The following is a 72,089-nucleotide window of genomic DNA, read 5'->3' as shown; positions in this document are numbered from 1 at the left end:
TACTTGCATGTTCTTAGTTGCTCAGTTATTACCTTTCTTAAAATTCTCCTCTTGATCTGAGCCACGCCAAAATGATGGGAGATGCTTTTGTTGTCTTTTCCATCGGAATGTATAGCACCTCTGTGTTTCTGTTTGTCTCCTGAAATAGTAAAAGTTTATTAATAATAATAACAATAATAATAATCAGTGACTTTTACTGAAATTATTTTTACCGATTGTGCCTTGCACATTGGGGAACAAAGTTGACTTCTGAGAAGAAGATTTTTCCATATAGACATATAGCAAAAAGTAGCTCCGCAACCTGGAGCAATGTTTTTTATGAATCAATATCCGGTGAAGAAAATTCATACAGGGTATTGAAACATTTTTTTGCTTCAAATGAAGACTTTTAACAAAGATAACTTAACTAGCTCTTCATCATATTAAATAAAAAATAGCAGTCTATGCCGCACACGGAGCCCCGCATTTGATCTTTTACCATAGTTTGATTGAGAGTTAAGTTTCACATCGACAAGTCTTTACAGGTCTATTAAAGCTGCACTCTCACAGATTGAACGTTTTAAAAAAAGGTTATAATTTTTATCTTGAAATGAACCAATGTATGGGAAAATGCATGGAAACCTGTGATATAAGACTGCTGACAAAAAATGTCTGAATTCCCGTCAAACATGTCCGAACCAAAGTTAAACTTTGGATAATCACTGTCATTCACGATGAAATTCAGCACTTCTTGCCCAGTATATATACGTTTACTTTAAGCGGAAGGCATATTAAAACAAACACATTTGTCCGAAAATTAATCAAACTTTAAATGGTAGTAGAATTGTCATTTGTTCACGTAATTTTCAAGAATCAGGAAGTGAAATAAATGTTCTCATGTTGCCAATTTAGTCTCGATCATCTAGACGCTTGTATCCGGATCTATATCGTTCATTGACTCTAATTAGAGCGGCTGCATGATTGAGACTAGCCGGTTCTTTGATAATTGTTACGGTCGAACAGTGGTTGAAAATGTAAAGTGAGACCAGTTTTTTACCTGTTATTGAACAAACTGTTATGTTGACAGGACTGTCCTCCTCAGCAATGCAAAGAACAGCAATGACTGGCTGGCACTCTGTAAAATGGCGATTAAAACATTATGTCCAATTAAAACTGGCCCATTCTAAACAATCCATCAGCAATATATATAAATGAGCTGCGCCATGTGGAAATGTGTCTTGGGAAGTTGACATCATTCCATGTAATGATGTCATAAAGATGAGCAGAAGACATTACTTACTATGCAGTAAAAGTTCTTACTTTAACAGTAAAGATATCTTTTTTTGAGAAAATTAATCAAAGTGAGCTCTTTTATGTCATGTTTCTACAGTACCGTAAGTCTTGTACACATCTATGTTACATATATAAATAATAAACAGGCATAAAATGAGGAGTTGTGTACACACTAATTCCTCCTTATGTACTGTGTAACTCAAGAAAAACAATCCATAATTCTAGTAAATCTCTAGAATTCCCTTACTTTTCTCGCTGTACAAAAATGAATGAGGAGTTGCAAACAAGCAGGGCCATAAAACTTTTGCTATTTAAACTGTACCACAACAGCAATTTAAAGACAGCGATACTCATTGATGGAATAGGCACTTAGACAGCTACATTTTCTGAGAAATGGAGATCAGACTAAATTCTCCAGAGATAATTTATAGCTTTATTTGAAATAAAGAACATGTTACAGTGTTTATGTTAACGTTGTTACTTATCCCTGATTTAACACAATCATTACCTTCAAAATGGTGATAAAATAAAAAACAAATATACCTTATTAAACACTGTTTACTATCACATCTGTACCCTCCCCCTTCCCCCTTCTTACATACTTAAGCGGCTCTTACCAAAGTAAAGAATGAAAGGTCCACAAGGCCAATTATTAACCATGAACCATGAGAATCCTGTTTACTAATTTGATTTTAAATCACCCAAAAGGCTTTCTACACATTATGGTTCCTTAATTTAAATCTAGCCTCCAAAGTTGTGATTTCATTGAAAGACTTGAGATACCTTATTTAAAAAAATGACGAAAGGAAAGCTTAAACACAGAAGTCTGGACGGGTATACGAGCCTGGAAATAAATACACAAAAGCTCACCATGCTGCTAAGGATTCTTATATAATTCCCGGCCCCAGTTCAGTTGGAGATGTTGATTCCACACGGCTGGATAACCGGCCCAGTGCACCCAAGCTTCACCATCGGCAGTATCTGCAAGAGGATGGTGTATATCTGGGAAATCGCATTTATAATCAATTTGCGAAAGTTCTTATCCGCCATAAGTAGTGAACAAGTATGTGGCTTATAGATCATCTGAAATGAAGTTTAATGAAGGAGACAAGGTTCGGTCTGGGATCTAAACCTGGATTTTGATGCTGAAATTGTAAGTTTTGTTCAAATGAAGTATAAACTAAAATAAAGTGAGTACAGAGATATATTGAAGCCCCGATTTATCACTTACCTGAAGTTTGTAGGGCTACAATTGAGAGCTTTGCTGTAAACTGCAGGAACTGTCCCCATGCCTTTTGTCTGTTAGGGGAATGGTGGCTTAGGTGATTGGTGGTACCACTCTGCATTTCTTATCCACACACCACAGTGTACCTGAAAATAACAGAGAATGGCCATGCACTTATGAAAGCTATGCTAGAAATACGCCGTTATGAGTGTATCAGATGACATTTCCACACAGAAATTGTGAGGCCTCCAATACAGCAGTACTGACATCAATGACGAAAACATATATATCTGTCATGGAGCTGTGCTGGTTCTGTGGCGTCAAAACCACTGCAACTGGGCAATTCACTAGAAACATCTTTTCAGAAAAAAGAAACAACCAATGCTGGGTAGCCTTTGTCACCCAGTGAACACCCAGAGCATCTTGTTACTTTGAGCATCTATTTACTTAGAAGTACAATGTAGCCTCATTAAGATCTCAAATTAACAAAAAAGTGTATCCGAAAGCTTTAAATACTGAACGAAGTGTAACTTTGAGGAGGGCTGCGAGCAAATACTTTCAAGGGCAGAAATCTCCCAGAAGTTTGAAAAAGATTATGCAAAGCTCTAGCTTGATGACTTTGGCCCAATTTCAAATTGTTACTCAGTAACACGGCGGCGTAAATTTAATCAAACATCAATATAGTTACACAGGAAAATAAGAAATAGCTTTAAACTCTCTCACATTCATGGCAGAGTGTCTGATGACCGTCCAGTATGCCAACCAGGACAGAGAATATGTGAAGTATGCACATACTCACACACCTTTACAGCCCAACATTTGGTTATGGTTTCACAGTTATTCATTTACACAAACTCACAATCAATCAATCAATGCACACCCACCTGGAAAGGTACGACATCCTTTAAAAGAGATGAATCTGGCAGTCTGGTAGACGGTTGCTGACTTAACTTTATTGTCCCAAGCAGCAACTGCAATTAGATAAACATGATGTTCGCACTTTAAAAACAAAGCTTAGTATTGAGTAAAATTAAACATTCAGCCTGGTGGCTGGGGTAACATATCTAAATCCCGAAATGGATGATCTGATCCCAGCCAACAGATCAGTGAAACACGAATTGTATTGCGTGTCCGGGGGGGGGGTCCCAAGGATATCTTGACGCAACTTACCATAACCGCCTTGCGTTTTTGTTCACAAAGCCGGCACACACAGTTCATTCTCAGTTTGCATGTTGTGTACTGAAAAGTTCCACTCGCAATAAACCTATCCATGAATTAAAACAAATTAACAAATAACTACCAGGTAATTATGGAAATATAAATGTCATTTTTTACTTAAATTATTGATAAATACAACTTATATTGCAGTCAAACTGGATAAAATATCAGGAAAATGAGTCCTGTTCCAAAAAGTGTGTTTTGAAGTTGCAGACAATAGTCCAAAGACCAAGAATTTAAGTGTTCATACAGGGGCAGGCAAATCTTTAAAAAAATGTCAAAATTTTAAAACTTAAATAAAACTAAAATTATACAAACCTTATATAAATCATGTGTAAACTTGAAAATACATACAAGAATACAATGTACACATAATCAAATGCTACCTGAGAGAATCATTTTTTTCAAGAACTACTTAAAGGGGTACTGCAACCTGCAAGCCTTTCGTTGTGAGCCGACACCTTTAAACCTCTTTCCCGCACATTAATTAAACACGTCTTATGTTTTGTCAGTGCCGGTTTTGATGACCAGTATAAATCCAAAAGCAGTTTTTTCTGCCAAAATTTACCCAAATGATTTCGATGAATGCTTAACAAGAAAGTGCAGTGTACACAATCAAATAAAGTATTTAGTGTTCCAGAAATAATGAGCATTCTGAAATCTGACCCCTTACATTCCTTAAATATTCACAAAGTGTTAAGTTCTTGTGTTTGTTATCTTTTTATGATTCAAATGGTAAAAAAACATGGTGCAAATGTGAGAAGCCCTGAAGAAGAAAACTGATATTTTAATAGAAATAGTGATGAAATCACTGACATTATGTTTACTTAGCAACTAAAGCAACAGACCAACCAGACCTACCAGTATGCTAATCTATATTTAACTGCTAAATTTTAAAAACCCAAAACATACAGATAAGACCTGTGGCGCAGTTGTTTACATTGTGTGATTGAAATGCATATATTTTTGTTGGTGATTAGTTTAAATCCAACTGAAGCAATCTCTTATCAATATAAACCTTAGTTCATCCAACAAATTAAATATTTGAATGTTAGAAGATTTGTTTTCAGAAGATCAGCAATAATGTTTTTCTTTAATTGTCTCAATGAAAAATGTTATGTTCAAGTTTATAGGCGCTGTTTTATCTGAGAATTTCCCTAGGTGTGAACCTCTTACTGTGTCCAAGTTATCCAAGCTGGATCTAAGACATTACTACAATATAGGCAATTTGCTCTGCCATTTTTATAGATAATTGTGTATTCCAAAGGTATTCTTTTGGTACATTGAACTCACAACAATATTTGAACTCCTGACGTCCAGCACCGCTGTCAGATTATCTAATCCAACTACTATGCCATTGCATGCTCTTTACTGAACGAAAGATAAATGAATACTCACAATTTTGAACAGTATTTTTTTGGTCACAGATAGCAACCTTTTAACCCCACTTAAACCTGTCTTCCCTGTTTGGCAAACAGAGAATTTTTAGAAAATTTGTTATCTGATGATCCTGTAAATTTTGTGTGGATAGACTAAATACTGTTCGAATTTAGCAAATCAAAACTAACATTTAAGGTTTATTCAGTGTAAACCCTAAAATATCAATTTTGATTTATAAGTATGTAGGTTTGTTCAAAAGCTCAGTACAATTTACTTTACTTGTTAAGTTATCCAATTTCTGTAAATAAATATTACTAAACTTGACTATAAAATGCTGTAGGGGGGCGTGTCGTAAAGTTAAGAAGTAATCCAAATAATGCAACAGTCAATTGCAGCATGGGCCCCCAAGGTCATGCTTATAGCGGGGACTGTGACTTTTAATCCAGGCAATCCCAGGTAAAATTTCCGCTCTGCACAGACAAACAGCTGGTAAAAGCCCTGTCAAATGAATTATGGTCATTTCGTAACCGCTCATTGTTGGTCATTTCGTAACCATTGTGTTAGTCAATTCGTAACCGTTAAGAAATCGAATGGTCATATCTTAACCGTTGACTCCTATAATTATGAGGAATTAATTTAATACCATTTGAATTTACAAAATAAGTTTACTGTAAGTATAAAACATAAAAATAAAAACATAAACAAAGTTAAATCTAGTAGTTGTATTCCTTCTTTATTCCTAATAGTGTAGTGTGATTTGCCAATAAACTCTGAAACTATGACAAATAGAAACATTCACACTAGCTATTTTTTTATGTTGCGAAGGAAATATTATAAGTAGGCTGAATATTAAATGTAATAATTTTTTAATTCATAGATGTTCTACCATTGAGAGGAATTGTGACCTTAAGCCAATATTTTTTAAATATATAGACCATATAACTTTAGAATTTCATTTTTTTTTAAATTGCATAGAAGTATTGTAAAATGTAGCGAGTTTGCAGAATGAGAGTATGCGCTTTTTATATGCTTATTGTATTAAAAATGTGCCGATATGTTTAATTTTGTATCTTGTTATTGGAAATTATTACCATAACTAATAATTTTAGGCTGTTTTTTGTCGGTTTCGGATATAAAGTATGCAGAATATGGATCAATTGAGAAAAGAACAGAACAAAATTTTGTTCGTTTTAAACAATTCAAACAAATATAGTCTATGAAATAGGTCAAGAATGATCATTTATGTAAACGTAATTTTACTCAAAAATACATCGCGATCAGTCTTTAATTATTGTTTATAAATAAGCAAAATGTAAGAAATAATTAACATATTTTGGTAGTATAACAAATCATTTCTAATTAAGCATGATATATATATATCTAATAACTATTGAGTAACATAAATTATTGGCTTGTTACTAGTGAGAATTTGAGTAATGTCTCCAAATTGTTGTCTTGGTTGCTGTGCCATAACCAGGTTCGAACAATACACTTAACGAGGTGATAAGTGTACTATTTATCACCTTGTTAAATGGTGGTTACAATATGAGCAATTGATTTCTTGAGGGTTACGAAATGACCAGATCACCGTCAAATGCCCCTGGGGACATCCTAGGTTAGGCCCATTCCCTGTTTTCAGCGCAAAAACAATAACACCGCATTCACTCAGCACTGCCGGTCCACCTGGAAGGTAAAAACATGGCCCATTTCCCCTGCTATCCCCGGTATAAACAAGACCTGTGGGCCATGGTTACAATTGACTGGTGCATAACTGTGGCAGAATAAGGGAAATATTTTATTGTTGCATTTATTATCAAATATGAGAATTTAAGACACATGCAAAAAGCCACAATACGAATTGGTGATAGTGTTCGTTCTGTTCTGCTATAGGAGCAAATCCCTTTTTAGATTGGAACATACCAAATAATAATAAGCGACGATATAGTGGTAATCCAATTTTGCTAGAAATCAATCGAGTTTCTCCAAAATACAAGCAAAAATTACACCGGATGTTGATACTAGTGATTTAGTTTCGGATCAACAAAATCCGGATAAACCATTTGCTTTTCATCCAAAGGGTTGACGATTTATACTACTGTACAAAAGTCATAAAAATAAACGAAAAAAACGTTGAATATGTATTTAAATCACTTACCAAGTTACCATTCTCTTTCCGTAAGAGATGAACGCCATACTGTATAATTGCACGGAGATGGTACCACGGAGATACCCGAAAATTTCCGTTATATTCCGGAAAGTGAAATTTCTGTATACTTGAAAATTTGGATGCTGATGGTACACGAAATATCGAATTTCCTTATTTCTGTTTTTTATGGAATGAAACTTCGGGATAATATACAATAGGCTTTAGATAAAGTAAAACAAATAAAAAATGCTTAGTATATAGCTATTTTTGACCAAAATTATGATTTTTTCCCTGGTCGCCTTAAAGGCTTAATAGCTATTTTTATGGATACACGAATATACTCACACAAAAGTTTAAGAATTTTGTTTTAATATTTAAAGAGAATAAGATTTAAAACAATGAAATTATCTCGTAAATAAACATTCAAGCTTATCAACTTACTGTCAATGGACATTTTTATTGACATTTGATACATCAAATCTGGACTGAAAATATTAAGGGGACCAATTTTTGTCGCCTTAATCCAGCGGTCCCCATAATGCCTAGATTAATATATATATGGTCACCTTAATATCTGTAGTAGCAATAACAACGTAACGTCGTTTTTTACACTTCCCTATTCTGCACAATGCTAATACCACTCCTCACTCCAATGAATATTACTCCTGCAAACATTTATACTTACTGCCGAAAATGGTACCAAAATAATCATGAATAAATTATCTATCAACTGTAGTACGGGTTTTATCTAATTATGTGAAACAAAATAAAACGAGCAAAAAGTTTCACAAGCATTTTTTGTAATATGTCGTTTTTCTGCCGGTCTTGGGACGTTTTGACTGTCATTTTATACTTTCGATTTCGGATATTTTAAGAATTGATTTGATTGTCAATGACTTTACAAGGATACATTGACGTGTCCTGCATCGGTGAGTATAACTTTAATGAATTATTATGTATATTTTCTGCTTTTATTTTGACAAAAACTGAAACAGGGGATAAAACATGCTGAATTATAGGTCCAAATCGAAAGAGAACAACAATGCATCATCGAATTTCTGAAAATTCATTCATTTATCTACACAGTGATACTATCCATTTGATTCAGTAATCTGTCGCATTTTTCCGCAAGGGCTATTTATAAACACATCGTTTCTGAGAGTGGCCAAAAAAAAAGAACAATTTGATGACTCATAAGGCATGCAACCTTAAAAGCCGAGAGTATCCGAATTAACCAGGAAGTGATTTTTGTTTACTTTTTAAATGCCAACCTCTGTAAATAGTAATTTATTTTGAGTAAACATTGAGGTAGGTTTATGCATATCATTGTTTTATTATATTTAGAATGCTATTTATAAGGGGTTGCCAATTCCTTTGCATGAACATTGGTCAAATGTTTTATAATTTGAATAAATAAGACATTTGCAATATTGTGATTGGTTTTAATGAAATAAACAGACCGGGTTCATTAAGGATCTGGTCACTTTCGGTTTTAAAAAATGTAAATAAACTATTGGAGAATTGGCAGTTATTTTTTATTAAGCCATTCTATATTATTAATTAAGAATCTGTCAAGCTGAAGTTTGTTATTGTTTATGCGCATGTTTCTGCAACGGGCATTGACCGACAAATTCATATTAAATAACTTAAAAGAGCTCGACAACCAAAACCCAATTAATCAAATTACAACGCCAAGTTTCCATTTAGTGTTTTATTGGTTAATAAGAAAAATGCAGGCTGGCTTATATAGGCATTTCACAATTGAAGCTAAGAAAGTAAGCATTTTTTTAATCTTCTAAACAGTTAATTGGATGCCTACCAATTTTAATTGTTTATAGATCATACATTATCACCAATTTACTAATACTTAAATAATAATTGGAAAGTTTCAAATTTCAACATATCAATGTTTTAATGTGTTAATTTCAGGAAACATTTTTATGTTCTGTATAGTTACTTGGATTATAAAATCACTCTCTGTAAAAATTATTCAACTTTTCAAACATTATTTGTCTTCAGATTTATTGGAATTCCTGTTATGATAGGATTTCAATTGCTGTCATTAATTTTCAACTCAATGTTTTGATTATTCATTTGAAATTATTTTAAACTTCACATTCCATAAATGGCTGTTCTTCCTTTTTGACTTAATATTTTGAGTATTTTTACACATTAGTATGTCTGCCAATTCATGGGTGGTCAGTTTTGTCATTAATTTTATTAGTCTTTTTTCACTTTTTTATTTAATCTTTTCTTCCTTTCAGTGAGAAATAAAGCCATAGAATACATTCATACCACTCAAATTCAGCCAGTCAGAATGATGGGAAGGATTGCAGAACTGAGGTAACTTAGAACTATGATGCATATTTACCAGAGAATATCTCATAAACATGCCATTTGCTTAATTTTCTTTGAAATCATACCTGAAGTTATTGAGAACTCTTTATAAACTTTGACATTTTGTATGATGACATATTTTATTATTTGTAAAATAAATGCTTTTGACATTTTTTTGAGCTGTAAAGTTGAATTGATTCTTAAATTGATTCTGGTAAATACCAAACTGTGTATAGACATCAAACCTCATTACATATATATATATATATATATATATATATATATATATATATATATATATATATATATATATATATATATATATATATATATATATATATATATATATATATATATATATATATATACATAGTTGTCCCTCTCTGAATAATACATAATTATCTATGTTTCTGTTTACTTTCAGTTTCACTCTCACCTGACTGATGCAGATTCATTAACCTAAATGTATGTACTTTTTTTGTCAAATTGTATTTATTTGCTCTATTAAAAATATAATGTTGACTTTTTTGAGGAATAATTTTGAAAGGAAAAATAAATTATCATAGAGAAAAGGTAATTTGTTATGTACAAAAAGTGGACAAAAATGTTGAACAGTATGAAGTTTTAAATTAGAAAATCCTTATTTCTCTCTGTATGTATGTCAACTTTATTAAGACAATATTAAGACAATATCTGGTAATATAATGTATTCTCTTAATTATATGTGATGAAACCTTTTTACACTGTATGTATACATCTGTATATGTATGTTGCCATATAAACTGAATGCATGTAGTTTCTTTTGTGAACATGTGTATTAATTGAAATCAACACATTCCTTTGTTATATTTTCAGGCTCATGATGGTTTCTGAGAAAAAAACAGCTTGGTGTAATTTGACATTATTTTTCAGTATTTGACAGTGGTTCTATCATGCAACAGTCATACCATGAAGTGTCTCACAGATTCTCTCTCAATTCCTGCAATATCCAAGATTACAGTGTAGTGCAAAGAGGATTAATTTTCTTGCAATAAGAAGTATCTGCACTTCCAAATACCCCTGTACAGCATGAACAGTTCCTTCATTTTTTGAGTGATTATAGAGTGAAAATGTTTCCATATAAAATGTTTTCTTTTTATGTGTAGAACTTGTCATGAATGGTTACAAATACATGCATGGACATTATGATTCCAAATCTATGCACATTTTGATTCCAATAACTAAAGTATTTTAAATTTGGTTTGAAACAGAAATATTGTCCTTATGTATGTTTCTAAACATTATCTGGTATTATTCGTGTTTATAGTTTCCATGTCAATTTAAAAAAAAGTCGGTTCTTTTAAAGATGCACTCTTACTCCCACATAAGATTTACCACAATTAATACTTTTTTTTTATTATTCCAAAAAGGATGAATAAATGTTGAAAACAATGGTTCTAATGAAGGATGCTTACTTCTACTTGAAGGAAATGTGCATAAAAGACAGTATTTCTACCATTTGAGATCATAGTAGATCACAGTAAATCTTTATGCATTCACCAATCATTTAATATCTTTGCTTTTTCAGCTTAAATACACGGTTACAATATTTTTATCAATACTTAATATTTTCCAAAAATGAATTATTAAGTAAGTTGTTAAAGGGTTAACAGTCAAAGTATATGTTTGTTATACATGTGTATGCATTGATACTGAATAAGAGTGTCACTTTAAACAGTTGCCATGGTAACTATAGAGTCTAGTTTTCTTAAGAAACTGTAATTGTTGTCTAAAAACCTTTGTATTTTCAATGTGATACTTTTTAGCATGTCCGCTTCAGTCAATGAAATATTTCTCTGTTATTTGTTAATCATTTGGTCATACTTTGTATACAATTATATTTATAATTTAACCTTGAAAATTGCTGACAATCTCATACTTATATTGAAATATTCAGAATTGCTAGATGGGTTGAAGTTCACCTTTATTACAACTGTCAGGCAAATCATGGCAAGATGTACATAATTCTCCTTTTTAACAAAAAGCGATGTTTAAAGCATTTCATGTATTTTTATTGAATGGTTACCATGGCAACTAATTTTTTGTTTGCCTTTAATCTTCCTATTTATAATACTATTAATTGTAAAAATGCAACAGTCAAGCAGTGAATGGAAGAATGTAAATGTTCTTTGTCTTTTACCTTTTTCAAGCTCATTCTTCAAAATATAAACGAATTTTAAAATTTCTTAAAAATGGACGTTTTTTCATCATTTTTTTAAAGTAAAATAATTTTCTTAAAACTTTGTTTAGGTTCTGATATTTAGGAATGTGTATTAAATTTATAGAAAATAAACAAAATGTGTTGTTTGACATTATTTATTTCATTCAAATTCCGAAGTTTTGAATTTGACCTATTTTGGCAGAAAAATTGATAAAAATGTAAAATTAAAAGGGCTATTATTCTGTCAAAAATTGATGGATTTTGAAAAAATGTGCATATTTGAGTTTGTAATGACGTAACCTTTAAAATGATATATCACTTTAATATACCGCATTAAATTAATTTTTTACGTTGTTATTGTTATCTGTAGTAGATATATATATATATATATATATATATATATATATATATATATATATATATATATATATATATATATATAAAGGCTACTGTGTCATACGTGAGTATTCTAAATTTCATACCGGTATTTTTTGTTTAATATATGTTTAATCTGATGCCAACACTCTGTAAACTGCAAAGTTTAGAAGAATTAATCAAAATCATTATTTCTTGATATAGATTTGTGGTGGCATTTATGCTATGTGTACATGTATGTAACACTGAAGATATATTTTAATTTTGTTTAAATATGTAGGGCATTGAGGAGGATTACATCATTGTTTAACATCTCGTACAATTAACAAGCATTTAACATTTGAATAGCACGATGCTAACAAATATTAGCAAAGAAACCCGAATAAAGACTGCATCGCAACGTGTATACCAAAATGAATTTTTAAATGCAACAATCGCAATTAACCTACTTTCAACATATAAACACTGATGATTTGCAGACTAAAAATTATGAAAACGTGCGTGCCGTTTCCAACAGAATGTCTTTCCAATCTCTTTCCAATGGCGATTTCTTGCGTGCGGCGTTACATGAGTTTCTTAACTGCAATCAATTCAGACAAAATAACATTTTTAACTTTCAGTCTGTCGCTTTATGTCCGAGTATAACATTAGTTTTACTGCCTTAAGCATAATGTGTTCTGTGAAGAAAGTAAACCGCCCATACACATTTCCTGATTACAAAATCAGAAGGTGTTCCCGTGTCTATATTTTAGTATTATTACAAAATGCATGGGTCCCGAGCGTCAGATAGTGTACACGATGATTATTGGTCGTTTGATGTTAATGCATGTCACATCAAAATAAATCTAGATACCCTATGGTTATCAGCCGTCCGTTCGAACGTCCGTCCGTCCGTCCGTCCACATGTTGAGCTTGTTTATTTCTAAATAATTGTGAAACCATTGCAGATATATGCTTCAAACGTAAAACACTTACGTCAAGATTATAAGTATCTTTTATGGCCGACAGTGTAAGATAGGTTCTTCCTAACCCGAGCGTAGGGCTTTTTGCGGAAACGAGGTTTACCGAGTTTCCGCAAAACACCCTGCGCAAGGTTTGCGATGAACCTTTCTTACACGAGCAGCTATGGTAGATGCTTTTTCTCACACCTCAGTTAAACAAAATAAAGTAAAACTGGATTTTTCGCTGGAACTCTTTCATGCGTAGTGAAAATGGATATGTGATAATTCGTGGTTTTCATGGATATGCGCGCAGTGATTCATATTATGTAAATAGTCAAATCGTTCTTGAAGTAGTTCTGAGAAGTGTGCAGCATTATTTCTTGAATGGAGCTTGAAAACATTTTTATGGTGCCATTTTAAGCGAAAATAATTAATTAGGATTCTATATATTGCCAGAAGACAAGGTTTCCTTGATGCTAAAGACGATGGTCTTCAGCAAGGGAGGTAGTTGTGTGATGGCAATTAAAAAGAAGTTCCATACGTGTACTTGTTTTATCTCTGCCCGTTGGCAAGATAAGAATTTCTAGCATGGTCAGATTTTTAGATCTACTTATCTGAGGTGGGAGAAATATAACTCTAACTAAAGTAGTGTGACTTGGTATAACGTCTTCTTTAACTTATTCAAATTCTTCATCAGAACTTGACAAGATTTGGAAGGAATTTAATAAAAATCTAAAGCATCACAATGGCATTGTGAAATTATGTGTAGCACAAGAAGATGTAACTTTTCATCCTATTACCAAATGACCTGGCTTGATTTGGAAACAAAACACAACACGATAAACGTTCAATGTTTATATCGTTATACCGAATTCAAAACAAATTCCTGTTTCTTGTGTGGTTCCCTTCATGCTACTTTAATTAAAAAGGTTCCATACAGACAGAGCTATGGCTATTGGTAACCACATGGTAATCTACAATATTAATTCACAATATGTCGGAACCATCTTGTGGATTACTGTTTACTGTATATTATATATAGCTGAAACATTCACAAATACCATTGGGTTACTAAAGGTACCACTTTGAATTGTTTATAAAACAGTGTTATTACGTGGACACAGTATTAACCGCCAAGCCTTAAGAAGGTGAAATATAGAATATGACAAATTTACTGACGACTCTTCACCTGGAAAAGTATCTGTTGAACATCAAACTAACACATATCCTACACCAGGAACTCTGTATCGTATAGAGTATGTTGAGCAATGGATAGTAAATGTTGGTCATCAAACAATTACACATCACACCCAAAAGCACTCTGTAACATAAAGCTGAAGTTGAGCAATGAAAAGTCAATGTTAGAAACAAACAACACGTGTCCTGCCTAAGGAGCCCCCTTACGTAAAGATAAAGTTGAGCATTGGATAGTTAATGTTGGTATTCAAACTGACACATATCCCACCCCATGCACACTCTAACGTAAAGCTAAGGTTTAGCAATGGATAGTATAAAAAATAATTAATGATTGTAATCAAACCTTCACAAATCATAGCAACAAGTATTTTGTTATCTTAAGCTAATGTTGAAAAATGTCTTCATCATTATTCTTTGGTTCAGCCCCATTTTTGAATCAGATAAACATTTCCTTTCGTGATAAAACGTGATAAAATACAATATAACCCAAATAGCCATCGGCGCTTCATGATGATATAGTCGATTGCCTTTTCTTGGAAATGACACGAAGCCTTGCTTCTAAACAGCAATATTTGTTCAAACGAATTAATGGTACCACAAATAGAGTGAAAATTCTCCGAGGCTAAAAGCTTTTCGTAAAACCTTTCCTGTCACCAATGTGTTTTTGATAGATGTTATGGTACAACCAATTTGACCGTGGGTGATGATGGATTTTAGCAATACAGATGATTAAAATCAACACGCAATTCCTTTGACTAATTAGTTGTGTGTTTAATTTTTAAAACAACTCTTCAAACAACTGTTTCTAATATCATTTAATAATATTATAAGATACTTCAAGGATAAGAAAGGCAATACTTGTTTTACCGGGCTTTGTTTAGGATGGAGGCTAATAACTTAACATCAACGAGAGACACAAATGTAATTATTGCTCTACCTACTTTGATGAGTTATTGGAACTGCACACTTTGTCTCTGTTTTCATGAATTTCAACCACGATAGTTCGGTGAAGTAAACGCTGTGTGCCATGGTGTTAAACTAACTGTACAATAATGAGCGTGAGCATATTAACATATCGTTGCAATTTATCCATAGGCTACCTATTGAACGGAAGCATGCGCTGTCTACTGATTAACATTCTGATATGGGTATGAATTCAATAGATAAAACAAACATCTGATATGTGTGTTTTTCAGTCACCTGATGATAAATCAACAACCTGTCAAAAGGGTTAATATACGGCCGTTGTTCCACGATACGTACTGCAACAATAGAAACAAACTGTCGTTAATATCCGTAACGAAATGAAAACACGTGCCTCTTCCACTGTTGGGCGGTGTCCACTATCAAAAGAGATATGCTACAAATTTATGCTTAAAATTTATATGTATTATAATATTAATGTAAAATACAGCTATATTTTGTAATTTTTCCCTACGAAAATACCTTTATTCCCGCGTTCGTTTTCAGATATCGATAGCCGAGAACCATACTAGACAAGCATATTATAACCAAAAAATATCTATTCGTGCTAATATTATCGTTTACATAAAGAGAAACTGGGTTACAAGTCCATGAATCCCATCCATTTGTGTACTGAGCAATGAAAAAGACCGAAAACTGACGCAAAATATAATTTCATCTGGTTGCCTATATTGACGTATACATTTCAAGATAATTTCAAAATTAACGCCTTGTATTTAGTTACTACATGGTAATTCACATCATTAATTCACAATGTGTTGAAACTACCTTGTGGATAACTGTTTTTATGTATATTGATTTACAACATCGTGTATGCTTTGTTCTGGAGCACATTCAACCTATATAGATAGATAAGTTAATTAGATTACAGACTTTACAAGACCTCCGCTTGTGGATTCTTCTCGACGTGTATTTTCTTTATTTCAGTATAACACAATTATTGTAACAAAGTCAGTGACGAATGTGGTGTTAGAGGGCACACCTATTTGCCAGGAGAAAAGCAAATGAAAAGTGTTTTCATTAATTTAAAGAAAGAATATATTGAAGCAACATATTATATTGACAGAATGTAATAACGAACAAAAACTAACTTCCAGATACACACAGTAAGTATCATGGAAATATCTGCCTGGATAATATGGAAAGTGGTTGTTCGAACTTTTCAAACGTAAGCAAATACTTAGAGATGACACGTCAATTATAGGAGGACACAATTTGTGGCAGATGAAACCCCGTGAAATGTTTTATCATTAACAATGATTTGGTTGTTGGCGTCTGTGAAACACAACAGTTCTGGTCTTTAATTCTTGTTATGTTTTTCCTAAGCTCCTTTGTTCTTCACAATTATGCTTCGGAATAAAAGGATGTGAACTTTCCACACAGGAAAGAAATCCATTAACGGGCTAACTAACAACTGTTAACCTTTTAATAATAGAAAGAGAATTAACAAATGCATTAAGATATAATGTGAAATGGAGTATTGTCCGGGGTCCTTCCATAAAATTTAATTAGTATTTGAAATGTATAGTTACGATACGGCACTTATAAAGTGAGTGTCTGAAATGCAAATTATTTCAAATGATGCTAAATGTCTTTGACCATGCTACTCTGACGTAGCGTATTCGTAAACAGATTAAGTCCAATTTTACACTGAACACAAGATGTGCAAGGTTCATTGTTCTTTAACATTTAAAAATCGTTAGCAGGTTTCAAGTTTAGTTTACGCTGAACTCATATACTGATGAATAGTGGCAGAAATGACCTTTTACAATATGACATAGTATAATATAAAGATACTAATAACTTTTAAACCTGGCATTCGGTGCTAAAAGCATTTTTCTACGGAAATATTAAGAAACACAATTCACACTTAAATACTAGTATCCCAAAACTAGTTTAACAGGAATACTATGTATATTAACTATTTATATTGTATTGTATTGATAGTTTTGTAATATGTCAACACTATCTTAATAAAGAACATAGTACCGTTGTTGTACTGGTGTTGCTATATAACACTAAAACACATTCATACAAAATCTGTCGAGTTGGAATGGGAGCGGAAATGGGAATGGCTAATTATTACAAATCGACTCCTTATAACAATGTATTTTCTATAATAATTTAGAAGATAAGTTTTAATAATTGTGACTAAATTTATACAAAAGTCATGTTTCCGTTTCTAAATAACAACATGAAAAATTGCAGGGCCACACTTATTGATGTCATCCTCACCAATGCAAAGTCTTTCATGTGTAAAACTGTCAACTTTAATTGCGGCCTAAGCGACTGTCACAACCTCATAGCTACCAGTTTAAGAGAACAATGTGAGCCATTTATGAAAAAGAAGGTCACTTTCAGGTCATAACAAATCATTTAATGAACATCTTTCCCATGTACCTTTCCATCTCGCCCATATCTTTGAGGACATGGACGATATTTATTGGGCTCACGAACACCTATTGAAACAAGTTATTGACGAGCATGCCCCAGTAAAACAGAAAACCCCAAAAAAGAAACCACCACCTTATATGAACTCTAGGTACCGAAAACTAATTTACAAGGCTCATCAAGCAAGAAACACCCATACCAGAAATCAGAACATGACCAACTGGTTAAACTACACTAAGTTCAGAAATCTTAAAACCAAGGTGAAAGAGAATCTATAGTTGTTTATTTCCAAGAACGGTGTAAAAGAGGACCCAAATCTAAGGACTTCTGGCCGACAATTAAACCTTTTCTCTCACAGAAACCTACAAATAAATCAGATAACCCAATAATACTCAAAGACAACAAAGGGAGTTTGGGTTCTGATCAAAAGCTGGTGGCCAATAAGATGAACTCATTTTACATTAATATAGCCGAAAATATTGGAATATCTGGAACTCAGGTTAAAGATCAACACCCTTGTCTTGATAAAATAAAGGAAAACTGCCAAATGTCACATGACTTTCACTTTACCCCGGTCACCGATAAAGATATTGGAAAATACATTGACAGGTTAAATCCCAAAAAAGCAACTGGTATAGATCTTATTCCTCCCAAAATCATCAGTGCTGGCAAAGATACTTTACAGGTTCCCATCTGAAACATGGCCAATGAAATTATCAACCAATGATCATTTCCAAATAGTCTTAAGCTAGCACAAGTTACCCCTATATTCAAGCAAGATGACCCCTTTATTGAAAAGAACTATAGACCAGTCAGTATTTTACCATCAATATCCAAATTATATGAACGGGTCATAAGTAAGCAACTGATTAGTCATTTTGATAACATTTTTTCATCCTTTCCTGGCAGCATTCAGAACAACATTTGGATGTCAAGCTACCCTGTTAAGGCTGGTGGAAGACTGGAAAAAAGCCCTTGATGAGAACAAATATGTTAATAGGCGCAGTTCTAATGGACCTCTCAAAAGCATTCGACTGCCTGCCCCATGATCTCATCTTAGATAAGCTTAATGCATATGGTCTCTCAGCCCCAGCATGTAAACTTATGCACAGCTATCTTATAAACTGAACGCAGCATGTCAAACTTAGTCAAATTACCAGTGAGTGGGACTCCATCCTGAAAGGCGTACCACAAGGATCAATATTAGGGCATTTAGTTTTCAACATCTTCCTAAACGACATCTTCTACTTTATCAATAATGCAGCTTTGTATAATTATGCAGATGACAATACTCTTTCTGTGTGTGATATAAATCCTGGTGTTGTTAAGACCACTCTTGAAGAAGAAAGTAACATTTTGATAAACTGTTTTACTTCCAATCAAATGCAGGCTAGCCCTGACAAATTTCAGGCAATTTCAGTTGGCTCAAGGTTTGTTAAATAAATAAAACAATTCAATATACTTAATCACACCATTGTTTGTGAAGAGCAAGTGAAACTTTTAGGTGTTGAGGTAGATGGTTTATTAAACTTTGATGCCCAGATTTCTAAAATGTGCAAAAAAGCTGCGAAGCAATTGAATATTCTTCAAAGACAAAGCAAATTTTTGACAACCAATACTAAGGTTATTATCTTTAAATCTTTAATCAGATCCAATTTCAACTACTGTCCCGTCGATTAGCATTTCTGTAGCAAGACAAACACAGAAAAATTGGAAAAGATTCAATACAGAGCTTTAAAATTGTTTTAAATGATTACACCTCAACTTACGAAAATCTTCTTCAATTGCCAACATTACATTTGAGCAGGGTAAGATACATTGCTATTGAAACTTACAAATGTCTGTATGGCATCTCTCACCAGAATATGTTCAAAACCTTGTAACTTTTAAGACATGTAATTTTAATCTGAGATATGAAAACTGTGTAGACGTTCCAGAACTACTAAATATGGGAAAAACTCTTTCCGTTTTGAGGCCAGTCAGGTATGAAACAGCCTCCCAAAGGAAATAAGGGTCTCCCAAAACTATCTGGAATTTAGAAGGCTGATCCGCACCTGGACAGGTCCCTCTTGTAAATGTTCAATGTTTAAATAATACCTTTTTGCTTTAATAAAATACAAGAAATTGGGAACTATAAAATGTTTCACTGAATTTCTTTTATCCTTTGTCTTAACGGAAAAGGAGTTTTGTTTTCAGTAGGACGGCTTACAACCACTGGACAAGATTATTATGGCATTTAAATACCAGAAAAGATTTCAGCGGACTTCTTTGACTAAAATAATAACTTATTAAATTGGCTAATATCTTATTATGATTGTTTAAATTTATATAACCTCTGTCGAACACATACAACTACTTGTGTTGTTTTTTTCGGCAAGTATTTTGTTTAGGTGTTACGACTTTACTTTTTCAAATAACATTCTTTTACAGTGATAGGTGTAATATCAAAATAACATGATACATATCATACCTTTTCTAAGCAATACTTTTAAAGGATTTTTCCTATCAAGCTAGATTAATTATAAGTTGTTTTTTTAGTAACTACACATCGATGTACAAAGCTGTTATTCCTTTTAATAGTTTGCTACTTACAAACGTGCTTCTTCAATGTATACGATTACCCTTTAAGTAATACTTTTCAAACAACTAACCATTTTACAGTGGTATATCAACTAGTGGAACCGTGCGCGGGTGAATTTGTTGGTGTTATCACTGTTTTTGATGCTCTAATCCTATTTTCCTATTGTATTTGTATGCATGTTCCAATATGTGTTCATTTTAACATATATACTTTTATTTCCATGTCACAAGCCCATTGTTATTTTATTTGATATGTTATGTATGTCAGTTATTCATGTTTCAAAATAGCTCATTGAGCTAATGTTTCTCTGTACACATACCCGACTTTAAATAAAGATTATTGTATTTTGTATCTTGTATCTTGTAACATTACGTTGACCGAAGTCACCATATTCTATACATTTAAAAAATATATCGTACAGTCTGTATATTCGCTATTGAGTTTAGTTATCCAAAGACGAACACAAATATGTAACAAAAATGATGCAACAGTATTGTGAAAATGTTTTAGTTGACAAGCAGGTGGTTAATCTAAGGTTTTTTTATCGAAATATACACACTGAACAGTGGTTTTCTAGCTTCAATAACATGTATTTTGGCATTATTCTATTCGAAAAAAACGCTTTGATATGTAAATGTTTCTAAAATGTGAAATCTCGTTTGTTTATCACCAAATACAATTATCTTTGTTTTAAATATACACAAAACATATTGTTCAGCTTAAATATAAAGCACACTATCTTGTAGTTTTCTAAATACTGCTAGAAGTCTATTAAGGATGTTATTTCCATAAACATAGCTCGACCGTCTTTGGTGTATTCTTGCAGTAATTCTTGATCTAAATATATAAGTACAGTGATAAGTCTTATATTTTCAGGTTGCTATTTGACATCACCTTTATTTTTTTACAATATATGAGTAATTTCTATAACTTTTTTGCACATTTCTGATATAATGCCCTGTAGTTTTTATTCTGTTAAATGTAGTTTAGTTTTATATGTAGCATCTTATAACACAGTCGAAATATCTTATTTAATTATATGTTTTGAAAATGAAGTACAATTTTATATCAATTGTGTATGCTTTAAGTCGTCAATAAAGTTTAAATCATACATCATTTGAAATATAAGCTAATTTGGTAAAATAAATCCAATTTCGTTCTTCCATTGATCATAAACAGATTGTTACAGCTTTAATGGACATAGTGAGTGTCTTTTTGCATCATGATAAGAAGATGTCGTGACATAATTCACGCATACTAATATTATACTGTATTACCGGTACTTGAAATGAAATATATGATAATTTGACATTCTGTAAAATTCGATTAGTACAAATACGACTAAATACACTTCAAGCATGTATAATTTATTTTGCGATGCTCCATATAATCATAGTAAACATCCATTTATATCCGAGCTAAATGTACTAAGTTGCTAGCCGACAGACCGGATAGTTTCGATAAAAGACACGTATAATAAAAACGTGAGAATATGACTTAACATCTGTTTAAGCTCGTTTAGTTTTTCAATGTTATAGTGTGTTTTTTTTTCAAATTACTTAGTCTGGGTGGACAACGGTACATGTTTCAAAAAATAAATTTAGTGTTGTGTCACGGTGTGTAATATTGTTAACTGTTTAAAGTAACTGGTACGATGAGTCCATACCACTACTCGGCTTGAATGAGTGTAATAATTAAGCTTGAAGATGACAATAAGTGAGACGATCGAGATACGTTCTTGCCTTTTGGAGCTACAACCCCTACGCGTTAATTGGTTGCGATGTTTCTACTTGCTTCCCTTTTTTAACTAAAACGTCTCGGTATTTAAACTATCAACAAGCAATAAAACCTTATATTATCTTTTGTAAAAAAACTCACCATCAAGTGCTTACTTACAGAAAGGAAAGATACAAGCAGGTAAATTGAAATAAGCATACTGTAGACCTGCATTGTGTTGTCATGTTTATTGTGGTTTTGTGGTATCGAATATATTAAAGGGACTCCACCAATGATTTAAGTTATCCCAAATAAATCAACATTCATGGCTTATAAATATATATATATATATATATATATATAAGAATGTCATTGTGTGATAGGAATAGTAAACATCAGGTGTGCTTGTGCCATGACAAGATGGCCTATTGTTTAATGAATGAATATATGGGTAACTGATCTAGTTTAAATGTTGTCGTGTATATAGACATATGGACAGAAATTGCTCTTTTACAAAAGTATTTACAAACTCAGTATGAGTATAGATATCACACAAAATAATACATTGCACTCAAAACGACCAAACATGAAAATACATGTAGTACCTTTCAAAGCCATGTGTTAGTTCGGTCAGATTTGTGAACAATGAAATCGCGTCTACATGGGTGTTTTTGTGGATAGAACACATTTTTGAACCACACTGATTGGGGTATGCTTTTGGAAAATACGAAGCAATTACTAAAATAGTGCTTAAATGAATATCCGTAACAGTGCATTTTCAATATTTTATTTCTATCCCTGTGTAGCTATATTCATAAACGAAATGTTGAAAAACAGGTCTAAATCATGTATCTAAGTTACAAACCTCATTGTTTCTACAATAATTAAAAGAGTGAAGGGCCAAGGTCTCAGTGCCTAGATTAATTAAAAAATGCACTGCCAAGATTTCGACGCCAAACGCATTATCATTTATCAGAGATTTACCAATGATGATTATCGCTCTGGAGTACGAGAATGGCTAGAGGAGATTGAGGTCACAATGTTTTCTTTTTAAAAATGCTTCATTAAATCAGTATTTTTTTTACTTTAAAGGGGAGCAATTAAGGTTGATGCAAAACTTCTTTTTAAGTTTAATGCATTATTATGTTGTGTTCATTTAACTTGATAAAGAATACATATGATTTGAGTATAGATAAAAATGTTAACCTTTATAAATGTGTGGATGTTTTGTAAATATACAGCTAGGTGGCCAGTTCAAAAGTGACAAAATATTGCTCCTATTAAAAAAAATGTTTGCATTCACCTACTTTATGCGTATTGCGGTTCCAAAAGCGCAATACTTCGCAAAGTTTTAACATCATTTATGTTGAGCATAATATTTAACTTCTAAATGACGATATGATATACTGTTTAGCCTTTCTCGGTGTTTGTCTGCGATGTTTAAACTTGCTTCCCTTTCTTAACAAAGACGTCTCGATATTTGAAATATCAAAAAACAATCTTTATGTGAAAAACACACTATCCAGTGCATACTTACAAAGGTAATAGTACAAACATGTAAATTGAAATATACACGCTTAAGGCCTACATTGAGCTGTCATTGTATTGTTAGTTTGTGTTATCGAATATGATAAAGGGATACCATCAATGATTAAAACTTGGAAACATTACCAATTGAATTAATGTGAAAGGCTTAAACATAAACAATCAAATGCAATTGTGTCACAGGATCAAAAATGCAACAGCTGCTTGTACCATACATTCATCAAGAGTTTAAACTAGACCGGATAAGATAACCTATTGTTAAATACATAAATATCATGAACTTGAATAAGGAAGGTAACATATATGAACGGATGAACAACAAATAAACAAAATTCGCGTGTATATACAAGTCTGCGTTTATGTGAAGAATTTTCTGCGATAACATTGATTGCGATATTCATTTTGAATATGAGGATCAAGATTTAAAGAGCATTGCATTACATGTTAAATTTAAGCGCATATTCTTATCTTCAGTTCTATCACCGACTAGCTTCCCCTTGCGTATTAAACATGATATCACATTATAAAACGATACGTTTTGTATAAGGAAAATGAAATTGAGAGAATATAACCACTATGTATCCAATTAAGTAGCGCAATCACGCGTTGGAGTGATTAAGCAGGGCGGAGACATATCAACAATAAAACGTAGATCAAGTAAATTCATCATGTTCAGCATTGTTGTTCAAAATGCCAAACCATTCGGCTTTAAAACCTACGCATGTGTAAGGTCGGCAATGGTCTGATATGATATAACCATGCTTTGATTCGATTCACTGTCATATCTAAATAAAAAAACAACTTTGAAAAACACACACGTATAACACTGAGTAGTCATTTCAAAGTTGGTGCATTCGACCTCTATGTTCTATAATGTCTCAGTAAAAGTTATCATCATAACTTAAATACAACATATTACAGCAAATTGAATTGAAAATGAACGGGAAACCCGTTTGAAATCATAATGGAATTGAAAGACAATGTCAAGCTGCGCATTTTCCTTTTAAGAGACTTTTAAAGCTTGCACGATCGTTCAGTAACTTAAGTAGTTATTTCACTTCTACATACAATTTGCAATACTTAAACTTGAGCCATGGGAGCACTTTCCTGAGAGTTGTTATTTGAGCCAGGAAACATCATCAATTATTTTTTGCAACCAATGACAGAGTTCCTTTAATATAGTTTGCATCATGCCCTATGAATTACTTTATACGTCTGAACTTAAAGACTGAAAGTTATTTACTTTTTAATATATCAAATCAGACTAACAAACATAATCTTAACGAGAAACATATTCGTGCCGTGGTAAAATGTTACCTTGAAATGAGGATTTTATAACATATTTATTCACAAAAGAGAACGTTTAACAAACAAAGTAATCAAGAAGATGTGATGCATATTATATTTTGATCTGATATTTACAGATGAAAGACACTGTTTATATCACAATAAGCACAAACACATTCTGCAAAATTTGTGGAAGCTCGCAAAAAGTCAGTTATTGCTTTCTTAAAAGTAATTTCATAGACATATTTCTTTCCATCTCTACGAACTATTTTCATAGACTTATTTATTTCCAACATTAGATACGAACTCGTAGACAACAAGTCGGATAACATCTTGAAATGTACTTAACTTACGAATATAATATTCACTGTCATTTCAGATGATGTTCTTAGTTATAGTTTGGCCTCATGGAAACAAGCGTACAGTAACAGTGGATGCAGAAAGTATGGAAGAGGTATGGTTGACAATGTAGTAACCAGACGTGAAGTTGCCCAGCATCGTATCGTTGTTAACGTAATGCACGTCGACGTGATCGAAGTTGATATTATTAGCGGCGTGCTGTAATGTTGCCGCACCATGAGAAACCCTATGTACAACACTTGCAATTACCATACACATCATCGCTAGCAGTAAAATCAGAATCAACACAACAAATGCTTTGGCAAGGTTGGAGAGTATCCGTCCCTTGACTGTTTTCTTTTTCTTTGGAGAGGGTGTTACCAGGATATTGTCGGGTGAGTCACGATAAGTGCCTTGTGTGACCACTATGTCCATGTGATGGTCGTCAGTCGGCCTGAACAGTGTGGTTGAATATCTTTGTCCATCAATCCTTGTAATGGTCAACTCATTGTTACTGGAGAGGAAACAGTTTTCTGAGTGTTGATCGATCAGTTTCTCATGTCCTTGTTCTTCATCTAAGGTAAGGTAGTCCATGACTGGGAATCACAATAACTGACCGATATGGAAAGTAAATTAATACACTTCACCAATTTAGCAGTGTCTGTTTATGACTTCCTCCCATTACTAACTCCCCACCTGGAATATATGCGTAAAAGAATTCAAATAAAGGATGAAGCATTAAACTTATCATTTATAAATACTTGTTAAGAATGTTGTCCTGAACAGTCGTTTTCCTACTCATGATTCACAAAGTCATAACATCATGCATCTGATTTCAGGTGTATTATTATACTCAAAAACGGTACGTGCTTTTAAAGCAATTAACTTTAAATTCTGAAAATTAATGATATACATTAGTAGTCATGATAATTTAAATAGGGAAGTTTTGAAACTTATGTTGTAAGTTTTTCTATCCTAAGCTATATGTATTCTTTAAGTCATTTCAAAGTAAATGTATGTCTAACTTTCATATCTTGATGTTTACAAAAAGAAACAATAAAACATGATTATATTAAAAAGCGGGGGAGGGGTCGTGATTCTGACCCGCTGACCCAATATTTTGCTAAGTATTCAAAGAAAAAAAGTGTTTACCATTCCTTTGTACAAAGAAACATCACAAACCGTCTGATAACCTTTGACATTGCAGAACAGGGCCCGTATTCACGTACGTGTCTTAGCGTACATTATCTATTTTGTGACAACGATTGTTTTCCCATCGATGTTAGAATATCAAAACACGTTCAGTAAACTAGAACGAATCATAAAATTATGTGGCAAACATTGAAAATTTATGATTTTTGCCTTCACCTGCAGACAATAAGTTTTAACACGTCTAATGTCTTAGTAACAAACAAAAAACCTCTCGCATAACACATATAAACAGTACTTACGGCTTTATATTTAGTTGTAATCTCGATTCAATAACCACTTGTTAACAACAGGTAGATTAAACTGAAACATAACGAAATGCACATTTATTGATCACTGCACTGAAAGTATTCGGTTGTTAGGCCACTCACCTTTAATTCAACTCATCCGCTGAAATGATTTGAGCATCCTGGTAGAATAATATTTTATATGTATTGGTTTTGCTTTATTCAGTCAGGAAAGCTGGGTTGTATTATTTGAGGCAAAGCGATACGTAATGTTATGACATTTTTTGATAATAACAGAGAGTGTTCCGATTGCAAATAATGTTATTTAACATAATGTTTTTCCTCGGGTTTTGTTAATTACTGCCCTTGAGGTATAAGGTCGGTGCATGTACGCCGGGAATAAGGTGAAGGACACGACCAGGTGGTCTCTACATAAGTGTATTATCGGAAGTTTATGCAGCATCAAATGAAACCGTTGTCAGACTGTTAGGAATTTGCCTCCTTCTTTATGGATTGTTCGCACTGTTGAATCACTCAGATATCATTTCGTCGATTTTCCATTGGAGTAGGGATTTAATTTCACGTGTAAGAAGTAAATCTCCTCCCTCGGCAGCAAATTTTAATTTTAAGCCGCAAAAGTAATGCGACATACGCATGCCAAATAATGCAGCCATATTGACGCGGGTAAACTTGATAAACTCTTACAAAACCAGCAAGCAGATGACATTTTGCCCCCTCATTTTGCACTTCTATATCGGATTTCGTTGTCTGTTTCAAGGTGCGGTTGTTAGTAAAGTGTACAGTATTAAAGGGTTTGACCTCAGAGGTCTAGATAACGTTTTGGTATCGCAAATTGGTCTCGGCGGTTGTCGTTTTGACAATAGTTCGAATGTGAAACGTGTTGAGCTATCCTGGTCAACTGATTTGTCTTAAAAGCTATTATTGACATATGTCGGGGGACTAGTTTAAGCCACCAGTGATTACCTTGACGTTTTCATTTTCCGTTCAAAAGCTGTACCCCAATATTTACCAATAACCAGCGTGCTAATTTGTTGAGATGTTTTGGGACACATGCGAATATGAGTACTCATAAACTTGTTTAAACCAGTTTTTCTGATCGTTGCAAGGCGTTTTCTTAAGATTTTATCAATAAATATACGTTGATTAGTGGTCTGTTTGTTTTGTTTATACATTATATATCTCTCAGTCATTGTCTAGTAGGTTTTTTCCTTTAATCATGATAGTGTTGTTAATGTGGATATTAATGGGCATGCCTTTGTAGTTCCCATTGAATAGTAATATGGTATTAGACAGTTTAGTTTTATCTCCAATTGTTCATCGTTCGGGAACGTTCAATCACCATGATTTTGATATATTGCTGTACTAGTGTACTTAGCGACGTTACATGAAAAGGTCAGGCCAACTCGACAATCCCTATACATATTTGATGTAGTTTTCTTGTCATTTATGAAGTTTTCGGATTTAATAAAAACAAACATGAATATTTTATAATCTTACCGAATATTTAAGTAAATAAGTTAAAATGGCCATGTAAATCTTTTTTTTAAAAAGTTGTCCAAAATATAAATAAACACGGTATATGATTGCTTTTTTCCATTAAACACTAGTGAATATATATTAAGTACAAACTCATCAGTAGAGCATTGTTCATTTCATGCATGTATGATCGTGATTCATTAGTCAATAATTTTATGATAATTCTTGCGCATTCAAATGGAGCTTAATTTAACATAATTGTTTACGCGCGGCCCTATAATTAGTATATATCAGAAGTTTGACTATGGTTAAAAATTATCATTCTGGTGTACGGGAATGGCTAAATGAGCAATATGTATATATATATGTATATATATATATATATATATATATATATATATATATATATATATATATATATATATATATATATATATATATATATTGCTTGCATGAACCTATTTGTTCTCCAAATATTACCGAAAGCGCCTTACCTCATAAGGATTCAACATAATTGATGCATCAGTATTGTAAAAATGTTTCAGTAACAATCAAGTGGTAAATCTATGTTTCTTATTTCAACAGGTTAACTTAGGTTTTTCTTGCTTGACCAATATTATACTATTAGGGATTTACAATTCTTCTTTGATTTGAAAAACCGCCCCTAAATATTTAGATATCATCGTCCAAACTAACACTGAGATATTTTTTATTCAATTTACGTTTAATTCTACAAATCAATAAGAGAAAGGGAACACAGCACAGATGACATATTTTCACATTGACGTTAACCTCGTCCGTAGAAAAAAAATTAGAAGGACTATTGTTTACCATTAGACAACACTAAATATGTTGGTTCATATTCTTGATGATTTAAATTAAATCCTTCAACATTATATTTAAAATGTTTTGACCAGAAGCCTTCACGCTAAACAGGGTAAAAGGTTTTCTTTGCATCTATAAAAGCACAAAACAGGTTAGACTGCTTTCTCTTATAATATGGTGCAGCATATGAAGCACACAGATGCTATCAACAGTACTATGTTCTTTTTCTAAATACTGCATGAATTTTATTAAGGATTTCAATTCCTTCAACAAATCTAGTAAGTCTTACTAAGATTTATGACAGCGATGCAGACGTTATCTAAGTTACTGAGTAAAGTATTATAACGCAACAGGTCTTTTTATAAATCAACTCATTTCTGGTAACAAAAAAACAACACAGTTTTACTTCACAAGTTTATGATTTTGCTATGTCAAAAAAGTAATAAAATTCAGAATCACTAACATTTAAAAATAAAAGTTCATGAAAAAATCCAATTTCGTTTTCCTTTGATCTTTAACAGATTGTGAAACTCTTAATGGACGTAGTAAATGTATTTTGATCAGATGTTGTGACATAATTAAAACATACACACATTTGAAGGAATGGAAAAATATGAAAGGTATGATGGATTTGTGAAATCTGTGTGATTTTAAATCGGTAAAAACTATAACTAAACATAATGTAAGCTTGTTTATGATGCTGTTTAATCATTGATCCTTTTTTCTATACGAACTCAATGTGCTATGTTGTTACTGAGCAGACCGGAACGTTTACATAAAAGAATAGAAAACTTATCTAATAGAAAACAATTAGTTAAAGTCGGAAACATACAGTCTGGCTTGCTTTGCATGAAACCGGTAGTAATGTAAACATCATTGAAAGTAAACTACAACGACATCTTAATCTCGTTGTCGATTGGTGCCAAATAAATAACATGTCATTGCATCCAACTAAATCCAAGTGTATGGTTATCGGAACTATATATAAAACAAAATAAGTTAGTAAATTAAATATTACAATCGATGGAACAGCATTAGAAAATGTGACTGTGCAAAAACTACTTGGAATCTATATTGATAATAATCTAAAATGGCGTCCGCAAATAGAAATTGTTTGCAAAAGAATCAACTGTAAAATCTCACTTTTGAAACGTCTATTGTTCTACCTCAATGATGAAATGAAACGTTTGTTTTACAATGCATATATCCTTCTAATTTTAGATTATTGTTGTCATATTTGGGGCAAAGGAAACTCAAGTTACTTACATAAAGTTAAATCCTTGCAAAATATGGCTGCAAAAATCATTCTTAAAATTCCTAAAGGATCATCTTCAAACGGATTGTTACAAGAACTTCAGTGACTAACGTTTACAGACAGGTGTAAATATCACTGTGCAACCCTTGTCTATAATACCCTTAATGGAAAGGCTCCGAGGTATATGTCTGAATTGCTAATCTTTGCAAATAATGAACACTATTCTCTAAGATCAACTTCAAAACAACATTTAGTTTTGATACAAACACCGCGAACTAACTATTTCATGGATTTCGTTTCGTACTACAGTATAAAAGTTTGGAATACTATTCCGGATGAAATACGAAATGCAAAATAGTTAAACACATTTAAGCATAATTATAAAGTGCACCTCTTGAAATGTGCATAGGGTTAGTTTCAAAAAGGTATATCATCTTTTCATTATCTTAAAGATTGAAATAACTGTTGTTTTATAAATTGTTGTGTTTTATTGAGTGTCTGTCGGCGTGTACATGATGTATATTGAAATAATTGTTATGTTAATTAAACATGATTTGTATAGAATAATTATATTCAAAACATTAAAAGTTCTTGTATTGGAATGTATAAGTGCGATGCAGATGTTTTATGATTTACCAAATGCATTTTGTTTTTGTTTGTTTGTTTTTCTTCATAGAATGCCACATTGTAAATATAATGTTGTTATGGTTGAACCTGTAATTATGTCATAATGTGTTTATACCTTCTCTTAATAAAGATATTATTATTATTATTATTATTATTATTATTATTATTATTATTATTATTATTATTATTATTATTATAATCGTATTGAAAAGAAAATGAAAATATGGCAATGAGAACATCTGTTTAAGCTCGTGTATGATGGTTTATTATCATTATTAACGAACTCAATTTGCTAGGTCTGGCTTAACAACTGTACAATTTGAAAGACTCGATAAAAGAAATTAGAGTATTGGCAGAGTGTACAATATTATAACCATTAACAGGTACGGATGCAACATTATAGTGTAAAGCACTAAAAAGCTTGAAGATAACAATAAGTGAGACGGTATGAGATACGTTCTTGCCTAATGAAACGTGCAACTCCTACACGTTGTTTGTTTGCGATGTGACTACTTGTTTCTCTTCTCTTTCTTAGCAAATACGTCCCCATATTTCAAATATTAACAAACAATTCAACGTTCCATCATCTTCTTGTTAAAAAAACTTTCAGAAATTGATAATACAAGCATTTAAGTTCAAATATGCACGCTACATTGTGCTGTCATGTTTAGTGTGGTGTTGTTTATAGCCATGCTTTGATTATAACTGGCAGGTGTTCAAAAACAAGAAAAAACAACTCGTATAACACTGAGTAGTCACTTTCAAATTTGATCTTAATGTTATATATTGTCAGTGTAAAAGTTGTCATCGTCGCTATTGTGGATTGTACGCGTAAACACTTAAAATTGATGAAATCAAAAATATTTAATTTAAATACAAATATTTCTGCAAACTGAACGGAAAACCCGTTTCGAATCATTATGGAATTGAAATTGATATTATGTTTTTAATCGTATTGATAACGAAGTTCAAGAGTTTGAAAGATTACTAATGTTTAGTTACTTAAGTAGTTAGTTTCACTTTTACTTTCTATTTGCTATACTTGAACTTTGACCAGGAAAACATTTTCATCAGCAAATATTATTTGCGACCTATGACAGAGTCCCTTTAATGTAGTTTGCGTCACGCACCATCAATTAGATAAAAAGTCTGGCGTAAAGTAAAGTGGCATTCGTAATTGAACAATAAATGAATTGATTGAATATAATAGGTCTAAACATGATGCATTGACTGAAAGTTACTAACTTTTAAAGGCATATATAAAATCAGACAAACGAACATAATCTAACGAAAAATATATTCATGCCGGGGTAAAATGTTACCTCAAAATAATGACTTTATAACATATTTATTACAAAAATACAACCTTAAAACAAACAAACAAAGTAATCAAGAAAAAAGTAAGCCATACAATACTTCAACGATTGATTTTATCACAATAAGAATACAGACACAAACATATTAGGCAAAATTTATTTTAAGTGAGAGCTTACAAGATGTCGATTATTGTTTTCTTTTTAAGTATTTTCATGGAAATATTTCTTTCCATCATTTCGAAGGGTCCATTTGCTACTAACTTCTAGACAATAAGTCTGAATTTTTTTTAATATGTTTATTGAGAAGAAATTAGTTTAGAAACAAAATGTCTCCATAAAGTAAGTTATTACAAAATTAATATAAGAAAACATCGAAAATACATAAAAAAAGATAAATGACTTTTCGATACTCTTAATCCGATTGGTCATGGAGATGTTTCGTAATAGTTACATGTTAACTAACTTAAGCATTTGTCCTTCGTGCTATCAGGTAGCAGGGAAGTTTGTTTTCATGAATATTAACACACAGTCCTCTTGCCAGCGTAATGAAGTATGCTAAGACAATTGCTATGTTTAACATCATATTACTTCTTCGAATTTAGAGCAACGATCTTCAAATGTCTTCAAACCATTTTGTTTTAGATTTCTCTTATTCCGCAATGTTGAAATATTATTCGAGACAGCATCGGGAATTGCCTGGGACCATTCTTATCGACCATGTTGCTTACAAAATTACGTTTCCCTGATTTAATATTTCAGTAAATGTTCTAAGTTAAAGTTGGCGTCATGAAAACAAAGGTACAGTCAAAGTGGTTGCAGAATGAACGAAATAGGTATGGTTGACATTGTTATAATCAGACGTGAAGTTGTCCTGCATCGTATCGTTGTTAATGTAATGCACGTCGACGTGATCGAAGTTACTATTATTAGCACTGTCTTGTAATGTCGCCGTGCTACGAGAGAGTGGCGCGCCATGTACAACACTTGCAATTACCAAACACATCATCGCTAGCAGTAAAATCAGAACCAACGCAACAAATGCTTTGGCAAGGTTGGAGAGTATCCTTCCCTTGACTGTTTTCCTTTTCTTTGGAGAGGGTGTAACCAGGGTATTGTCGAGTGAGTCCCGATAAGTGCCTTGTGTGACCACTATGTCCATGTGATGGTTGTCAGTCGGCCTGAACAGTGTGGTTGAATATCTTTGTCCATCAACCCTTGTAATGGTCAACTCATTGTTACTCGATAGGAAACTGTTTTCTGAGTGTTGATTCATCAGTTTCTCCTGTCCTTGTTCTTCATCTATAGTAAGGTAGTCCATGATTTAGAATCACAATAGCTAACACATATGGAAAGTAAATTTATTACACTTCACCAATTTAAACTTGTGTCTGTTTATGATTTCTACTCCATCAGTATCCCGTATTAAATGGTAAAACTTGCCACGACGTATATTACAAACCTACAAAATATGCGTAACACATTAATCCAATGATTTTGGTATTGATAAACGTATCATAATGAAATAAAACAGGCTTGTTATGAACATTCCGATGTAATGTCGCTTTACATCCTACTCATGATTCACAAGGACATCACATCATGCACCTATTTTGAGGTGTATTATTACACTCAAACATGTCATCTGCTTCAAGCAATTTACTTGAAACGTTTGTAAATAAATGATGAACAATTGTGTCTTTAAACATTTTCCTCATAATTAAATTCGGGAAGTCATGAAACTTGTTGTTGTAACGTAGTTCAAACCCACTTGCGTTCTTTTTGTTTTCAAGTTTATGTTAAATTTGTATGTCATTATGATTTACAAAAAGGAACAATAAAATATCATTAAACTAAAAGCGTGAGTTTTTCTTTACTGTGATCCGCCGACTCGATGTTCTGCTATTTATGAAAGGATATAAGGAAGTTAATTCTAACTGAAAATGAGTGTTGGCAATACCACAAAACAGTTGCTATATTTATTACATGACATACTCAATTTACAGCGTGATAGTTGTTTTCTCATCACTGAAAGACGATCAAATCACGTTGATTGTAAATGAGATGCAGTAAAGTTGCACAAATTAAACATTGCGGATGTGTTCTCATTTGTAAACTCTCGCATAAATGATATAAACAGTACTTACGGCTTAATTTGAGTCATCATCTCGATTGATTAACCACTTGTTATAAACAGCTGGAAATTCACAGTTATTGATCTCTGCTGAAAAATAAAAAAAATAAAAAGCAATTTCTCTGTTGTTATAGAGTGATTGGTCTTGTACACTGAACTTCCTCTCAGTTACCTTTACTATTCTATGAAGCTTAATTAAATTCCATTCTTTTGTTTTCAAGTTTTATTCCGGACAAGGAAACGTAACAAAGAGCAATAGCTCTAGGCTTTACCATTGTATGAAGACTGATTCAACCAGTAGTTTTCAAGATATGCTCCGGACAAATGGCAATAACTCTGTAATTTGTTCTTGTACACTGCACTTCCTCGCATTGTGCTTTACCACCATCGTATGAAGTTTGTTTTTTTAAATTCACTTTTGTAGTATTTAAGTTATGCTCCGAACAAGAAAAACTAATACAGGGTAATAACTATAGTAAGCTAATAAAAACAGAGTTATGGGTGTTGTACACTGCACTTCATCTCATTTTTCTTTACTATAATATGAAGTTTAAATAAATTCCATCCAGTAGTTTTCAAGTTAAGTTCCGGACAAGGAAAAACATCGGACTGACAATCCGACCAAACGACCACCAACAGGGTGACTCCAATATACCCCCGCAAACTTCGTTTGCCGGTGTAGGGGGGTGGGGGTACATGAGTGTTCCGGTTGCATATGTTCTAACGTGTCTAAACGTTTTTCCTCAAACTCGCCTAATAAGAAAAAATGTTTTAACGGTATACATTTCGTGGAATAATTGAAAAACATAATTATATTACACATAGTTTTTGCGGAGTTTCTCGATTCAACTATTATTTAAATAGTTGAATCGAGAAACTCCGCAAAAACTATGTGTAATATAATTATGTTTTTCAATTATTCCACGAAATGTATACCGTTAAAACATTTTTTTCTTCAGATGTGTCCGCGGGCTTTGATGTTTGCCGTCTGTGCATATGCGCCACGATGAAGGCAAGGGACCGGTTGTCGATGTATGTATATTATAGGCTCTTTTTGAAGCATCAAGTGATACTGTTGTCAGCCTGAAAAGAAGATCGCCATTATTGTCCGAAGACAAAATTGTCTGTGGAGATGGTCGAGTAATCGAGGTTCACTGTATTGCCTCAAAGGCTATTATATATGCATGGTAGGACAAAAGTGCGGTTAAGTACTCAAACATTAGTTTCAGCCCCCGGTGAAATCCTTGGTTTTTGTAATGCCTGTTCGGAGGCGGTACTCCAACATTTACCAATAAACTGTTAATAACATGTTCATTTGTAAATTTTTTAAGCTAAAAACATAGATACTATTTAATAAGAAATTCCAATACCAAATATTAAAATGCGTATTGATACATACGACTTCAATACTGTAGCGAAAATCCAAATGTAAAAATTGGGACACATTTTCCGTGTCCATAAAGAACAAAATGCTGCTAAAATCATCTTAGGAACATATGAAAAAGATCTCAGCCATAACAAACATTAACAATAAAGTATTTTCAAAATGTTCCTTTATATCAACCATAGCATATAAAGATATGCAAATCCGACAGGTGTCAACACTATCTTAACAAAGGACATAGTACTGGTGTTTCTATATAACACTAAAACCACATTCATACAACACATGTCGATTTGGAATGGGAGCGGAAATGGGAACGGCTAATTATTACAAATCGACTCATTATAAAAACGTACTTTCTATAATAATTTAGACCATAAGTTGTAATTATTGTGAGTTAATTTATACAAAAATCATATTTTCCGTTTCTTAATAACAACATTACGTGGACCGAAGTCGCCATATTCTCTACATTTCAAATATGCATCATACAGTCTCGTGTATTTTTGCTATTGAGTTTAGCTATCCAAAGAACAACACTTCACAAATATGTAGCATAATTAATGCAACAGTATTGTCAAAAGAATTTTTTTTTATCTAAATATACAAACTGAACAGGGGTTTTATAGCTTGATCAATAACATGTCTTTTGGCATTATTCTATTCGAAAAAAAAACACGCCTTGATATGTTTCTAAAACGTTAAATCTGAAATCTCGTCTTAGTAAATCACCAAATACAATTATCTATATAGATAAACACAAAATATATTTGTTCTGCTTATATATAAAGCACACTATCTTGTTGTTTTCTCAATACTACTTGGAGTCTATTAAGGATTTCATTTTCATTGACATAGCTCGTTAGTCCTTGATGTATTCTTGCAGTGAACTGATTATCTTAATATCTAAGGAAAGGGATAAGTCTTATGTTTTCAGGTTGCTATTTGACATCACCTTTATTTTCTTAATTTATATGAGTTATTACTATAACTTTTAACCTTTTTTGCACATTTCTGATATAATACCCTGTAGTTTTTATTTTTTCAAATGTGAAAAATATAAGTAGTTTAGTTTTACATCTAGCATCTTATAACACAAATATCTCATGCAATTATATATATTGAAAATGAAGTACAATTTTATATCAATTGTGTATGGTTTTGGTCGTCAATAAAGTTTAAACAAGAGATGTTTGTCAAACATTATGCCCCCCCCCCCTGAGCGCCATGTTGTCAGGATTATATGGACAATTGAATGAAATATGCATGGACCGAAATGACAGCTGATTTGTTGCCGTTAAGGCAGTTTTAAGATTATGACCATTAAAGTGTGAGGATAGAGTGTGTTATGACCATGACCTTTGACTCTATGAACTCAAAATCCAGAGTCATCAGCTGGTCACCAGAAACCTAAATGTCAAGTTCGAGGGCCATGGATGCAGGCATTGTCAAGTTATCACACAGACAAGTTTTTTCGTTCAAGGTCACTATGACCTTGACCTTTGACCCAATGACCCATTCAATCATAAGGGGTCATCTACAAGTCAGATGCAACTCAAAGTCAAGTTTGAAGGCCATGGGTTCAGGCATTGTTGAGTTATCACTCGGACAACCTTTTACCATTCAAGATCACTGTGACCTTGACCTTTGGCTAATGAATCCTAAAATCAAAAAGGGTGATCTACTGGTCAGGCTTAACATCCATGTCAAGTTTAATGATCATAGGTTCAGGCATTGTTGAGATATCAGTGGGAGAAGATTTGTTAACTTTTTTGCGTTTAAGGTTACTGTGACATTGACCTTGGCCTCATGACCCCCAAAGTCGATAGGGGTCATCTACTGGGCAGGCCCAACCTTCATGTCAAGTTTGATGACCATAGGTCCAGGAATTGTCGAGTTCGCTTTCAAGGTCACTGTGACCTTGACCTTTGACCGCTAAAATCAATACGGGTCATCTACTGATCAGGCCCAACCTCCATGTCAAGTTTGAGGGCCATGGGTGCAGGCATTGTTGAGTTATCACTCGGACAACCTTTTATCATTCAAGGTCACTGTGACCTTGACCTTTAGCCCAATGACCCCTAAAATCAATAAGGGCCATCTTCTGGCCAGGCCCAACCTCCAAGTCAAGTTTGAGGGCCATGGGTGCAGGCATTGTCGAGTTATCACTCGGACAACCTTTTACCATTCAAGGTGACTGTGATCTTCACCTTTGGCCAGATGACCCCAAAAAACAAAAGGGGTCAAGTACTGGTCAGGCCCAATTCCAAGTCAAGTTTGAGGGCCATGGGTGCAGGCATTGTAAAGTTATCACACGGAAAACCTTTAACCATTCAAGGTGACTGTGACCTTGACCTTTGGCCCGATGGCCCCCAAAACAATAGGGGTCTTCTACTGGTCAGGCCCAACCTCCAATTCAATTATGAGGGCCATGGATGCAGGCATTGTCGAATTATCACTCGGATAACCTTTTACCATTGAAGGTCACTGTGACCTTGACCTTTGGCCCGATGACCCCCAAAAACAATAGGGGTCATCTACTGGTCAGGCCCAACCTCCAATTCAATTATGAGGGCCATGGGTGACGGCATTGTTGAGTTATCACTCGGACAACCTTTTACCATTCAAGGTCACTGTGAACTTGACCTTTGACCCGATGAGCCCCAAAAACAACAGGGGTCAGCTACTGGTCAGGCCCAACCTCCAAGTCAAGTATGAGGGCCATGGGTGCAGGCATTGTCAAGTTATCACTCCGACGACCTTTTGCCATTCAAGGTCACTGTGACCTTGACCTTTGGCCTGATGACCCCCCAAAACAATAGGGGTCATCTACTGGTCAGGCCCAACCTTCATGTCAAGTTTGAGGGCCATGGGTGCAGGCATTGTTGAGTTATCACTCGGACAAGCTTTAAAATTATTTTACCATTAAAGGTCACTGTGACCTTGACCTTTGAACCGATGACCCCCAAAATCAATAGGGGTCATCTACTGGTCAGGCCCAACCTTCATGTGAAGTTTGATGACCATACGTCCAGGAATTGTTGAGTTATCACTCGGACAAGCTTTGGTCTACCGACGGACCGACCGACCGACCGACCGACATACCGACATGCCTGTGCAAAGCAATATACCCCTCTTCTTCGAAGGGGGGCATAATTATACATCATTTGAAGATATAAGCTCATTTTGGTTAAATGAATCCAATTTCGTTTTTTCTTTGATCTTAAACAGATTGTGACAGCTTTAATGGATATAGTTAAGTGTATTTTTGCATCATGATAAGAAGATGTCGCGACATAATTATGGCATACCAACATTATACTGTATTACTTAAAATGAAACGTATGGTAATTTGACATTCTGTAAAATTAGATTAGTACAAATACGACTAAATACAATTCAAACTTGTATAGTTTATTTTGCGATCCTCCATAACCATAGTAAACATTTACTTATATCCGAGCTAAATGTACTCAGTTGTTAGCCGACAGACCGGATAGTTTCGATAAAAGACACGTATAATAAAAAAGTGAGAATATGACTTAACATCTGTTTGAGCTCGTTTAGTTTTTCAATGTTATTGTTTTTTTCAAATTACTTAGTCTGGATGGACAACGGTACATGTTTCAAAAAGATAAATTTAGTGTTGTGTCACGGTGTGTAATATTGTAAACTGTTTAAAGTAACTGGTACGATGAGTCCATACGAACTACTCGGCTTGAAGAAGTATTAAGCTTGAAGATGACAATAAGTGAGACGATCGAGATACGTTCTTGCCTTTTGGAGATACAACCCCTACGCGTTAATTGGTTGCGATGTTTCTACTTGCTTCCCTTACTCAACAAAAACTTCTCAATGTTTAAACTATCAATAAGCAAAATCAGCGTTTTACTATATTTTGTTAAAAAATCTGACGATAAAATGCTTACTTACTGAAAAGAATAGTACAAGCATGTAAACTGATATATAAAATATATATACCTGCATTGTGTTGTCATGTTTATTGTGGTTTTGAGGTATCGAATAAGTTAAAGGGACTCCATCAATGATTGAAATTAACAAATAATACCGATTAAATCAACTTTAAGGGCTTCTAAACATATATATATATATATATATATATATATATATAAGAACGTAGTTTTGTAATTTCAATTGCGTTTGTATAATGAAATGAAGGCCTATAGTTTAATGAATACACATGTGGGTAACTTATCTAGTTTACATTTTAAGTACATGTTGTATTCTAAAAATATGGACAAAATTGCTCTTTTATAAAGGTATATTCAAACTAATCATCTATGTCATAAGACTTTAAAATGGTTTCACTATTATTAACAGCACACACCAGAGCATATTATCCGAGTCTTTTGTTCAGTTAGATATCCCGCAAAAGAAGATAATGCAATAAAAAAGACCATACATGTAATAAATAGATCTACTTTTAACGCCATGTGTTACATTGGTCATTTTTGTGAACAATCAAATTCGCGTGTGGATAAAACTACATGTGTGCTTTTGTGGCTATAAATACTTTTTGAAACCACACTGATTTGGGTATGTTATTTGAATATACGAAGCCAGCTCAATACTTTTGCTTAAATGAATAAACCCCTAACGGTGCATTTTCAATATTGTATTTCTATCTCTTTATAGCTGTTTACATTATCCAAATACTGAAAAGCACGTCAAAATTATATATTTAAGGTATACACCTCATTGTTTCCAAAGTCATTGTTGTGGAGCGTGCCATGTTTCTACTGAGCAGGCAATGTTCTGAGTTAATTTCATCCTAAAGGTTCATGTTGTTATCTAACCTTAAAAAATTTTAATTGATAAAATCAACAAAATTACAAATACAAATTCATGTTTTCCAGCTAACCAAATAGAAATGATCGCGAATTATGGCATTGACTACGTTTCATGATACATGTCGACTATTTCGAAGAAGAGAAGATTTGAACAAGTATAGCGAGTTTTTTTACAGAATGCGAGCGTTATGTCCCTTTAATTTATTCAGAGTCACGCACAATAAATTAGGTATCATGTCTGGCGTCTTAAATAGATATCTGTAATTGAAAAATGAATGAATTAGTTGACTCTTATCCGTCTGAACTCGTTTGTAATGAATAATCACAAGTGGAAGAAAGAAACTTACTCTTAAAACAAATATTACATCAGACAAACGAAGATAATCTTTACTAGAAGCATATCCATAACGTGGTTAAATGTTAATTTGAACTAAAACTTGTAGTTTATTCGTTAATCAAGCAACGTACACAAGAAGGTAACATCTGAGGCATATTATATTGTTATGTGATTGATATTATCATAGATAAAATACACTCTTTATATAAAAACTAAGCACATAGATACTAGTATTAGGCAATATTGATTTAAGTGGCAGCTTCCTTCATGTATTTTCATAGATATAGTTATTTCCATCATTTTTAAGGGTCCATCAGCCAAACACTTTAGATCATCAAGCCTGAATAATGTTAAAATGTGTTCATTTATAAGCAAGAACTTTGGAAACAAAAAAATATTTTTATATATTAGTCAAACCCAAAAAATACAATAAGAACAAATCGAAAATGCATCCTTTAGGATAAGAGCCCGCAACCTCGCGGGCATCACATCATTTGCTATTTAGATTTATGTTATCACGCAATGTTTATATATTCACAGAAGCAGCAACGGGAGATTTGAAAACGTTGTTCGCTCAACATTTAAATAAACCATTAAAGATGTACCGGATTTCGAAAAAAAACTTCACTGAATTGACCTTTCTAAAATGTTTTATCGGAGTTTTGAACTCATGAAAACAAGGATAAAGTGACATTGGTTGCAGGAAGTACGAAATAGGTATGGTTGACATTGTAATAAACAGATGTGAAGTTGCTCTGTATCGTATAGTTGTTAACGTTATGCACGTCGACATGATCGAATGAAATATAATTTGCGGTATGTTGTAGTGTCGGAGTGAAATGATAGAGGGGCGCGCACTGTACAATACTTGCAATTACCATACACATCATTGCTAGCAGTAAAGTCAGAACCAACGCAACAAACGCCTTCACAAGGCTGGAGAGTACCCTTCCCTTGACTGTTTTCTTTTTCTTTGGAGAGGCTGTAACCAGGATATTGCCGATTGAGTCACGATAGGTGCCTTGTGTGATCACTATGTCCATTTGGTAGTTTTTAGTCGTTTAATATTTTTGTCCATCAACCCTTGTAAAAGCAATTCACTTCAAACGTTTGAAGATAAATGATATACAATTGTGTTTTTAAACATTTTCATCCCAATTTAAATAGGGATGTACTGAACGTTTTGCTGTTTGATCGTGTAGCCCAACCTACTTTTTGTTATTTGTAAGTAATAGTATCTCTCATTTGTATGTCCTGATGTTAACAAAAAAGAAACAATAAACTACAAATGTATTTAAAGCATGGGGGTGTATATTTTCATGATTCCAAATGAATAAACATTAAGGGCTTATACATATACAAACAAATATAATTGTGCCACAAGATCAGAAAAGCCAGGTGTGCTTGTACCATACATAAGATTACCTATTGTTAAAAACATAAATATCATGAACTTGAATGAGGAAGAGAAAATATATAAACGCATGAACCAGAAATAAACCAAATTCGCGTGTTTATATGTATATCTGCTTTTGTCGAGAATTTTCTACGAAAGCATTGATTGCGGTTTTTATTTTGAATATGAGTATCAAGTTTTAAAAAGTATTGCTTTAAATGGTGAGTTAAAGCGCATTTTCACTTTTTTCAGTTCTATCAGCTTTTACCATAAAAGAAGTTATCTAAATTCAGAGAAGCATGACAACATTATGTACTAAGAAAAATACCACTAAACAAATATCCTATATATTCCATAGTGAATTTACATATTTGCACATTGTATTACACTGTTTTCTAATGTGTACGGACCCCCACCACTATACCAGGATGGCAGTTATTGATGCACATTAAACATCATATCACATTATAAAAATATAACTTTCGTATAAGAAAAATTAAAATTGATAGAAAGTAACCACTATGTATCCAATTAAGTTACGCAATCCCGCGCTGGAGTGAATAGACAATGCGGAGACATATACACAGTAAAACGTAGATCAAGAAAATTCCACATGTTCAGCATTTTTGTTCCAAAAAATAAACCATTCGGCTTTAAAACTTACACAGATGTAAAGTAGGCAATGGTCTGATATGATATAACCATGCTTTGATTCGATTCACTGTCATATCTAAATAAAAAAAAAAACAACTTTGAAAAACACACACGTATAACACTGAGTAGTCATTTCAAAGTTGGTGCATTCGACCTCTATGTTCTATAATGTCTCAGTAAAAGTTATCATCATAACTTAAATACAACATATTACAGCAAATTGAATTGAAAATGAACGGGAAACCCGTTTGAAATCATAATGGAATTGAAAGACAAGGTCAAGCTGCGCATTCTCTTTTTAAGAGACTTTTAAAGCTTGCGATCGTTCATTAACTTAAGTAGTTATTTCACTTCTACATACAATTTTAAATACTTTAACTTGGGCCATGGGAGCACTTTCCTGAGAGTTGTTATTTGTGCCAGGAAACATCAGCAATTATTATTTGCAACTATTGACAGATAATATAGTTTGCGTAATGCCCTATGAATTAGTTTAAAAGTCTGAACTTAATAACTGAAAGTTATTTACTTTTTAATATATCAAATCAGACTAACAAACATAATCTTAACGAGAAACATATTCGTGCCGTGGTAAAATGTTACCTTGAAATGAGGATTTTATAGCATATTTATTCACAAAAGAGAGCGTTTAACAAACAAAGTAATCAAGAAGATGTGATGCATGTTATATTTTGATGTGATGTTTACAGATAAAAGACACTGTTTATATCACAATAAGCACAAACACATTCTGAAAAATTTATCTCTAGTGAAAGCTTACAAGATGTCAATTATTGCATTGTATTGTATAGACATATTTCTTTCCATCAGTATCTACGAACTATTTTCATAGCAAATATTTATTTCCATCATTAGATACGAACTCTTAGACAACAAGTCGGATAACATCTTGAAATGTACTTTACTTACAAAAATAATATTCATTGTCATTTTAGAACATGTTCTCAGTAATAGTTTGGCCTCATGGAAACAAAGGTACAGAAACAGTGGATGCGAAAAATATGGATTAGGTATGGTTGACATTGTCGTAACCAGACGTGAAGTTGCCCTGTATCGTATCGTTGTTTACGTAATGCACTTCGGCGTGATGGAATGTAGTATTATTAAGGGCGTGTTGTAGTGTCGTTGTGCCATGAGAGAGGGGTGCGCCATGTACAACACTTGCAATTACCATACACATCATCGCTAGCAGTAAAATCAGAATCAACACAACGAATGCATTGGCAAGGTTGGAGAGTATCCGTCGCTTGATTGATTTCTTTTTCGTTGGAGAGGGTGTAACCAGGGCATTGTCGGGTGAGTCACGATAAGTGCCTTGTGTGACCACTATGTCCATGTGGTGGTCGTCAGTCGGCCTAAACAGTGTAGTGGAATATCTTTGTCCATCAACCCTTGTAATGATCAACTCATTGTTACTCGAGATGAAACTGTTTTCTGAGTGTTGATTCATCAGTTTCTCCTGTCCTTGTTCTTCATCTAAGGTGAGGAATTCCATGACTGAACATCACAATAACTGACCCATATGGAAAGTAAATCAATACACTTCACCAATTTAAAGTAGTGTCTGTTGATGATTTCCTACCATAATTTATGGTAAAACTTCCCACGACATATAGTAAAAACCTGGAAAATATGCGTAAAAGAATTACAATAAAGGATGTAGCAAGGAATGCATCTTTATTAAATGAAACCTATTTGTTTTGACCATTTCCATGTAATGTCGTTTTACATCCTACTCAGGATTCACAATGACATAACACCATGCATCTGTTATCATGTGACTTATTATACTCAAACATGGCATGTGCTTTTAAAGCAATAAACTTTAAAAGTCTGAAAGTTAATGATATACATTAGTAGCTCTTTAAACAGTATCATGAAAATACAAATAGGGAAGTACTGAAACTTATGTTGTAAGATCGTGTTTCCAAAGCTGTTTGTTTCTTTTTTTGTCATTTTGAAGTAAATGTATGTCTAATTCGTATGTCTTGATGTTTACCAAAAGAAACAATAAAATATAATCATATTAACAGCGGGGGGAGTGGGTATGTCGTTATTCTGACCCGCCGACCCGATATTTTGCTAGTTATGAAAAAAAGAAGTTGTTTCTAACTAAAAGTGTTTACCATTCGTGTGAACATAGAAACGCCACAACCCATCTGATAACCTTTGTCATCACAGAACATGACATTATTTAATTACAATGATTGTTTTCCCATCGATCTTAGAAGATCAAAACACATACAGTAAATTAAATCGAGTGATAATGTTAAGTAGCACAAATTGAAAATTAATCATTTTGCCTTCTCCTGCGGACAATATGTTTTAACACGTCTTAGTTACAAACAAAAAACTTTCGAATAACAAATATAAACGGTACTTACGGCTTTATACTTAGTCATTATCTCGATTCAACAACCACTTGTTACCAACAGGTAGATTGAACTGAAATATGACGAAATGCGCATTTATTGAATACTGCACTTTAAGTATTCGGTTGAACTCATCCGCTGAAATGATTTGAGCACGCTGGCAGAAATACATTTTACATGTATTGGTTTTGTTTCATTAAAGCAGGAAGGCTGGGTTGTTCCAAAGAGAGTGTTCAAATTGCAAATGATGTTACGTTACATAAAGTTTTTCCTCGCAACCCACCTCAGATATACTAAACTACGGCCCTTAAGGTATAAGGTCGGTGCATATGCGCCGAGAGGAAGCTGAAAGACACTCCTAGGACGTCGACATAAGTGTATCATCGGCAATTTATGCAGCATCGGGTGAAACCATTGTCAGATTGTAAGGATTTGCCCCCTTCTTCATGAATTGTTTTCGCTGTTATACCATAAAGATATCATTCGTCGCTTTTCCATAGCAATAGGGCTTCGTTCTCACGTTTTACAAATAAATATCCCTCTTTCGAAGGCGCTACTCCTCACAAAGATTCAACCTAACTGAAGAACATTATTGTAAAATGTTTCATTTGACACCCAAATGGTAAATTTACTTCCTTCTTTCAACATGCTAACTAATTAAGGTATTCCTTGCTGGACCAATAACATACTTTTGGCATTTACATTTTTTTTATTATTTAAAAAAAGAACGCCCCTAGATATCAAACTATTTTAACAACGTTTAATCTTAATTTACGTCTTAGTCTATCAACAAATACTAGTATCTTTGTTTTACAAAAATAACTGAATCATAAGCATATAAAATGCCATTTAGTTAAAGATACTGAACTAGGTTATCATCGTCCATATTGACGCTGGGATAGTTTTTATCTAATTTGAGTTTAATTCTCAAAATCATTCAGAAAAAGGGAACACAACACAGGTGATATAATTTCACCTCACCATCATTGTTTACCATTAGACAACAAAGAATATGTTGGTTCATATTCTTGATCATTTAAAAAAATCCATTAACATTACATTCAAAATGTTTTGACCAGAGGCCTTTACACTAAACAGGGTTGTTTCCTTAAATTCAAAGTACAAAACTGGTTAGATTGTTTTGTTCTTACAATATGCTGCCATCATATGAAGCACAAAGATACTACCAACAGTACTTTGTTGTTATTTTTCTAAATCCTGCTTGAATTATATTAAGGAGTTCATTTTCATCAACAAAGAAAGTCTAGTAAGTATTTGATTTATGATTGCAATGACAACTTTATCTAAGAAACTTAGTCAAGTATTAGTTCATTTTCACAACGTTTTTTATATATTGGTACTCTAACTCAACTTGAACTAACCTCTTTTATGGAATAGTGCTAGAAATTAAGTTATTCATAATTAAAATGTCAAGCATGTTCAAACACAGTCAAAATAGTTTATTTAATAATGTGACTTAAAAAAGTTTACAAGTTTATGAGTTTGCTCTGTCAAGAAAGTAATACAATTAAGATTCAATAACCTTTGAAAATAAAAGATTATTGAAAAAATCCAAATTCGTTTCTCTTTGATCTTTAACCGATTGTGAAACTCTTAATGGACGTAGTAATTATATTTAAGTGTCTTTTCGATCAGATGTTGTGACATAGTTAAGGAATAACAATATTTAATGTATTGCATATAATGAAAGCTATGATGGTTTGTGATGTTTATGTGATTTTAAATTAGTATAAAATATGACTAAACATGATTTAAGCTTGTATATAATGCTCTTTAATCTTAGATCCGTCTTTAGACGAACTCAATGTGCTATATTGTTAATAAACAGACCGGAAAGATTCGATCAAAGAATCGTTTTAAAAAGAAAATGACAACGAAAACATATGTTTACGCTCGTGTGTGATGTTTTATTATCATTGTTAACGAACTCAATAAGTCTGGCTTTACAACTGTTCAGTTTAAAAGTTTCGATAAAAGAAATTAGAGTTTTGGCACAGTGTACAATTTTTAAACCATTTACAGGTACGGATGAAACCTTATAGCTAAAGCACTATTAAGCTGGACTAAATAAGTGAGACGATTCGATATTCGTTCTAGCCCTTTGAAACCTGCAGCTTTTACACGTTGTTTGTCAGCGATGTTTCTACATGTTACCTTTCTTAACAAAAACGTCTCCATATTTGATAAATTAACAAACAATTCAACGTTCCATCATTTTGTTAAAAAACGCGATTTCAATGTGTACTTACAGAGATGAATGATACAAGCATGTAAATTCAAATATGCACGCTATATACCTAGATTTTGCTGTAAGGTTAATATCTTGAGCTTTAAAAATAATGAAGAGAAAACAAATGAACGCCTGAACCATATATAAATACCAATCACATAAAATTATAGTTGAAAAAAAAAATGAAATTGGCAAAAACATAATTATGTGCACAAATAAGGTACCTGAGCAGTTTCAATAAAGATCTTAGTCGATTTAAGTGTAAAACCAATATTATTTTAGTGTTATATTTTCCTTTTTTCACTTTATATAAAAGATATACACAAGTTGGGATATACAAATTAATGTATTGCCATTTGTGACGTTTAAACAGATTTAAGATGATGCAGAAACGACTTGAAGCTAAATTTATATCGAACAATAATATGGTTCAATGGTATGTTAATGAAAGTTACATTCGTAACCATGCATGCTCTTTTTATTACTCTCTCAGTCTAGTTAGTTCTATAGCTTAATGCTGAAAAACATGCCTAATTTGTGTATCTTAATGATATACAACTGAACAAATATCCTATCAATTTCCTTTTCTATATCCAATAGTGAAAATACAGCACGCCGTATTGAAAAATCCGTATCACCATACTGTCGTTTTCTGATTCCGTATCATGCTAGTACGGTGTGTAGTCTAGGCACTACTTTCGCGTCACTAAAATAGTGTGCCAACAATATCTGGGAAAAACTGTCATGTTTTTATTTATTAACATAACCTTATTTTACTCGCGCCACCAGTAGCATGTAAATATTTAGGAACATGGTATTTAAAGAAATATGAGGATAAGCACGAAGCTGAGAACACTTCCGATCCATCTAGACAACTCGTTGTTTGCCAGTTCGAAGATGATAAATTGTAACAATAATCATGAACATGAGCAGCTCGCCAATACAAAAGAGAAGGCGAATATTCGTCATGACTCACGAACCTCCCTCCGGTAATAAAACGAAGGCGGCCACTTTAAAGAGCATAGACTTGCCTTTGTTTCATTTTAAACGTTTAGCAAACCGAATTGGAAATGAACGGGAACCCCGTTTTAAATAATTTTGGAATTGAAAGTGTTAAAACAGGATCAAGCTCGGCACGTAGTTAACGAAGTTCAAAGTTGGCGAATTCAAAGAGAAGATTCGGACAGCGAGCGTTCAGTAACTTAAGTAGTTCGTTTCATTTCTACTCACGATTTGCAATACTTTAACTTGGGCCATGAGAGCACTTTCCACGGCAATTGTTATTTGAGCCACGAAAACATTTTCATCAGCAGTTATTTTTTGCCACCAATGACAGAGTTCCTTTAATGTTTTTTTGCGTCATGCACCAAAAATAAGAATATAAGTCTGAATGACTGACTGTTATTTACTCTTTAATATATCAAATCAAACAAACGAACATTATCTTAACGAGAAACATATTCGTGCCGTGGTAAAATGGAATCTTGAAATGAGGATTTTATAACATGTTTATTTACAAAAAAGAGCGTTAAACAAACAAAGTAATGAAGAAGATGTGATGCATAATATATTTTCATGTGATTATTACAGATGAAAGACACTCTTTATATCATAATAAGCACAAACCCAACACATTCTGCAAAATGAATCTCAAGTGGAATCTTACAAGATGTCAATTATTGCTTTCTTAAAAGTATTTTCATAGACATATTTCTTTCCATCATTATATATGAACTATTTTCATAGACAATTAGATACGAACTCTTAGGCAACAAGTCGGATAACATCTTGAGATGTACTTTACTTTCGAATATAATATTCACTTTCATTTTAGAACATGTTCTTAGTAATAGTTTGGCTTCATGGAAACAGTACAGTAACAGTGGACGCAAAAAGTATGGAAGAGGAATGGTTGAAATTGTAGTAACCACTAACCAGACGTGAAGTTGCCCTGTATTGTATCGTTATAAACGTAATGCACGTCGACGTGATAAAATTTAGTATTATTAGCGGCGTGTTGTAGTGTCAGTGTGCCATGAGAAAGGGCCGGGCCATGAACAACACTTGGAACTACCATACACATCATCGCTAGCAGTAAAATCAGACTCAACGCAACGATTGCCTTGGCAAGGTTGGAGAGTATTCGTCCCTTGACGGATTTCTCTTTCGTTGGAGAGGGTTTAAACAGCATATTGTCGGATGAGTCCCGATAAGTGCCTTATGTGACCAATATGTCCATGTGCTGGTCGTCAGTCGGCCTGAACAGTGTAGAAGAATATATTTGTCCATAAACCCTTGTAATGGTCAACTCATTGTTCCTGGAGAGGAAACTGTTTTCTGAGTGTTGATTGATCAGTTTCTAACGTCCATGTACTTCATCTAAGGTAAGGTAGTCCATGACTGGGAATCACAATAGCTGACCCATATGGAAATTAATACACTTCATCAATTTAAAGTAGTATCATTTTTAAATACTTGTCAAGAATATTCCCCTGCACAGTCGTTTTACATCCTACTCATGATTCACAAGGACATAACACCATGTATCTGTTTTCAGGTGTATTATTATACTCAAACATGGCATGTGCTTTTAAAGCAATTAACTTTAAACGTCTGAAAATTAATGATATACATTAGTACTCATGATAATTTAAATAGGGAAGTTCTGAAACTTATATTGTTAGATCTTCTATCCTAAGCTATATATATTTTTTTTTCATTTCTAAGTTAATGTATTTTTTACTTGCATGTCTTGATGTTTACAAAAAGAAACAATAAAACATAATTATATTAAAAGCGGGGGAGGGGTCGTGATTCTGACCCGCTGACCCAATATTTTGCTATATATTCAAAGAAAACAAAAGTTGTTTCTAACCGAAAACGTTTACCATTCCTTTGTACAAAGAAACGCCACGAACCGTCTGATAACCTTTGACATGACAGAACCGGACATAATCTAATTTGTGACAGTGTTTGTTTTTCCATCGATATTTGAAAATCAAAACACGTTCAGTAAACTAGAACGAATCATAAAGTTATGTGGCAAGCATTGCGAATTGATGATTTTTGCCTTCACCTGCAGACAATATGTTTTAACATGTCTAATGTCTTAGTTACAAACAAACGAATTCTCGCATAACACATATAAACAGTACTTACGGCTTTATATTTAGTTGTAATCTCGATTCAATAACCACTTGTTACCAACAGCTAGATTAAACTGAAACATGACGAAATGCACATTTATTGATCACTGCACTGTAAGTATTCGGTTGTAATGCCACTAACCTTTAATTCAACTCATCCGCTGAAATGATTTCAGCATCCTGGTAGAATTATATTTTATATGTATTGGTTTTGTTTCATTCAGTCAGGAAAGCTGGGTTGTATTATTTGAGGCAAGGCGTTACGTAACGTTATGACATTTTTGGATAATAACAGAGAGTGTTCCGATTGCAAATAATAGTATGTAATATGTTTTTCCTTAAAGTGACACTCTTATTCAATATCAATACATACACATATATAACAAACATACATTCTGACTGATAAACCTTTAACTTCTGATTAAATAATGAATTAATGAAAAACATTTATAACTGATAACAAGATTGTAACCTTGTATTTTCTCGCAGAAAGCGCAAAAAATATTAAATGACTGGTAAATGCTTAAAGATTTGCTGTGGTCTATTATAGTTTTATAAGGTAGAAATACCGTGTTTTATGCTCATTTCTTTCAAATTAAACTCGGTATCTTTCATACGAACAATTGTTTTTGACATTTATTTATCCCCCGAATACTTAAACAATATTATTAATTGTGGTAAGTTTTATTTGGGAGTAAGAGTGCATCTTTAAGCCGCTCACCCCACCCCTTATAAGGTATAAGGTCGATGCATATACGCCGGGAAGAAGGTGAAAGACACAACCAGGTGTATTATAGGCAGTTTATGCAGAATCGAGTGAAACCGTTGTCAGACTGTAAGGAATGTGCCTCCTTCTTTATGGATTGTTCGCGCTGCTGAACCATTCAGATATCATTACGTCGCCTCTCCATAGCAGTAGGGCTTTAATATCACGTTTAACAAGTACATCTCTTCTCTCGGCAGCAATTTTTAAATTTAAGCCGCAATAGTAATGCGACATTAGCATGCCAAATAACGCAGCCATATTGACGCGGGTAAAGTTGATAATCTCTTACAAAACCAGCAAGCATATGAAACGTTGTCGCTTCATTTTGTACTTGGGATCTGTATCGGCTTTCGTTGTCTGTTTCAGGGTACGGTTGCTAATAAAGTTGTAGTAAAGTGTACAGTACAAAAGGTTTGACCTCAGAGGTCCAGATAACGTATTGGTATCGCAAAATGGTCTCGGCGGTTGTCGTTTTGACAATAGTTCGAAGGAGAAACTTGTTGAGCCACCCTGGTTTACTGAGTTGTCTTAAAAGCTATTATTTCCATATGTCGGTGGACTAGTTTATGCCACCAGTGATATTCTTGACGTTTTCATTTTCCGTTCAAAAGCTGTACCCCAATATTTACCAATAACCAGCGTGCTAATTTGTTGATATGTGTGGGGAAACATGCGAATATGAGTACTCATAAACTTGTTTAAACCAGTTTTTCTGATCGTTGCAAGGCGTTTTCTTAAGTTTTCATAAAAAAATATCCGTTGATTAGTGGTCTGTCTGTTTTGTTTATACATTATATATTTCTCAGTCATTGTATAGTAGGTTTTTGCCTTTAATCATGATAGTGTTGTTAATGTGAATATTAATGGGCATGACTTTGTTGTTCCCATTGAATAGTAATATGGTATTAGACAGTTTAGTTTTTTCTCTTTTTGTTCATCGTTCTGGATCGTTTAATCACCATGATTTTTATATATTGCTGTACAAGTGTACTTAGCGACGTTACGTGAAAAGGTCAGGCAAACTCGACAAACCATATACATATTTGATGTTGTTTTCTTGTCATTTATATAGTTTTCGGATTTAATAAAAAACAAACATGAATAATTTATAATCTTACCAAACATTTAAGAAAATAAGTTAGATTATTATATTGTTTTTTTGTTATAATATGCTGCAGCATATGAAGCACACAGATGCTATCAACAGTACTATGTTCTTTTTCTAAATCCTGCATGAATTTTATTAAAGAGTTCATTTTCTTTAGCAAAGCTTGTAAGTCTTAGCAAGATTTATGACAGCGATGCAGACTTTATCTAAGTTACTGAGTGAAGTAATATAACGTGATAAGTCTTTTTTTAGGTTGCTTTATATGACCTTAATATTTTGTATATATTGTCACTTTAACTCAACTATAAATAAACTCGCTTCTGGTAACAAAAAAGCCAACACAGTTTTACTTCACAAGTTTATGAATTTGCTCTGTCAAGAAAGTAATAAAATTCAGAATCATTAACATTTAAATAGAAAAGCTTATTGAAAAAAGTCCAATTTCGTTTTCCTTTGATCTTTAACAGATTGTGAAACTCTTAATGGACGTAGTAAATGTCTTTTTGATCAGATGTTGTGACATAATTAAAATATATACTGTAACACATTTTAATGTATTGCAAAATATGAATGGATATGAGGGATTTGTGAAATCTGTGTGATTTTAATTCAGTAAAAATATATTTAAACGTAATTTAAGCTTGTTTATGATGCTGTTAAATCATAGATCCCTTTTCTATACGAACGTGCTATGTTGTTAGTGAACAGACCGATACTTTTACATAAAAGAATCGTATTGAAAAGAAAATGAAAATTTGACAATGAGAACATCTGTTTAAGTTCGTGTATGATGGTTTATTATCATTATTAACGAAATCAATTTGCTAAGTCTGGCTTTACAACTGTATAGTTTGAAAGTCTCGATAAGAGAAATAAGAGTACTGGCACAGTGTACAATATCATAACCATTAACAGGTACGGATTCATCATTATAACTTAAAGCACTAATAAACTTGAAGATAACAATTAGTGAGACGTTACGAGATACATTCTTGCCTAATGAAACATGCAACTCCTACACGTTGTTTGTTAACGATGAGACTACTTGTTTCTCTTCTCTTTCTTAGCAAATACGTCGTCCCCATATTTCAAATATTAACAAACAATTCAACGTTCCATCATCTTGGTAAAATGCTACCTTAAAATGATGACTTTATAACATATTTATTACAAAAATACAACCTTAAAACAAACAAACAAAGCAATCAAGAAAAAGTCATCTATACAATAGTTCAATGCGATTGATTTTATCACAGATGAAATACATTCTTTATATCACAATAAGCACAAGCACAAACATATAAGGCAATTAAGAAATAAATTGATTTCAAGTGCAAGCTTACAAGATGTCGATTTTTGTTTTCTTTTAAAGTATTTTCATGGAAATATTTATTTCCATCATTTCGAATGGTCCATTAGCTACTAACTTCTAGACAATAATTCTGAAAACATTTTAATATGTTTATTGAGAAGAAATTAGTTTAGAAACAAAATGTCTCCATAAAATAAGTTATTTAAAATTTAAAATAAGCAAACATACATAAAAAAAGATAAATGACCTTTCGATACTCTTAATCCGATTGGTCATGATGATGTATCGTAATAGTTACATGTTAACTGAACTTAAGCATTTGTCTTTCGTGCTATCAGGTAGCAGGGAAGAGGACATCAAGGGACATTTGTTATCATGAATATTAACACACAGTCCTCTTGCCAGCGTAATGAAGTATGCTAAGACAATTGCTATGATTAACATCATTTTACTTCTTCGAATTTTGAGCAACGGTTTTCAAACCATTTTCTTTAGATTTCTCTTGTTCCGCAATGTTGAAATATTATTCGAGACAGCATCGGGAATTGCCTGGGACCATTCTTATCGACCATGTTGCTTACAAAATTACGGTTCCCTGTTTTAATATTTCAGTAAATGTTCTAAGTTAAAGTTGGCGTCGTGGAAACAAAGGTACAGTCAAGGGGTTGCAGAATGAACGAAATAGGTATGGTTGATATTGTTATAATCAGATGTGAAGTAGTCCTGCATCGTATCGTTATTAACGTAATGCACGTCTTCGTGATCGAAGTCACTATTATTAGCACTGTCTTGTAATGTCGCCGTGCTATGAGAGAGGGGAGCGCCATGTACAACACTTGCAATTACCAAACACATCATCGCTAGCAGTAAAATCAGAACCAACGCAACGAATGCTTTGGCAAGGTTGGAGGTATCCGACCCTTGACTGTTTTCCTTTTCTTTGGAGAGGGTGTAACCAGGGTATTGTCGGATGAGTCACGATAAGTGCCTTGTGTGACCACTATGTCCATGTGTTGGTTTTCAGTCGGCATGAACAGTGTCGTTGAATATCTTTGTCCATCAACCCTTGTAATGGTCAACTCATTGTTACTCGATAGGAAACTGTTTTCTGAGTGTTGATTTATCAGTTTCTTCTGTCCTTCATCTATAGTAAAGTAGTCCATGACTTCGAATCACAATAGCTAACACATATGGAAAGTAAGTTAATTAATCACTTCACCAATTTAAACTTGTGTCTGTTTATGATTTCTACTCCATCAGTATCCCGTATTAAATGGTAAAACTTGCGACAAAGTATATTTCAAACCTACAAAATATTCGTAACATATTAATCCAATGATTTTTGTATTTATAAACGTATCATAAGTAAATAAAAACAGGCTTGTTATGAACATTCCCATGTAATGTCGCTTTACATCCTACTCATGATTCACAAGGACATCACATCATGCACCTATTTTGAGGTGTATTATTACACTCAAACAAGTCATCTGCTTCAAGCAATTAACTTAAAACGTTTGTAAATAAATGATGAACAATTGTGTCTTTAAACATTTTCCTCATAATTAAATTCGGAAAGTCATGAAACTTGTTGTTGTAAAGTAGTTCAAACCCACTTGCGTTCTTTTTGTTTTCAAGTTTATGTTAAATTTGTATGTCATGATGATTTACAAAAAGGAACAATAAAATATTTTTAAATTAAAAGCGTGAGTTTTTCTTTACTGTGATCCGCCGACTCGATGTTCTGCTATTTATGAAAGGAAATAAAGCAGTTAATTCTACCTGTAAATGAGTGTTGGCAATACCACAAAACATTTGCTATATTTATTACATGACATACTCAATTTACAGCGCGATAGTTGTTTTCCCATCACTGTAAGACTATCAAATCACGTTCATTGTAAATAAGTTGCAATAAAGTTGCACAAATTAAACATTGCGGATGTGTTCTCATTTATAAACTCTCGCATAAATGATATAAACAGTACTTACGGCTTAATATGAGTCATCATCTCGATTGATTAACCACTTGTTATCGACAGCTAGAAATTCACATTTATTGATCTCTGAATTACAAGTATTCACTTTTAAATATACGTATCTAATGAAACGATTTGAGCGCCCCGTTAAAATACATTTTGTATTCATTGGTTTTGCTTCATTAAGTCAGGAGAGATGGGTTGTGTACTTGGGGCAAAGCTATGTGTAACTATATGTATTAGTAACTCGGCACTTTTCCATAGAAATAGGCAATTATTTCGATAACTTTATATGTCACAAGAGTGACGAATACCCTCGAATGCCTCCTTTGACACAGGAATGGCCAACAATGTCTTAGAAAATGGCCATTACTCCGAGGCATTGTACACTGCGTTTCCAATTATCATGCCTAACCAAAGTGGGTTGTTTAACTCAAAGCCATTGGGTAATAAAGAAGTGACGCTGCTGAAAAAAAGAAGCAATTTTTCTGTTGTTAGCTTAAATAGAGTTATTGGTCTTGTACACAGCACTTCCTCTCAGTAACCTTCACTATTCAATGAAGCTTAATTAAATTCCATATATGAGATATGCTCCGGACAATTGGCAATAACTCTGTAAATTGTTCTTGTACACTGCTCTTCCTCGAATTGTGCTTTACCAACATCGTATGAAGTTGTTTTTTTTAAATTCACGTTTGTAGTGTTCAAGTTATGCTCCGAACAAGAAAAAACTAATTAAGGGTAATAACTCTATAGTAAGCTAATAAAAACAGAGTTATGATTGCTGTACACTGCACTTCATCTCATTGTTCTTTACTATTATATAAAGTTTAATTAAATTCCATCCAGTAGTTTTCAAGTTAAGTTCCGGCCAAGGAAAAAAACATCGGACTGACAATCCGACCACCAACAGGGTGACTCCAATATACCCACGCAAACTTCGTTTGCCGGTGTAGGGAGGTGGGGGAGGGGGCGTACATGAGTGTTCCGGTTGCATATGTTCTAACACGTTTTAACGCTTTTCCTCAAACTCGCCTAAATAATAGTTGAATCGAGAAACTCCGTAGAAACTATGTGTAATATAATTATGCTTTTCAATTATTCCACAAAATGTATACTGTTAAAACATTTTTTTTTCAGATGTGTCCGCGGGTTTTGATGTTTGCGGTCTGTGCATATGCGCCACGATGAAGGCAAGGGACCGGTTGCCGATGTATGTATTTTATCGGCAGTTAATGAAGCATCGTGTGGTACCGTTGTCAGCCTGAAAAGAAGGTGCATCCATCTTGATAAATTGTAAACATTCGTTGCGAGGTTAAAACAAATTGGGCATCGGCATTACATTTTGCAAACAAATGTCCCTCTTTATGCAGCAGAATTTAATTGTAATCCGTCAAAAGGTACGACGGAGTCAGACAAAATGGAAATAAACCATATTGACGCGGTAAACCTTATAATTCCTAACAAAAGCAGCAATCACGACGTGAGGTTTAGAACTATATAAAAGTGTTTTAGTTTGTAAACAGAATGAGTACTTTACACTTAAATAATAAGTTCGGACATAGTCCAAGCTGTACTCAGTATGAGTGTTTTAGATCCATGTAGAACGTGTATTTGTATTCACTTATTTAATTGTCTTCGTTACAAAACGTTCATATTCCTCTTGCTGTTTGGTTCGCTTGGAGGTTTCCGCTCGCATTACTTTACCTTTGGCCTTGCTTTGTGTATAACGAGGTTTATTTTCTGGAGATATATAGTGAAGGGCGTAGGGAAGGACTTGACCTCAAAGAGATGGATAACCGTTTGGTATCGCCATCATTGTCCGAAGACAAACTTGTCTGTTGACCTGGTCGAGCAATAAGTTGTTTATAATAGTACATTTGTCTGACGCAGTTGTTGTTTATTTAGCTAAAAGTAATATCAAACTGGTAGTGTCAGGCTTAAAAGAAGGTTCAGGAGTTCTCGTTCTGCATAATCCTTCTGCTACTCAAACGCGTTATTTGTTTGAGATGGTTCTACTTGCCTCCCTTTCATAGGAAAAACGTTCCGATATTTGAACTAGAAATGACTATTATATGCATATTGTAAAGCAAAAACAATCGAATACAATCTTCAAAAGCGTATTGTCTAGCAAGATCATTTAAGATATTTCCATAGTAAAGTAGTTGATAGTGAATGAGAAATTCATAAAGCTAAAACCATAGATACTATTTAATAAGGAATTTCAATGCCAAATAATGCGTATTGATAAATACGACTTCAATACTGTAGCGAAAGTCCAAATATATAAATCATTGGGACACATTTTTCCTGTCCATTAAGAACAAAACGCTGCTAAAATCATCTTAGAAACACATAAAAAAGATCTCGAATTACCATAACAAACATTACAATAAATTATTTTCAAAATGTTCCTTTATATCAACCAAAGCATATAAAGATATGCAAATCTGACAGGTGTCAACACTATCTTAACAAGGACATAGTACTTGTGTTGCTATATAACACTAAAACCACATTCATACAACACATGTCGAATTGGAATGGCAGCGAAAAGGGAATGGCTAATTATTACAAAACGACTCATTATAAAAACGTACTTTCTATAATAATTTAGAAGATAAGTTGTAATTATTGCGAGTTAATTTATACAAAAGTCATATTTTCCGTTTCTTAATAACAACACTACGTGGACCGAAGTCGCCATATTCTCTACAAATTCAAATATGCATCATACAGCCTGTATTTTCGCTAATGAGTTTAGTTATCCAAAGACGAACACTTCACAAATACGTAACATAACTGATGCAACAGTATTGTCAAAACGTTTCAGTTGACAATCAGGTGGTTCTAAATATACACACTGAACAGGCATTTTCTAGCTTGATCAATAACATGCCTCAATCAAAACAAATCTGAAATCACGTCTTGGTCTATCACCAAATAACAATTATCTTTGTTTTATCTATATAAATAAACACAAAACCGTTTATATTGTTTTTTGCTTATATATAAAGCAGCCTATCTTGTTGTTTTCTAAATACTGCTTGGAGTCTATTAAGGATTTCATTTTCATTAAGATAGCTCGTCAGTCTTTGATGTATTCTTGCAGTAATACTTTATCTTAATATCTAAGTAAAGTGATAAGTTTTCAGGTTGCTATTTGACATCACCATTTTTTTTTTTACAATATATGAGTAATTACTATAAATTTTAACATTTTTGGAACATTTTTGAAATAATACCCTGTAGTTTTTATTCTTTCAAATGTGAAAAATATAAATAGTTTATTTTTATATCTAGCATCTTATAACACAGTCGAAATATCTTATTTAATTATATGTATTGAAAATGAAGTACAATTTTATATCAATTCTCTATGCCTTTGGTCGTCAATAAAGTTTAAATCATACATCATTTGAAAATATAAGCTAATTTGGTAAAATAAATCTAATTTCGTTTTTCCATTGATTTTAAACAGACTGTGACAGCTTAATGGACATAGTGTCTTTTTTCATCATGATAAGAAGATGTCGCGACATAATTAAGGGATAACAACATTATAATATATCACATAAAATGAAACGTATGATAATTTGACATTCTGCCAAATTAGATTAGTAAAAATATTACTAAATACAATTGAAACTTGTATAGTTTATTTTGCGATGCTCATAGTAAACATCCTTTCATATCCCAACTCAATGTTCAATGTTAGCCGACATACCGGATAGTTTCGGTAAAAGACACGTATAATAAAAAGTGAGAATGTGACATTACATTTGTTTAAGCTCGTTTAGTATTTTATTTTTCAATGTAAAAGTGTGTTTTTTCAGAATGCTTTGTCTGGGCGGACAAAGGTACATGTTTCAATAAAATAAATTTAGTGTTTTGGCACGGTGTGTAATATTGTAAACTGTTTAAAGTAACTGGTATGATGAGTCCATACGATCGAGACACATTCTTGCCTTTTGGTGCTACAACTCCTACACGTTAATTGGTTGCGATGTTTCTACTTGCTCCCCTTTCATAACTAAAACGTATCGATATAAACAAGCACTAAAACATATTTATTATCTTGTTAGAGAACACGATAAAGTGCATACTTACAGAAAGGAATAGTACAAGCATGTAAATTGATAAATACATACTATAGACCTGCATTGTGTTGTCGTGTATATTGTGGTTGCGTGGTATCGAATAAATTAACATTCGTGGCTTATAAATATATATGTGTATTAGAGTGTGATTGTGTGACAGGAATAGAAATCATCAGGCGCGCTTGTACCATAAAAAGATGGCCTATTGATTAATGAATGAATATCTGGGTAATTGATCTAGTTTAAATGTTGTTAAGTATATAAAAATATGGACATAAATCAATTGCTCTTTTACAATAGTATTTACAACCACTGTATGTATTGCATAAAACTTTGAAATAGTTACACCATTATTAACATCACATACCAGGGATTGTTTCCAAGTAGTTTCAATATCATGCAAAAGAATACATTGCACTCAAAACGACCATACATGAAAATACCTGTAGTACCTTTCAAAACCATGTGCTAGTTCGGTCAGATTTGTGAACAATCAAAATCGCCTCTGGATATAACTATATGGGTGCTTTTGTGGACAAATCAAATGCACGGACCACATTGATTGGAGAATGCCTTTGGAATATACGTAGCCAGTTTAAAAATGAATTGCTGAAATGAAACTGCATTTTTCAATGTTTATTTCTATCTCTGTGTAATTATTTACATAAACCAAATGCTAAAAAGCTTGTCTAGATGGTTATAAACATCAATGTTTCCAAAAGCATTGTTGTTGTGCGTGCCTTGTTTCTACTCAGCAGGTACATGTTCTGAGTTAATGTCATCCTAAAGGTTCATGTTGTTATCTAACCTTAAAGGCCTAGTTTTAGGAATGTTTGGCATGATAATCTCCTGCTGTGCATCTTCGGCTAATTGCAATGGTGTCACAGTAGGGGCCAATTTCCTGTGTATTTGTTTATTGGCTCAGGGCCATTTAGGGTCCATTTCTATAATAAAACTTCCACAACTGCACAGCAGGATACTCAGATCAGAGATCTGATAAGACAATAAGGCAATTAGATTAAGATCAATACACATAGGTTGTGTACTATACACAGTTTTTTTTCTTTTTCTTTTTCTTTTTTTGGGGGTGGGGGTGGGGGTCACTTATAGAAGGATTAAACTAGGCCTTTAAAAACTTTTAATTGATAAAATCAGAAAAATTACAAAATGAATTAAAATACAAGTTCAAGTTTCCAACAAACCTATAAGAAATGATCGCGAAGTCTGATGGTCATTATGGTATTGACTGTTGTTTTTTTTTCATGATACATGTCGACTATTTCGAAGAGAAGATTTGAACAAGTTTAGCGAGTTTTTACAGAATGCGAGCGTTAGGTCCCTTTAATTTATTCAGATTCACGCACAATAAATTAGATATCAAGTCTGGCGTCTAAAATAGATATCTCTAATTGAAAAATAAATGAATTGGTTGAATCTAATTCGTCTAAACTCAATTGTAATGAATAATTACAAGTGGAAGAAAGAAACTTACTTTTAAAACAAATATTACATCAGACAAACGAAGATAATATTTCCTAGAAGCATATCCATAACGTGGTAAAAGTTACTTTGAACTAAGAATTTTATAACAAGTGTATTCGTTAATCAAACATTGTACACAAGAAGGTGACATCTGAGGCATATTATATTGTTATTGATTGATATTATCATAGATAACATACACTCTTTATATAAAAATAAGCACATATATACTAGTATTAGGCAATATTAAATTAAGTGACAGCTTCCTTCATGTATTTTCATAGATATATAGAGATTACTAGGTCAGTGCCGTGGATGGAGGAAGTTTATCTGGCAAGGCGGAGGAATTTATCGGGTGAGCCGAAGGCGAACCCAATAAAATCCGCAGCCGAGCCAGATAAACTTTCTCCATCCACGGCACTAACCTAGTATTCTATTTATCCTGTTACTTTGTTTAACTAAACACTATAAAAACCTTAAAATCAATAAGAATCTTTAAAAGTAAGGGGGACAACTGATTTTTCCCTGGTGACGTCATCACACTCGGTATCTATGTTTAAATCGCTCCCAAAATAGTTCTCAAAACTGTTCAACTTTTTCAGTACGTTTATATTCAAAGTCATTGCATTTTAATACGTCAATATCAATTCAAAACATAAAAATACTCTTAAATGTGCATAAGCATCGATCAGTCTCCAAACATTATCTGATGATGTAACAATTATTCCGCAAGTCACAGAGTACACTACACAGGTTAAAATTCAAGAACACGAGTGTTAACAAACAATCGCAACATATTAAATGGATTTAAATGATGTTGATAGTGTTGGATGATCATAACTGCACCGGCAAAAAGATCATTCATTTCTGTTGTAAGTGAAATTTTGTCATTCACCACAGAAATGGAATAAACTATAGACGAGTTTCGTTGAATGCTGTTTCACAGTTTCCAGCATTTGCGGGTGGGGTAAGATTTTCACGTCACATGCATTTTTCAGGTCGATAAATGTTTTCCCAATGTCATTATTTTGCATAATGATGGGACTTTATGGGCGAGTGATTGTTGAGGTCGGCTGTTATTGGTCCATTGATAAGATACTGAAACAGCATTTGTGCTGTTCTTCTGACATTGCAGAATAGATAAAAGAAGTTCGTTTTCGCGGTCACATGACCACCTGACTGTAGATAAACATCACGTGGTTTACTATCCTAATAAACTTAAGTTTACACGGCACCTTGTTATTGGGCCGATTTGTATGCATGTGACAGGATAAAGTTCTTTCCATCAATTTTAAGGGTCCATTAGCCACAAACTTTAGATCATCAAGTCTGAATAATATTAAAATGTTCATTTATAAGAAAAAAGTTTGGAAACAAAAACTTATTTCTATACAATAAGTCAAACCAAACAAAATACAATAAGAACAAATCGAAAATGCATCCTTTAGGATAAGAGCCCGCAACCTCGCGGTCATCACATCATTTGCTATTTAGATTTATGTTATCACGCAATGTTTATATATTCACAGAGGCAGCAACGGGAGATTTAAAACGTTGTTCGCTCAACTTTAAAATAAACCATTGAAGATGTACCGGATATCGAAAAAAGCTTCACGGAATTTACCTTTCAAAACTATTTTATCGAAGTTTTGAACTCATGAAAACAAGGATAAAGTGACATTGGTTGCAGGAAGTACAAAATAGGTATTGTTGACATTGTAATAAACAGATGTGAAGTTGCTCTGTATCGTATAGTTGTTTACGTATTGCACGTCGACATGATCGAATGTAGTATTATTTTCGGTATGTTGTATTGTCGGAGTGAAAAGGGAGAGGGGAACGCCATGTACAACACTTGCAATTACCATACACATCATTGCTAGCAGGAAAGTCAGAACCAACATAACAAACGCCTTGACAAGGTTGGAGAGTATCCGTCCCTTGACTGTTTTCCTTTTCTTTGGAGAGGGTGTAACCAGGATATTGTTGGGTGAGTCCCGATAGGTGCTTTGTGTGACCACTATGTCCATGTGGTAGTTGTCAGTCGGCCTGAACATTGTCGTTGAATATCTTTGTCCATCAACCCTTGTAATGGTCAACTCATTGTTACTCGATAGGAAACTGTTTTCTGAGTGTTGATTCATCAGTTTCTCCTGTCCTTGTTCTTCATCTATAGTAAGGTAGTCCATGACTTAGAATCAAAATAGCTAACACATATGGAAATTAAAACAATTCACCAATTTAAACTCGTGTTTGTTTATGATTTCTATTCTAGCAATATCCCGTGTTAAATGGAAACACTTGCCGCGACATATAAAACGTTGAAGATATATGATATACATTTGTATCTTTAAACATTTTGATCACAATTTAAATAGGGATGTACTGAACGTTATGCTGTTTGATATTGATGCCCAATCTACTTTTTTTGTTATTTGTAAGTAATTGTTTCTCTCATTTGTATGTCCTCATGTAAACAAAAAGGAAACAATAAACTATAAATATATTCAAAGCGGGGGGGGGGGGGTATTTTTTCGTGATTCTGACCCGCCGACCCGATATTTTGCTATTATTGTAAAAACAAAACAAGTTATTTCTTACTGGAGTGTTTGCCAATCCTTTTTACTTAAAAACGCCGCAAACCGTCTGACAACCTTTGACATTATAGAACAGAACATACTCTAATCACAATTTTCGATGTTAGAACATCAAAACGCGTTCAGCAAACTAGATCGCATGATTTAGTTAAGTGGCTCAAATTAAAAATTGATATTTTTTGCCTTTCGTTGTCTTGCGGGCAATATGTTTAAACACATCTTAGTACCAAACATAAAACTCTCGCATTACACATATAAACAGTACTTACGGCGAAAAACATTCAGTCATTATCTTGATTAAATAACTACTTGTTACCAACAGGTAGATTAAACTGAAAAATGACATAATGCACATTTAATGAGCACTGCACTGTTAGTATTCGTTTGTTAGGCCACTCACTTTTAATTCAACACATTCGCTAAAATGAATTGAGCATCCTGGTAAAATTATATTTCATATGTATTGGTTTTGCTTTATTCAGTCAGGAAAGCTGGGTTGTATTATTTGAGGCAAAGCGATACGTAATGTTATGACATTTTTGGATAATAACAGAGTGTTCCGATTGCAAATAATGTTATGTAACATAATGTTTTTCCTCGGGTTTTGTTAATTACTGCCCTTGAGGTATAAGGTCGGTGCATGTACGCCGGGAATAAGGGGAAGGACACGACCAGGAGGTCTCTACATAAGTGTTTTATCGGCAGTTTATGCAACAGAATGAAACCGCTGTCAGACTGTAAGGAATTTGCCTCCTTCTTTATGGATTGTTTCGCGCTGTTGAACCACTCAGATATCATTTCGTCGATTTTCCATTGGAGTAGGGCTTTAATTTCACGTTTAACAAGTAAATCTCCTCCCTCGGCAGCAAAAGTAATGCGACATACGCATGCCAAATAATGCATATTGACGCCAGTAAACTTGATAAACTCATACAAAACCAGCAAGCAGATGATATGTTGTCCCCTCATTTTGCACTTCTAAATCGGATTTCGTTGTCTATTTCAAGGTACGGTTGTTAGTAAAGTGTACAGTATAAAGGGTTTGACCTCAGAGGTCTAGATAACGTTTTGGTATCGCAAATTGGTTTCAGCGGTTGTCGTTTTGACAATAGTTCAAATGTGAAACGTGCTGAGCCATCCTGGTCAACTGATTTGTCTTAAAAGCTATTATTTGACATATGTCGGGGGACTAGTATAAGCCACCAGTGATTACCTTGACGTTTTCATTTTCCGTTCAAAGGCTGTACCCCAATATTTACCAATAACCAGCGTGCTAATTTGTTGAGATGTGTGAGGACACATGCGAATATGAGTACTCATAAACTTGTTCAGACCAGTTTTGCTGATCGTTGCAAGGCGTTTTCTTAAGTTTTTATCAATAAATATACGTTGATTAGTGGTCTGTCTGTTTTGTTTATACATTATATATTTCTCAGTCATTGTCTAGCAGGTTTTTAATCATGATAGTGTTGTTAATGTGAATATTAATGGGCATGACTTTGTAGTTCCCATTGAATAGTAATATGGTATTAAACAGTTTAGTTTTTTCTCTTTTTGTTCATCGTTCTGGATCGTTTAATCACCATGATTTTTATATATTGCTGTACTAGTGTACTTAGCGACGTTACGTGAAAAGGTCAGGCCAACTCGACAATCCATATACATATTTGATGTAGTTTTCTTGTCATTTATGATGTTTTCGGATTTAATAAAAATAAACATGAATATTTTACAATCTTACCGAATATTTAAGTAAATTAGTTAAAATGGCCATGTAAATCTTTTTTTTAAAAATGTGTCCAAAATATAAATAAACACGGTATATGATTGCTTTTTTCCATTGAACACTAGTGAATATATATTAAGTACAAACGCATCAGTAGAGCATTGTTTATTTCATGCTTGTATGATCATGATTCATTAGACAATAATTTTATGATAATTCTTGCGCATTCAAATGGAGCTAAATTTCACATAATTGTTTACGCGCGGCCCTATAATTATTATACATCAGAAGTTGACTATGATTAAAAATTATCATTCTGGTGTACTGGAATGGCTAAATGAGCAATATATATATATATTGCTTGCATGAACTTATTTTTTTCTCCAACTATTACCGAAAACGCCTTACCTCATAAGGATTAAACCTAATTTATGCATCATAATTGTAAAAATGTTTCAGTTAAGTGGTAAATCTACGTTTCATACTTTAACATGTTAACTTAGGGTTTTCTTGCTTGACCAATATCATACTATTAGGCATTTACAATTCTTCTTTAATTTGAAAAACCGTCCCTAAGTATTTAGATACCATCGTCAATATTGACACTTTTATTTTATTCAATTTACGTTCTCAAAATCATTAAGACAAAGGGAACACAGCACATATGATATATTTTCACCTTGACGTAAATCTCGTCAGTAGTAAAGAATAACTAGTAGTAGTATTGTTTACCATTAGACAACACTGAATATGTTGGGTGATATTCTTGACCATTTAAAAAAGTCCTTTAACATTATATTTAAAATGTTTTGACCATAAGCCTTTTCGCTTAACAGGGTAAAAGTTTTTCTTTGCATCTATAAAAGCACAAAACAGGTTAGACTGCTTTCTCTTATAATATGGTGCAGCATATGAAGTACACAGATACTATCAACAGTACTATGTTCTTTTTCTAAATACTGCATGAATTTTATTAAGGACTTCAATTCCTTCAACAAATGTAGTCTTAGTAAGATTTATGACAGCGATGCAGACGTTATCTAAGTTACTAAGTAAAGTATTATAACGTAATAGGTCTTTTTATAAATAATCTCATTTCTGGTAACAAAAAAACCAACACAGTTTTACTTCACAAGTTTATCAGATTTTGCTCTGTCAAGAAAGCAATAAAATTCAGAATCACCAACATTAAAAAGTATAAGCTTCTTGAAAACTCCAATTTAGTTTTCCTTTGATCTTTAACAGATTGTGAAACTCTTAATGGACAGAGTAAATGTCTTTTTGATCAGATGTTGTGACATAAATAAAACATACACACATTTGAATGTATTGAAGAAAATAAAAGGTATGATGGATTTGTGTGCTTTTAAATAAGTAAAAAATATAATTAAACATAATTTAAGCTTGTTTATGATGCTGTTCAATCATTGATCCTTTTTCTATACAAACTCAATGTGCTATGTTGTTAGTGAACAGACCGGAACGTTTACATAAAATAATCGTATTGAAAAGAAAATGAAAATATGGCAATGAGAACAACTTTTAAGCTCGGTTATGATGGTTTATTATCATTATTAACGAACTCAATTACCTAAGTCTGGCAATACAACTGTATAGCTTGAAAGTCTCGATAAGAGAAATAAGAGTATAGGCAGAGTGTACAATACTTTAACCATTAACAGGTACGGATTCAACATTATAGCTTAAAGCACTAATAAACTTGAAGATAACAATTAGTGAGACGTTACGAGATATGTTCTTGCCTAATGAAACCTGCAACTCCTAAACGTTGTTTGTATGCGATGAGACTACTTGTTTCTCTTTCTTAGCAAATACGTCCCCATATTTGAAATAATAAAAACAATTTAACGTTCCATCATCGTATGAAAAACGCCATGCACTGCGTACTTACAGAAATGAATAATACAAACATGTAAATTCAAATATGCACGCTATATACCTACATTGTGATGTCATGTTAATTGTGGTTTTGTGTATAACTATGCTTTGATTAATTGTCAGGTGTTAATGAAAAACAGGAAAAACACATACAACATTGAGAAGTTACTTTAAAATTTGACCTTATTGTTAAATATTGTCAGTGTAATAGTTAGCATCGTCGGTGTTGTGGATCATTCGTAATAACACTTAAAATTGATAACATCAAACATGTATAAGTTTAATACAAATCTTTTAGGAAACAGAATAAGGAGTGAACGGGGAAACCCGTTTCAAATTATTATAGAATTAATTTTGTTTATTATGACTTTAATCGCATTGTTAACGAAGTTCAAGAGTTTGAAAGATAACCTATGTTTGGTACTTAAGTAGTTAGTTTCACGTTTACTTACAATTTGCTATACTTGAACTTTGACCAGGAAAATATTTTCATCAGCAAGTTTTATTTGCGGCCTATGACAGAGTCCTCTTAATTTAGTTTGCGTCACGCACCATAAAATAGATAATAAACCTGGCGTGTGTGGTTAAGTGACATTAGTAATTGAACAATAAATGCAATTGATTGAATATAATAGGTTTAAACATGATGACTGAAAGTTACCTACTTTTAAAGGCATATATCAAATCAGACAAACGAACATAGTCTAACGAACAATATATACGTGTCGGGGTTAAATGTTACCTTAAAATGAAGACTTTATAACATATTTATTACCAAAATACCACCTTAAAAAGAACAAAGAAAGTAATCAAGAAAAAGTCATTCATACAATATTTCACTGTGATTGATTTTATCACAGATGAAAGACACCCTTTATATCAAAATAAGCACAAATACATAAGGCAATTGAAAATTGTTTTAAGTGTAATCTTACAAGATTCCGATTGTTGTTTTATAAGTATTTTCATAGAAATATTTCTTTCCATCATTTTTAAGGATCCGTTAGCTACGAACTTCTAGATATCAAGTCTGAAAACATCTTAAAATGTGTTTATTGAGAAGAAAGAAGTTTCGAAACAAAATAACTCCTTTAAATAAGTTATTACAAAATGGATATAAGAAAAAATCGAAAATACATAAAAAAGGATAAATGACCTTTAGATACTCTTATTTCGCTTGGTCATGGAGATATGTCGTAATAGTCACTTGTTAACTGAACTTACACATGCCGTCTTCGTGTTATCAGGTAGCAGGGAAGAGGACATCAAGGAACGTTTGTTTTCATGAATATTAACAGACAGTACTCTTGCCAGCGTAATGAAGTATGCTCAGACAATTGCTATGTTTATCGTTTAACATGATTTTACTTCTTCAAAGGTCTTCAAATGTCTTCAAACAATTTTTGTTTAGATTTCTCTTATTCCGCAATGATAAAAATGTTACACGAGACAGCATCGGGATTTGCCTGGGACCATCCTATTGACCATGTTGCTTATAAAATAACGTTTCCCTTATTGTACGTTCCAGAAAATGTGCTAAGTAAAGGTTTGGCGTCACGGAAACAAAGGTACATTCATAGTGGTTGCAGAATGAACGAAATATGTATGGTTGACATTGTTATAATCAGATGTAAAATCTCCTTGTATCGTATCGTTGTTAACGTAATGCACGTCAACGTGATCGAAGTTACTATTATTAGCACTGTCTTGTAATGTCGCCGTGCTATGAGAGAGGGGCGCGCCATGTACAACACTTGCAATTACCAAACACATCATCGCTAGCAGTAAAATCAGAACCAACGCAACGAACGCTTTTGCAAGGTTGGAGAGTATCCGTCCCTTGACTGTTTTCCTATTCTTTGGAGAGGGTGTAACCAGGGTATTGTCGGGTGAGTCCCGATAAGTGCCTTGTGTGACCACTATGTCCATGTGATGGTCGTCAGTCGGCCTAAACAGTGTGGTTGAATATCTTTGTCCATCAACCCTTGTAATGGTCAACTCATTGTTACTCGATAGGAAACTGTTTTCTGAGTGTTGATTCATCAGTTTCTCCTGTCCTTGTTCTTCATCTATAGTAAGGTAGTCCATGATTTAGAATCACAACAGCTAACACATATGGAAAGTAAATTGATAACACTTCACCCATTTAAACTTGTGTCTGTTTATGATTTCTACTCCATCAGTATCCCGTATTAAATGGTAAAACTTGCGACGATGTATATTACAAACCTACAAAATATGCGTAACACATTAATCCAATGATATTTGTATTAATAAACGTATCATTATGAAATAAAAACAGGCTTGTTATGAACATTCCCATGTAATGTCGCTTTATATCCTACTCATGATTCACAAGGACATCACATCATGCACCTATTTTGAGGTGTATTATTACACCCAAACATGTCATCTGCTTCAAGCAATTAACTTAAAACGTTTGTAAATAAGGCCACACCAAATTGATATTTCGTTACAATTGGCTGGTGCATAAAAACATCTAAATAACCAAAAAAGTACTCTGAATAATACCCTTGTTCTTTTTGTTTTAATAAGCACATGTCATTGCTATTCCTGTGATAATAAAAACAAAATTTAGTCTATGATATATGGAGTCTGATGTTTGATGATGCCTGTATAAGTGATCATTTTTTACAAATCACAAATCAATCCTAAGTTATGTCTAAATACAGTTGCATATGATGTTAAACTGATTCAGGTAGATTTATAAGTCGTTTCAAACTTTTTACTAAAAGCAGGGTTATTTATTATTATGAATGATCGTCACATTTAAGTACGTTTTAATTATATAAGAAATAAAATTTATCCATATAATGTCTGTACTAAATACGGATGAATAAATAGTATGTATTCCGACATTTTCCCAATGTCCATTAGAGGTTTGAAGTTCAAGATGGCATTTAAATGGGTTTAAGGGCAATTATTTTAAACAATCTTTCTTATTTATATTGAATATAAGGAAACATATATTTTTCGCTCTTCGCTCGCTTCGGTTTTTATGAAAACTGACAAAAAAAAAAAAGATTTTTTTTTTCGCTCGCTCGGTCCAATTATTTTTTTTGCAAAAATCCGAGGAACTAAACATTACTTTGGTGTGGCCTAAATGATAAACAATTGTTTCTTTAAACAATTTCCTCATAATTAAATTCGGGAAAGTCCTGAAACTTGTTATTGTAACGTAGTTCAAACCAACTTGCGTTCTTTTTGTTTTCAAGTTTATGTTAAATTTGTATGTCATGCTGATTTACAAAAAGGAACAATTAAATATAAATAAACTAAAAGCGTAAGTTTTTCTTTACTGTGATCCACCCACTCGATGTTTTGTTATTAATGAAAGGAGAAGTTATTCTGACTGAAAATGGGTGTTGGCAATACCACAAAACATTTGCTATATTTATTACATGACATACTCAATTTACAGCGCGATAGTTGTTTTCCCATCATTGTAAGACTATCAAATCACGTTCATTGTAAATAAGATGCAGTGAAGTTGCACGCATTAACATTGCGGATGTGTTCTCATTGGGTAAACTCTCGCATAAATGATATAAACAGTACTTACGGCTTAATATGAGTCATCATCTCCATTGAATAACCACTTGTTACCAACAGCTGGAAATTCACATTTATCAAGTATTCACTTTTAAACCAACGCATCTGATGAAAGGATTTGAGCGGCCCGGTTAAAATACATTTTGTATTTATTGGTTTTGCTTCATTAAGTCAGGAAAGCTGGCTTGTGTTACTTGGGGCAAAGCTATGTGTACGTAACATATTAGTAACTCGGCACTTTTCCATATAAATAGGCAACTATTTCGATTACTTTATATGTCACAAGATTGACGAATACCCTCGATTGCCTCCTTGGCAAAGGAATGGCCAACAATTTCTTAGAAAGAGGCCATTACTCCGAGGCATTGTACACTGCGTTTCCAATTATCATGCCTAACCAAAGTGTGTTGTTTAATTGTAATAAAGAAGTAACGCTGCTGAAAATTAAAAGGGCAGTTTCTCTGTTGTAAGCTTAAAAGAGTTATGGGTATTTTACACTTCACTATCGTTACCTTTACTATTCTATGAAACTTAATTAAATTCCATTCTTTTGTTTTCAAGTTATATTCCGGACAAGGAAACGTAACAATGAGCAATAGCTCTGTGGTTTACCATTGTATGGAGTCTGATTCAAACAGTTGTTTTCAAGGTATGCTCCGGACAAAATGGCAATAACTCTGTAATTTGTTCTTGAACACTGCACTTTCTCGCATGAATTTTATTTAAATTCATCTCAGTTATGTTCAAAGGTATGCTCCGAACAAGAAAAATTAACAAGGAGCAACTCTATAGTTAGCTTAAACAGAGTTATGATTCTTCTACAATGAACTTCATCTCATTGTTCTTTACTATTATATGAAGTTTAATTAAATTCAATCCAGTAGTTTTCAACTTAAGTCCGGACAAGAAAATATGCTTCGGACCGTCAAACCGACCGAACGACCACCAACAGGG

General features: G+C 33.2%; 1 protein-coding gene and 4 long non-coding RNA genes across 9 annotated transcripts in view; 1 reads left to right on the top strand and 4 right to left on the bottom strand.

Moving 5' to 3' along the window:
- LOC128212180 (uncharacterized) overlaps positions 1-7,292 on the bottom strand; it is a 9,514-nt gene extending 2,222 nt beyond the window's left edge. The window contains exons 1-5 of one of the 2 annotated variants that reach the window (XR_008257401.1): positions 7,251-7,292; positions 3,382-3,468; positions 2,143-2,253; positions 1,037-1,114; positions 33-139 (exon numbers count right to left, since the gene is read on the bottom strand). This is a non-coding gene — a long non-coding RNA (uncharacterized LOC128212180). Of the gene's footprint in view, positions 1-32; positions 140-1,036; positions 1,115-2,142; positions 2,254-3,381; positions 3,469-7,015; positions 7,100-7,250 lie in introns of those variants that run through there. The other variant, XR_008257402.1, reaches the window with a different exon arrangement.
- A 619-nt stretch (positions 7,293-7,911) lies between these two features.
- Positions 7,912-12,135, top strand: LOC128211019 (uncharacterized). 2 transcript variants are annotated; one of them, XR_008257189.1, is made up of 4 exons: positions 7,912-8,170; positions 9,506-9,584; positions 10,003-10,043; positions 10,434-12,135. It is a non-coding gene; the product is annotated as an uncharacterized LOC128211019 (long non-coding RNA). The 2 variants fall into 2 exon arrangements; XR_008257188.1 differs by lacking the exon at positions 7,912-8,170 and adding an exon at positions 8,439-8,549.
- A 12,452-nt stretch (positions 12,136-24,587) lies between these two features.
- LOC128212506 (uncharacterized) lies at positions 24,588-26,721 on the bottom strand. Of its 2 annotated transcripts, none has more exons than XM_052917989.1 (2): positions 26,586-26,721; positions 24,588-25,830 (listed from the first exon to the last, which is right to left on the bottom strand). In XM_052917989.1, exon 2 carries the CDS (start codon positions 25,726-25,728, stop codon positions 25,201-25,203), a length of 528 nt encoding a protein of 175 aa, XP_052773949.1. In that variant the 5' UTR covers positions 25,729-25,830; positions 26,586-26,721; the 3' UTR covers positions 24,588-25,200. The 2 variants fall into 2 exon arrangements, with proteins under 2 accessions (XP_052773949.1, XP_052773951.1); XM_052917991.1 differs by lacking the exon at positions 26,586-26,721 and adding an exon at positions 26,287-26,566.
- A 16,601-nt stretch (positions 26,722-43,322) lies between these two features.
- LOC128211618 (uncharacterized) lies at positions 43,323-50,850 on the bottom strand. 2 transcript variants are annotated; one of them, XR_008257320.1, is made up of 3 exons: positions 50,736-50,850; positions 45,209-45,269; positions 43,323-44,447 (listed from the first exon to the last, which is right to left on the bottom strand). It is a non-coding gene; the product is annotated as an uncharacterized LOC128211618 (long non-coding RNA). The 2 variants fall into 2 exon arrangements; XR_008257321.1 differs by having other exon boundaries at positions 50,607-50,776.
- Positions 50,851-53,578: 2,728 nt separating this feature from the next.
- Positions 53,579-55,910, bottom strand: LOC128211619 (uncharacterized). Its single transcript, XR_008257322.1, has 2 exons — positions 55,772-55,910; positions 53,579-55,085 (listed from the first exon to the last, which is right to left on the bottom strand). It is a non-coding gene; the product is annotated as an uncharacterized LOC128211619 (long non-coding RNA).
- Positions 55,911-72,089: the final 16,179 nt, after the last annotated feature.

Source organism: Mya arenaria, chromosome 12 (assembly GCF_026914265.1).
Source record: "Mya arenaria isolate MELC-2E11 chromosome 12, ASM2691426v1".
Taxonomy (NCBI): domain Eukaryota; kingdom Metazoa; phylum Mollusca; class Bivalvia; order Myida; family Myidae; genus Mya; species Mya arenaria.
Note: the sequence above shows the minus strand (reverse complement) of the source record. Positions and strands in the feature narration are given on the sequence as shown.

Coding starts and splice junctions, on each gene's coding strand:
- LOC128212506 (XM_052917989.1), bottom strand. CDS start 25,728: ATGGACTACCTTACCTTAGATGAAGAACAAGGACATGAGAAACTGATC.